The 64,290-nt window shown below is 33.7% G+C and overlaps 4 protein-coding genes across 5 annotated transcripts; 1 reads left to right on the top strand and 3 right to left on the bottom strand.

Moving 5' to 3' along the window:
- Positions 1-16,198: 16,198 nt before the first annotated feature.
- LOC146910162 (multiple RNA-binding domain-containing protein 1-like) lies at positions 16,199-27,260 on the bottom strand. Of its 2 annotated transcripts, XR_015017464.1 has the most exons (17): positions 27,201-27,260; positions 26,998-27,069; positions 26,804-26,911; positions 26,589-26,703; positions 25,674-26,413; positions 25,400-25,531; positions 24,083-24,172; positions 23,635-23,749; positions 21,847-22,170; positions 19,528-19,592; positions 18,645-18,816; positions 17,528-17,632; positions 17,338-17,439; positions 17,228-17,259; positions 16,938-17,111; positions 16,665-16,796; positions 16,199-16,529 (listed from the first exon to the last, which is right to left on the bottom strand). XR_015017464.1 is itself a non-coding variant. In XM_085722444.1 (16 exons), coding segments are annotated over exons 2-16 (2,541 nt in total). In that variant the 5' UTR covers positions 27,000-27,069; positions 27,201-27,260; the 3' UTR covers positions 16,199-16,364. The 2 variants fall into 2 exon arrangements, 1 of the variants encoding a protein (XP_085578570.1); XM_085722444.1 differs by lacking the exon at positions 17,228-17,259.
- Positions 27,261-27,663: 403 nt separating this feature from the next.
- On the bottom strand, positions 27,664-28,461 carry LOC146910161 (uncharacterized). The gene is made up of 2 exons (XM_085729412.1): positions 28,368-28,461; positions 27,664-28,307 (listed from the first exon to the last, which is right to left on the bottom strand). Exons 1-2 carry the CDS (start codon positions 28,459-28,461, stop codon positions 27,664-27,666), a joined length of 738 nt encoding a protein of 245 aa, XP_085585538.1.
- Positions 28,462-36,400: 7,939 nt separating this feature from the next.
- On the top strand, positions 36,401-37,540 carry LOC146910160 (uncharacterized). Its single transcript, XM_085727608.1, has one exon. The coding sequence runs from the start codon at positions 36,504-36,506 to the stop codon at positions 37,494-37,496; it is 993 nt and encodes a 330-aa protein (XP_085583734.1). The 5' UTR covers positions 36,401-36,503; the 3' UTR covers positions 37,497-37,540.
- Positions 37,541-51,318: 13,778 nt separating this feature from the next.
- LOC146910159 (E3 ubiquitin-protein ligase UPL4-like) lies at positions 51,319-54,906 on the bottom strand. The gene is made up of 9 exons (XM_085727423.1): positions 54,479-54,906; positions 53,057-53,959; positions 52,756-52,950; positions 52,568-52,672; positions 52,375-52,479; positions 52,230-52,295; positions 52,023-52,148; positions 51,757-51,834; positions 51,319-51,662 (listed from the first exon to the last, which is right to left on the bottom strand). The coding sequence occupies exons 1-9, from the start codon at positions 54,899-54,901 to the stop codon at positions 51,597-51,599; spliced, it is 2,067 nt and encodes a 688-aa protein (XP_085583549.1). The 5' UTR covers positions 54,902-54,906; the 3' UTR covers positions 51,319-51,596.
- Positions 54,907-64,290: the final 9,384 nt, after the last annotated feature.

The following is a 64,290-nucleotide window of genomic DNA, read 5'->3' as shown; positions in this document are numbered from 1 at the left end:
TCATCCAGCTTGAATTTGATGATCTGCACCTCTATTTATTTCTCTACCCCTTTATGTTGTGGACCTAAAATGTTTAAAATGAGTAACATGACGTATGATATGATTTCTAACTTCCAACTCCAAGCTACAAATGTTTCTCCTTTTGCTAAAATTGCATTCCATGTACTATGTCTTGTTTATACTTTGGTAGAAGCCATACATTTCTATTGTGATACTTGTCTCCAATTCCGCATTTAATTCCTATCTCGACTCTCCCAATAGGAATGTGTCATCTTGCAAATGTACCATATTTTGTTTTTTGTCCTTACTTTCGTGTTTTAGTCCCTAAAAAAATTTGTTCATATTAGAACTAGTCCTTATAACATGTAAAATATCTTATTTTAGTCCCTCTAACACGAGTGACATAAAGGACCAAAAAAGATACGTGTTTTCGCCTTTTAATCTCCCAATAGTTGCATTTCATGTTTCTTTTGTAATTTGTTCATCCCAGTGCAGCATTGTTTGATCTTTCGTCTTAGCGTGGTGTTTGTTTGATTCAGATTGACATACCAACTTCAAACAATAATAGATTCAGTCAATAACTAGCTTAGTATCTGAAACTTCACAATATTTGTGCACTATAAATCAATCACTTCTTTTTTATGTGAATCATATGTCTTATACGCGCAATTTAACGACTAATCCCTCGAGTCAGATAAAACTGTAATAGATGTCAAAATTCACTATCAATATATTTAACATTTCTACATTTATAAAGTTGGGTTCGTACCCAAGACCTATGTTTAAAGTTAAATATATCGTTTACTATTTCATTTAGGTGTTATTGGGTATACACCAATCACTTTTGATAGACTTCTTAAAAAATATTCATTATAATTTTATTAAGTTTATTTTTTTAGGTATAAATTACCAATTTGTTGATTCAAAAAAAAAATTACCAATTTGTAAAACATCCCTTGAGAAAGGAAACAAAAACTAATTAGTAAAATATAAATTATAGTTCGGTTAGTAAAATATCCTTCGGAAAAAAAAAAACTAATTAGTAAAATATAATTATAGCTCCGTAAAGATTCAATGTATGTCGAAAAGTCAAACAAGGATAAAATCAAATTTAAATTTTAAAATTTCGTAGAAAAAATTAATTCTTTTTTTATAGAAAAGAAAAAAAATTAATTCTTATGACTAAGTGGAATCTATGATATAAAATATTTCAATCAGTTTTATTAATTAAATCATTAAAAAGGTAAAAAGATTTTATTTGATAAATATAAAAGGATAAAAATATAGAGCATTTAAAATAAAAGATTCAACTTGACCACGAAAAAACAAAATCGATTACTTTATTTACTAAGCAATCTAGAAGAAGATATTTTTTTTAGTAGTTCATACTTCATACTTCAGCAAAATCGATTATATATTTTTTGGGTCCCGCTAACCGGTGCCCCTGGGCACTGGTTAAGCATACCATAAAAGAGAATTATTATCATAAATGGAAACTGGTTTTGACTTTATTATAAATTAATTATACAATTTTAATGCATTAACTACTATATAATTTCCTTTTTCATGTCTTTAACCAGTGCCCCGGAGGCATCGGTTAGCATTTCCCATATTTTTTAGTCTTTTTTTCTGGTGCAATAATTTGTTGTTATCTAATTCAGCATTCTTCAAAAAAAAAAAAATCTAATCAAAAAAAAAAAAAATCTAATTCAGCAAAAATATAAAATAATATTTTGTGTGTGAAAATAATGAGAAAGTTTACTTTATACTAATTACTTTTTAAAGATATTTCGCACGGGTTATTTTCTATTCAAACTTGATAAAATATTTAATATATGATTCAGTTTATCAATAAAATAAAAAAGTGAACCATCAAATTCGTCCTTAAATTTTTACGGTCGGCCAAATTCATCCCTCAATTATGCGAAATATTAACTTAGTCCCTGAATTTGTCAGACGTCCATAAAAAATGTCCCTCCGTCTAAGTGCTCTGTTAGCCATGTTGATCTGTAGCGAGTGAATCATCAACTTCGTCCTTGAATTTTTATGGGTCGGTCAAATTCATCCTTCAATTATGCAAAATATCAACTTAGTCCTTGAGTTTGTTAAATGTCAATCAAGTTAGTCCTTATGTTCAAACGGAGCATTAACGGGGTTGACGTGACCGTTAACCTCTCACATGTCAGACGCCACGTAGGCAATGACTAATTTGGCCGATAATAACAAACATTTCAAAGGACTAAATTGATTGATTTGCATAAAATATTTTGGCTTTCTTCCCTAACTGTATAAAATTGGAACCCTAATTACACAATCTGCAATCTACACTCTAAAATCACCAAAATTTCCTCCAATAATAAGTGGTCAAGTTCTTCTCCAATTCAAAAAACTTCAAACCCTAATTTTTTCGTATTGAATTTGAAAGCCAAAATCCTCAAAATTTCTTGAAGCAAAACTATTAAAATTGAATCTGAAATGATGGGGGTGGGAATATGGGAAAAAACAGTTATGAAAGTCGAGCTTCATCTTCAAGCTCCAAGTTTAATGGTGATGTGAGAGTGCTTGAATGTTGGTGTCCTAGAATTTGTGTTGTTAGAAAATCCAATACTTCAAAAAACCCAAGAAGGCCATTTTATGTTTTCCCTCTGCCAAAGTTCTATGCTTGCCCAGAAATTTGTGTTCTAGGTGTGTGTAAAGTTCTAATGAAAATAGGTTGAAGATGATTCAGAAATGTAACCTTTCTGTAATAATATTTCTATCAAATTAGTCCATGAATTATTTCTCTATCTATCAAATAGATCCATTCGTTATATTAAAAATCCATCAAATAAGTCCCTGAATTGTTTAATCAGATATCAAATTGATCCTTGAAGCATATATGTACAAAATTAAATAAAAAATCCAGAATGCACAAATTGAAACTGAAATATTCCATAGGCAAAAGTCATAGGTCATAAGTCTGAGAAATTACATAGGCAAAAGCAACCCAACTATGGGGCATTAACAAGTGATAAGTCTTAAATACATGAGAATCGCTAGAGATGATGATGATTTTCGAGAGGTGAGAATAGAGAAAGTTTTAACGGGAAGGAGAAGGATCAATGACGTTTTTGATGTTTCTGAGTGAAATGTGAGGAAGGAGGTATGGATAATACAGGGGCAAAATTGAAATAACATAAAAAAATAAAACTGAAAAGTGAAAACTAGAATTTTTTCACTATCCATCAAATTAGTCCTTGAACACGCGGCTTTCTTTTTGCCACGTGTATAAGACAACACACCATGTAGGGCGACAGATCGAGTGAACCATCAAATTCGTCCTTCAATTTTCACGGGTCGGCCAAATTCATCCCTCAATTATGCGAAATATCAACTTAGTCCCTGAATTTGTCAGCGTCCATAAAAAATGTCCCTCCGTCTAAGTGTTATGTTAGCCATGCAGATCAAATCAAAACATCCATCTAAGGGCCTTGATTAAAAATAGTGATTCTTCAAACGTCAGGATCAAATCAACGGTACTGATGACACCTTAGAAACACAACCAAAAATACACTCCAGACACTAGGTACTCGAGTACCATAGTAGCCTTTACACATGTCACTCAGAAACCAAAGGTCATGTCTCCTCAACCTCTCCTTCGAGACGTGGGCATTAATTGTGGAATGACAATCGACCAAACTTCCTGACGAGGGAATCTTTTCATCTGATCAAGAAACAATCGAGCACTCATCTGCCGAACACAAAACATCCAAGTGTGAACCTGTCTGGCTATGAAACAAAAATGCTCGAGGAATAGCGAGCACATCCCTACACACGCTCGTCCAATTCTCTTCAGTATTATAGTTTTCTAAGACAAATGGTTCCCAAACGCGAGGCATTCTCACGCGTCTCAAACAACTCGACTTCCTAAAAGAGCAAATATCTCTCCTTTGACCGTTTATGAGCAGCAAAATATGCCCGCCCTTAAGTCATCACTCTTCGCCAAAGAGCAACGACTTGGGGGGCTACTGTTCTGGACCGGTCAAAAGGAGCTTCGCCAAACACCATGTTTGGCAACATTACTTGCGACACACCCCTTCCCCGCGAGGGGGATGCACGAAGCAAGCAGGACAGGTTCAAACGAACCACAACGTCTCTCTGCACGTTCCCGCAATAATCTCTCTGGCTGTTACACTTCCCACGATTTGGTAACCGCCAGAGCCTGGCGTGCCATTACAACGGCTCTGTAGCCCTCCACCCCTATATATAGGGGACTCGTGGATTTATGTTTGATATGACAAAAATTATTTTTTTCATGAATTTATGTTGGATATGAATTGAATAATTATATATTCATATTAGCTAATTGATTTTAAAATAATTCCATCTCTTTCACGTCATTGTTTTCAGATGATCGAGCTCGTGAGTTGGAAACCAATTTGTGAGAGAGCATTGTTCAAGTGTGAAGATATATTTTTCGTTATGCCTAGGTTCCTTCACTCGATTGATAAGTCTTTCAAGGGTAGCTAATAATGCTTCTCATATTGTTATGAGAATTGATAAATCACCAGTAGCAATTTTGCACTATTTGAAACTTTTTAAACAAAAATCCAATTTTAATATAAATCAAATTAATTGTCATTTTACCAATACAACAAGACTGTAATATCCCGCCTGTCAGTATCGGAATATTACCAGTCGATCGTGCCAGAGGATTTAAGTTCATGGAAAATAAGTGTGATGGAAATATTTTATGTGATGGGTTAGGCTATTTAGTAATTGCACATTTAAAGGATATTTATATGGGTTAGGCACCAAAATATCTTTTTGCACTTATCCTTTCTCTCTCTAGTTGTTGGCAAGACTTTCTCCTCTTTCCCTCTCATCTCTCACGCCCTCTTCCTCTCCTCTCTCCACCAATCCATTCCAAAACTTCTTCCTTCCATGGTAAGCTTTTAGACTTTGTTCCCTCTTGATCTCTCAAACTTAAGGAAGCTTGGGTTTTGTTTGATTTCTCTACTTCTCCTCTCAAGAATGGATTCAAGAAGTTAGGGTTTTGGTTTGTTTGAGCTTCAATCCTTCTTTCTTTCATGAAGCTAGGGTTTGGTTATTGACTAAGAAGCTAGAGCTTTGGTTGCTTGAGCATGGAAGCTTATGTTGAGCATGTATCATGGAATTGATGATTCAAGATCAAGAATTAGAGTTTGATGAAGTGAAGATGATACATGGACGCTTTGGGAATCAAGTGCAATCCTATTTAGGTGAGTTCCATAGTTAGTATTCCCAACCTTTGGGATTATGTTTTTGACTTGTGAGCATAATATGAAAACTTAGGGTTTTTATATATAAGTTTAGTTGCCCTTTCATGCCATGTTTACTAACCTTGTGAATACTTGTCTTGAAGCTGTTTTACAGGTTTTCTATGACCACTAGAGTCATAAAATGCATAGAGACACTTGGGTTTTGAGGTTTTTGGGTCAAAAACACCAATTTTACATGTTCTGGACTGTCATTACTCACTGGGGCAAGCTATTACTCGCCACAGCGAGCAGAAAGCAACAGAACCAGTGCCCTGCTCGCGTCCTACTCGCCATGGCGAGCAGCTGCTCGCCTCCCACACACACTTACTCGCCTAGGCGAGTAGACAGTGAGGAAACTCACTGTTTTGCTCGCTCAGGTGGTTCTGGCGTTTTGCGGGCGGTTTTTCTTTATGCAGTCTTTCTAAGTAAATAAACCCCTCAAACCAAGGTCATATACTGATAATCTTTAGCAAAGTTTTCTTGAGAAAGTGGCAAGTATTTGGCATAGATAGCAAAGCATGGCAAACGAGAGATAATACGATAAGAATCGGGTAGAGAGTTAATCATTCAGGAAGGGAATGAAAGTAGAGCCTTGACATATCTTGTCAAGAACTAGAATAGTTATTAAAGTAATAGAATGTTAGAAATGAGTAGTATGCTTGATTAGATGCGAAGTGATATAGAGTATTCCCTTCGTACAGAATCTAGAGTGCCATACGAGTATGGCAAGACGTGAATTGATTAGATATCTCTTCACATAGAAAGTTAAGCAAGCATATAGTTTACCTCTAGTGGGATCGTTTAAGGATCCCAGGTAAAAGAAATAGCATATATAGATTAAATACTCATGCATTCATAGACTAAAGACTTTAATAAAGCTGTGAAGCGATTAGATATCTATTCACAAAGAAAGCTTTAACAAGATGTAGTGGTCGTGTCCCTTGTGACTCACACTAGGTTGGCTTAAAGGGTTTCCACTAGGGGAAATGGGGTTAGCCGTAAGGATCCCGCACGTCACTGCAGGAGTGCTGTTGGTTATACCTTAGATAGGTTTCCATTAGTTAGATAGGGATCGCGCTCGGGGTTACTCCACTCGGGGCTTTCCGTAAAATGAACTCAGATAATATTTGTTTGTTAAACGCTAACCTAATGAACCTAACTATGCATATATATTAGACATGTTTATGTTATGTCATAGAGCCTCGCCATAGATCGTCAAGAATTAGTAGAGCCTTGGCGTAGATCGTCAAGAACTAGTATGATAGCAAGATAGAATACGTTGTTAGACACAACGTATGTATGCGTAGAGAAAATAGAGAAAGTTAGCCGATGACGATCTTAGGTTTCCCCTAATCGTCCGGTTTAGAATCGTGTCATGATTATAGTATGCTTAGGCCTCGATATGTAGAGCGTATTCTTGGCAATGCGGTTTTAGTTTCCTCTTGACCGCCATGACACGTATAGAAGTGAAGCCTATAACAAGTTAAGATGAGGCTATGACGGCCCTAGTATGCACGACCGTCTAGGAAAGCAAGTCCTCACACACGTATAGTCAACCAACAGGTTGTATTGTAGACACGTGGTGACCGTAGGTTTCCCCCGAGGTTACCTATAGCCAAGGATTAGGTGGAACTGACTGAGACAATATGTCTCATCCCAATCCTTATTTGTTTCAGATATCAGGATGGATTAGCAAGCTAGTAACCGAATGTATGTTTCAGCAAGTGTTCGTTTGTATCGCTGCAGGAAGATATGGATATTCAAGGATGCATTTATTATACTTTAGAAAAGTTAAGTTGTAATCTTATTGTACGAACGCATTTGTTGTATAAGACTTTCATTCGTAGTTGTAATGTTGTAAATTTTTTTAATGTATCCAGTACTAAACTAACGCACATGCTAGACTTTCTAGTTACGCCTAGTATGGGTGTTACATTTGGTATCAGAGCAGGTCGATTCAGATCGTGCCTTGGGTCATTAAGTTACGGCAAAGGTAGTGGGACCATTGGGTTTCGGGTAAATGTTCTAGTTGTTGTTGTTAGTTGAGCTTGATCAACTCAATTTAGCATTCGACGATTAGAATGGATGCCTGAGAGCAGAATAGGACCCTGGAGGAACGAAGTATGTGATGAAGATGCATTGGGAAGTGTGAACTCATAAGTAAGAACTCAGAATGAGTATTAGTAAGAAGTTGATCGTGCCAGTAGGTGGTGATAACTATCTGGCAAGTGTACCAAAAACTATCGAAGTAGTAATAAATATCGATCCACAAGGACTGTGTTGGTTTCAATTATAACAAGTACGTTATACGTTAGGATGTGTAAAAATTATATTTGGTTGCCCTAGGCAGAAAAAGTTTGTTTTAAATCAGAGTTGATTAACGTTGAAAGAGTTTGAAAGAAAATTATATTGAGATGAATGGTTAAGCCGGTGAATCCACTATTGCTCTATATGAAAAAGTCTTCCTCTCTCTACTCTCAATTACTACTCAGTTTTTACGATAAATTAACTAAGTGACTTTGATCAATCTCTCGCATCAAAGCCCTTTCCTAAGTTATAACCCTATTAATCTCTTAACGTGATTGAATAACCGCGGAAGCAATATTGGAACGTTAATTCATGTATCATAACCCTCAATTTCCTATCTCTAGGTTCCTAGTGTTGAGTTAAACACAATTACTATTTCAGGATTAAAAGCTAGGGCTAGTAGTCATTCAATTCCTAAGATCAATTCATGTGATTGCAAGAAGCTAGGGCTAGTAGTCATACAAAACAATAATCATGAAAAGCAATAAACACAAGTAATTCTGAATAAAAACTGAATAGCATTGATTATAGAGAGAGTTCAACTACAAAATCATATATTACAAGAGTTTCATCATGGCTTAACCAAACTAAAGGTTTAGCTACTCATAGCTAAACGATCATAAGAAATAACAAGAGAAAACATACATAAATCTCACCAACGGGGTGTTGATATGAGATTCAGGGCTCGTTCCTTGGTCTCCTGTCGTCCTTGATGCTCAAAATCGTAATAATAATCAGTCCCAAAACCCTTGCTAGCAGCTGGATATTTATAGAAAGAAATTAGGGTTTCAGAAAAGCCCATCATCGTGCCACGTTACGGGTTGGTCGTGGCACGATGCTTCATTAATCCTACGTGGCAGCAGACAAAATCAACCATCGTGGCACGTTGTATGTTGCTTCGTGCCACGAAATTTCCAGAGATGAATCTTTGTCCCACGCTTCCTTCAACGTGCCACGAACATAACCAAACGTGGCACGATGCTTTGAGTTTTAGGCAATTTTCCTTGGTTTCTTGAAGTTTCTTCTCTTGAGCTCTTGTTCCTGTTTTGGCTTGATTTCACCATGAATTCATTGCAGTTGACTCTCTAAATGCTAAAATAAAGTCCTAAATATGACTAAATAACTAGTGTTGATGCACTGTCATCAGGTGGCCGGTGAACTAAGCAAGTAGAAGTGTGAATCCTCCGGGAATGTAAGGTAATGTTAAGAAGGAACGTTCCGACAGCGTTGGGTAAGTTGTCAAAGATACTTCGTATACCCGTAAGAGAAGAATATGGAGTATCTTAGTAGGATCTGAAGCTTCAGTAAGAGTCGTTCTTGGAACGGGTTTGATGTATGGAACGGAATGGTGTTCAGGAACACAAGTGCAAGGCTATAAGATAGAAAGAGGTCGACGTAGGTTGACGGAATCAGTAGGCTCTCAAGAATAGTGTTATGAGATTGAAGTCGTGGACTTGTATGTTCATAGTGGACAAGGTTCTAGTGTTCGGGAAGTTGCGTTAAGCGGCAACGTAATGAGGTAAGCTACTCGTAGTGGAAGAAGTTAAGGATTTAAGTGAAAGTTTTAAGTTATCAGGAATGAGGCATTAGTTTCCGACGTGCCGAGAATGGTATCGAATTAGGTTGATGCTTGCCATGCATATGTTATAGAATATTTTACAATGTTAGGAAAGAATGATGTGCATTGGATTACTTGAGAAATAAGAATTTTCATGCAAAGAGTGTTTTTAGGAAAACTGAGCTGAAGGAACTCGCCAATAGCGAACCTGGGGCAAAATTTTCTGTTTTTCTGAAAACTATCAGTTTGTCTCTAGGATCTGCAGTGACTATTGGAGAGTTGTCTTCACAATCTTTTATGCGATAAAAACCTTTACGACATCAAGTGACGAATGAATATCATATCCTAAGGTTTTAAAAGGAAAAAGGCATGGGCAACCATTAACGAGGTCGATTCGGTTTAAGGTAACTTTGAAAGTAATGTGTCAAGAGTCAAGATGAGCTTGGATCAAGAGTTTAGAGGTTCCAGTAATTAAAATGGACGTCACAGATGTGAAGGGATGAAGAAAGGAGTTAAAGTGGTGAAGAGTTATATGAAATCACAAGGTTCTTGGAGTTTGCGAAGTTATGAGTACCCCTCGAACTTATGTTTTGCTTGATTGACTTGCTAAGGCTCGTTATGATATTAAATCATACAGTTTACATGATTTTAGAGAGATATAAGCATATGGGTGATTGAAGTTGACTTATTTGAAATCAAAATGAAATTTTGTAGGTACCGGTCTGTTACGACACACATAGAGTGGGCTAAACTCACTGGAACCAAGATTAGATGGCACATAGGTGTTATCGACTCGTTCTGTGACTTTAGAGTAACGACTGGGCCTAGGTTCAATACTTTTTATAAATATATATAGTGGAAAATCATCAACGTCAATGACCCGTGTGCCAAATTACGAAATTTCCTTAGAAAGAAAAACTAACGAGCAAGCATATGAATGATTAAGCAAAACCTAGTATGCAAGAATGCGAAGATACAATGTTAGATGCATAAGGAAGGTATGTCGAGCGCAAGATGAGTCTACCATGGGAAGTCGTAGGAACGATTCATGGAAATAGTAAGTATGTAGTGGAAAAGATGTACACTATAAGTCAAGATTGCTCGGAACAAGTGTAAGTATGGCAATGATATGTCAAGAGGTAAGTCTACCTTGAGATTTAATCTTATAGGCAAAGGGTATCGCAAGGTTGCAAAGATGATTACAACATAGAAAGTCTTGAGAAGAGTTGAAGAAGATATTAGTGTAATGATAGTAGGAGGAGTGTGAAGTTCACTCGTCTCAACAGATTAGAGTATTGGTTAAAGCCAACCGATGGGGATCAGAGTAGCGCGACGGAAGTTAATCGGTAAAGTTGTTAACAGTAACCATGGAACATGGAATTTGGTAGTAAGAATCTTCGTGAAGAATGTTCAGGACAGTAATGCAGCTTTAGTGAGAAGTATTATGAGACAAGCGAGGAGTTCTCGATATGATAAGTAAGTATTGATGCTTATGCAGTCAGTGATGACTAAGGCAAAAGTAAAAAGGATGTATCTTCACTTAAGTAAGACAAGGAAAACTAGAGTTACCACAAATGAAGTAATCGAGTTGTCTAATTGGTGATGTCGAATGCGTAGAAGAGCTGTTGGTTAGTCAGAAAGAGTATGTGCTATGATAAGGAAATATGATTCATGAGATGTGCACGAAGAAGTACATACCCTCTTAAACCATACTTGTTAAGTGATAACGATACTTGCTAGAATAATGTTAAATATTGATTTTTTTAAAATTTCTAAAGTTGAGATTGGTATTAAGGATCTTGGGAACGATGTTGTTTTAAAAACGTGAAATTTTTTTCATTGTTGAAACTAAAGAGGCGCGTCATAAGCGAGCAAGCTCACTTAAGACGTATAGACTTTAGGACCAACTTGTTATAGGCAAGCTTGGGGGCGAGTTGTAAAACCTTTTTCAAAATATAGAGACTCGTCCTGTGGTTCTGCAATATCATTACAGACTCGGTTTTAAAATGATTTTGTTTTAGTCATGTATCTATTCGTTCCAAGAACCTATGTACCAATGTTTAGAGATTTCTAGAAGCAAATGCTAGAACGAGTATCTTTATTAACTAACAAGAAGTGTTACTTGAAAGTATGTGAATACTATGGAAGATAAGGTATTAAGGGGAAACGACAATGTCCGTGTGGTACCAATATCATACGGGATGCACGGAATTTTGTTAAGAATGTTCAAGTGCAAGTGTAAATGAACTTAGTAGAAAGTTTCAAGAGCATGTGAACCGCAAGACAGGTTAATAGATTGTCGGATGAATTCGGGTACAAGGAGATCGTGAAGATATAGAAAAGTTTCTTAAGACTATAAAAGAGACAAGAGATTTGTAGAATCATCAAGATAAGTAACATAAGTAAAAGGCATAAGTCGCAAGGTCCGATAAGATATATTATGTATGCATGGTAAGATGTATACATGATAAGATGTTTTAGATGCAAGTGAGTACTGCATGGCAAACCTGGATTCCAGTAAGACCCTAGTTTAAAGGCAAATCCTGAGTGTCATAGTTAATGTATGGTTCATGCTAAGTGGATAAGTTATAGATTCAAGATAACCAATTCGCATGCAGTAAAAAGGTAAGTTTCAATCACGATGTTCTAAGATAGTTTTGTGATTTTGATAAAGGTACTAAGATTGAAGAGACTAGATTCGTTTATGCGGATCAAGAAAGAGGATCAATTACATGTTTTGGTGGGGAAAGTATACTTCGAACTCCTTGGAGTGGTTTTGATCAGATATTGTATAGCTGAAACCAAAGAAGGCAGGGTTTAGTCGCGGCGATTGGTAGATGATTTCTAAATTTCGAGGACGAAATTTCTTTAAGGGGGTAGAATGTAATATCCCGCCTGTCAGTATCGGAATATTACCAGTCGATCCTGCCAGAGGATTTAAGTTCATGGAAAATAAGTGTGATGAAATATTTTATGTGATGTCAGCTAATACGAGTTAAGTATCAACGTCGTAATAAACACGCTTTGAGCAAGGGCAATTTAGTAATTGCACGTTTAAATGATATTTGTATGGGTTAGGCACCAAAATATCTTATTGCACTTATCCTTTCTCTCTCTAGTTGTTGGCAAGACTTTCTCCTCTTTCCCTCTCATCTCTCACGCCCTATTCCTCTCCTCTCTCCACCAATCCTTTCCAAAACTTCTTCCTTCCATGGTAAGCTTTTAGACTTTGTTCCCACTTGATCTCTCAAACTTAAGGAAGCTTGGGTTTTGTTTGATTTCTCTACTTCTCCTCTCCAGAATGGATTCAAGAAGTTAGGGTTTTGGTTTGTTTGAGCATCAATCCTTCTTTCTTTCATGAAGCTAGGGTTTGGTTATTGACTAAGAAGCTAGAGCTTTGGTTGCTTGAGCATGGAAGCTTATGTTGAGCATGTATCATGGAATTGATGATTCAAGATCAAGAATTAGAGTTTGATGTAGTGAAGATGATACATGGAGGCTTTGGGAATCAAGTGCAATCCTATTTAGGTGAGTTTCATAGTTAGTATTCCCTACCTTTGGGATTATGTTTTTAACTTATCAGCATAATATGAAAACTTAGGGTTTTTATATATAAGTTTAGTTGCCCTTTCATGCCATGTTTGCTAACCTTGCGAATACTTGTCTTGAAGCTGTTTTACAGGTTTTCTATGACCACTAGAGTCATAAAATGCATAGAGACACTTGGTTTTGAGGTTTTTGGGTCAAAAACACCATTTTTACATGTTCTGGACTGTCATAACTAGCCGGGGCGAGCTATTACTCGCCACAGCGAGCAGAAAGCAACAGAACCAGTGCCCTGCTCGCCTCCTACTCGCCATGGCGAGCAGCTGCTCGGCTCCCACACACACTTACTCGCCTAGGCGAGTAGACAATGAGGAAACTCACTATTTTGCTCGCCTCAGGTGGTTATGGCGTTTCGCGGGTGGTTTTTCTTTGTGCAGTCTTTCTAAGTAAATAAACCCCTCAAACCAAGGTCCTATTATGATAATCTTTAGCAAAATTTTCTTGAGAAAGTGGCAAGTATTTGGCATAGATAGCAAAGCATGACAAACGAGAGATAATACGATAAGAATCGGGTAGAAAGTTAATCATTTAGGAAGGGAATGAAAGTAGAGCCTTGACATAGCTTGTCAAGAACTAGAATAGTTAGTAAAGTAATAGAATGCTAGACATGAGTAGTATGCTTGATTAGATGCGAAGTGATATAGAGTATTCCCTTCGTACAAAATCTATAGTGCCATACGAGTATGGCAAGACGTGAATTGATTAGATATCTCTTCACATAGAAAGTTAAGCAAGCATATAGTTTACCTCTAGTGGGATCCTTTGAGGATCCGAGGTAAAAGAAATAGCTTATATAGATTAAATACTCATGCATTCATAGACTAAAGACTTTAATGAAGCTGTGAAGCGATTAGATATCTATTCACATAGAAAGCTTTAAGAAGATGTAGTGGTTGTGTCCCTTGTGGCTCACACTAGGTTGGCTCAGGGGGTTTTCACTAGGGGAAATGGTTTAGCGGTAAGGATCCCGCGCGTCACTGCAGGAGTGTCGTTGGTTATACCTTAGATAGGTTTCCATCGGTTAGATAGGGATCGTGCTCGGGGTTACTCCACTCGGGGCTTTCCGTAAAATGAACTCAGATAATATTTGTTTGTTAAACGCTAACCTAATGAACCTAACTATGCATATATATTAGACATGTTTATGTTATGTCATAGAGCCTTGACGTAGATCGTCAAGAATTAGTAGAGCCTTGGCGTAGATCGTCAAGAACTGGTATGATAGCAAGATAGAATACGTTGTTAGACACTACGTATGTATGCATAGAGCAAATAGAGAAAGTTGTCCGATGACGATCTTAGGTTTCCCCTAATCGTCCGGTTTAGAATCGTGTCATGATTATAGTATGCTTAGGTCTCGATACGTAGAGCGTATTCTTGGCAATGCGGTTTTAGTTTCCCCTTGACCACCATGACACGTATAGAAGTGAAGCCTATAACAAGTTAAGACGAGGCTATGACGGCCCTAGTATGCACGACCGTCTAGGAAAGCAAGTCCCCACACAAGTATAGTCAACCGGCAGGTTGTATTGTAGACACGTGGTGACCGTAGGTTTCCCCCGAGGTTGCCTATAGCCTAGGATTAGGTGGAACTCACTGAAACATTATGTCTCATCCCAATCCTTATTTGTTTCAGATATCAGGATGGATTAGCAAGCTAGTAGCCGAATGGATGTTTCAGCAAGTGTTCGTTCGTACCGCTGCATGAAGATATGGATATTCAAGGATGCATTTTAGGCCCGTTTGTTACGGATTAAAATAAAATTGATTTTGACATAAAATAATTTAGAGATTATTTTTTGTAGATTTTACGAAAAATCAGAATCTATTTTGCGTTTGTTTACCGTAATAAAAATCGTTTTTTTTTTTTTAAATAATTTAGTTTGTTTTGATACAGCTATATAAAAGCGATTTTTTGTTACAAAATTAATTCAATCTTTAGATCCATATTTTCTCTCTCCTCTTAAAAAAATCTATTTTTTGAGAAGCTGCTCTGAAGAGCTTCTCATTTGAAGTTGTTTTTAGATTTTTTTTAGATTCTGATTTTTTTACAAATCTGTAACAAATGGATGCAATATTCTTAAAAGTGATTATTTTCTTAGAAAAAGTTATTTTTTCCTAAAAAAAGCTATAACAAACGAACGGACTCTTATTATACTTTAGAAAAGTTAAGTTGTAATCTTATTGTACGAACGCATTTGTTGTGTAAGACTTTCATTCGTAGTTGTAATGTTGTAAATTTTTTTAATGTATCCAGTACTAAACTAACGCACATGCTAGACTTCCTAGATACGTCTAGTATGGGCGGCAAACTCAAAATATTCATGACCATTTCTTTTTGCTGCATCTTTTAAACATAGTAATAAATAAATAAATAAATAAAGAGTCAGGATCCGTTAACACCGGGTGTCAACGGATTCGTTAACACCAAATCTTAACCGTGTATTTTATTTAATGAAAGGCCAGTGTGTGTATTCTTCCTCTCATAGCATACAATTATTTGTATTTTGTGCATCTTTTTTTTTTTTTTAGACAAGGTATGTGCATCTCTTCTCTCAACTGCAATTACTATTATATTTTTAATCATTGTAAGACCTAATTCCCCGAATAGGCATGCTGATTTTCCAATCGATCTGTGTTAGAACATCAAAGCCATGGATTACTCTTGAAATATATGCACCAAGAATTGACATTCAGATGCTGTTCAATTGAATTCATAAAGTTTTCCATGTTACCAAAACCATAAAATTAATTATTATATATATCCATTGTTTTGCATTCAGATGTGCAAATTCATTCATGGTTGAACACCAAACCGAGATTGATACTTGAGATCCCTTGATTTGATACTGAATGAACGAAAAGGGAAGAGAGATGCAAACATGAAACAATATTAACGGATGTGGTGGTAGATGGTAACAATCTTTCAAGAAGAAATCAAGAGTATCACTGAGTATCACGTGGATGTGATGATGTTCTTAATTTCATGATGATTTTGTTTGTGTTTGAAATCAATCTTTTTGAGCATTGAATATTACAATTAAAGAGCTTGATTGCCTTACCATTAAAGAAAGGCCTCATTGCAATTTTAGCCCCCTAAGTTTCCCAAAGTTGCGATTTTGACCCCCTAAGAAAAAAAACTACAAAACCGCCCCTAAGTTTTGCAACTGTAGCAGTTTTGGCCCCAAGGCAAAAAAAAAAAAAAAAAAGACACGTGGCACCTCACTTAGGGTGCCACGTCAGCCAGGACCGAGTCAAAATTGGTCTTGGGGGCCAAAACTGTCACAGTTGCAAAACATAGGGGGCGGTTTTGTAGTTTTTTTTTCTTAGGGGGCCAAAATTGCAGCTTTTGGAAAGTTAGGGGGCTAAAACTGCAATTAAGCCTTAAAGAAATAAAGAGCCAGATTCATATGTACAACAAAAATTTGATATTTCATGAGGTCTTAAATGAGTAATTATGAGCCTTTGATTAAAAATAGATGGATGGTTAGGATTTGGTGTCAACGGATCCTAACTCATAAATAAATAGTAATAGTAATAATTTAAGCACACCGAGCAGCGACAAATTAAACAATTTACCACAACCTACAAAATTGCCATCCCTGAACGAAGCACTAATCAAACCTTTTAAATTTCATATTTCCTTCATCTAACATACTGATGGCCTTCCTTTTCTTGGATAAGTTAGTATCTTGAAATCCACTATGTTCATTAAATTGAGCAGCAGTTCTAGCTCGCAGTTCGTTCAAACTCTCACCTTCTTTTGCTCTCTCAATCACCTGAAAATAACAAGGGCCGTTATTTATCAACTATTTGCAACCTAATTTGAAAATATGTATACCACCTAAAACAAGGGGCTGAGTAGAGGATTCCCTAAACTGAATTTGCCGAATCCATAACTTAATTTCACTTACCAGATGTCTGCCATACAAGTGGGTGCTTGAGAGTGCTGTAAGAGCATTTTGTGCCTCCTGCTGAGTAACATACTCCACAAAAGCATATCCTCTATAATTTCCAAACTTCATTGGTAATCTTAAACTTTTAATCTGCACGGTTTTTAAGTCATCAAACATGAGTGAAAGGAAAACTATTCAATACTTGTAGTATACAGCTAAATGTTCATATTTTGGCTGAGAGAGTGAATATTTGCTAGCATTTGTGCTAAAATTATCATTTTTAATTATCACCTGGCCAAACGGGCTAAATAATTGTCTCAGATCCTTCTTTGTTGCCTCAAAAGCAACATTTTTCACATGCAACGTAGTTGCACTCTTATCTTTCTCAACTTTCTTTTGTACTTTACCATCATTCTTGACATGACAGAGTTGTAAAATAAGAGCATGACCGTCCAAAACAGTCCACTATACTCAAACAAAAAAAAAAAAAAATTAAACAATTCCTTTGTAAAACAACCATAACTATATTTAGGATTTCAAATACATATAACATGCATCTTTTGATTCAAATGTGTAAATACCTGTAAATCGTTGCAAACACTTGTAACAATTCCTTTGTAAAACAACCATAACTATATTTAGGATTTCAAATACATATAACATGCATCTTTTGATTCAAATGTGTAAATACCTGTAAATCGTTGCAAACACTTGTAGCAGTCTCTGCAGAGTCAAACTCAACAAATCCATATCCCGTAGAAACATTTTTCCCATTTTTCAAATGCTTCTTCACCTATTTTTGAAAGCAAGAGAAAAAAAAAATGAAAAATAGCCAAGTCATTAAAAGTAAAAAGTGTTACCTAGCACTTAAACCCATTTACCTTGACACTCAAAATCCGTCCCTCTTTCATGTGTTTACTGAAATGTTCCCTCAAACCCTCATCTGTTGTCTTGAAATTTAGGTTCTTGACAAACAGGGACCGAGCCTGAAGCATGATAGATTAATCAAATGACAGAAGAACAATAATTATTGATTATTTATTTGGCAATGGTTAATGTACACAATTTCAAAATAAATATTGACTTAATTGCAAAGTAAACTGCGGAGGACAAAAATAGAGTGGTGACAACCAATTTCCCTAATGGCAAGGACAAAGAATCAACAATGGGGATAAATGTCCTTCAAATTGACAATCAATACAGAAAATGATATTGAACTTCAAAGTTCTGTTCTTATTGACTTAGATAGAAATTATTGAATGAACAACAAAGAGATGACTATGGGCCTTCAAGGAAAGTGTAAATGTTTAGGGCCAAAAAGCTCAAGTTACAACGATAAATAACAAAATGGAAAGAAAAATCCAGTTGTAATACCTAACAGGGGTTAATACCAATATTTCCAATGTCTATCATTTTTTCATATTAGAATGTGTGTTGCTAGCATTTCTCTTTGACCACATAAAGGACTATGACAGGTTAAAAAAAGTAATTTAATCTGGAGATCCTTGAACTATTTGAGGATTTTTAAATAGCCCTTGAGCTAAAATAATTATAATTGTGTCCTTGAAATGTCTATAATAATGAAGTCCTTGAAATTAGAAAAATACCCAGTCCCTGAATTTTTAAATAACTTGTAACTAAATACCTAAATTCAAAGAACTAACCAATTAAAAACTTTAGTTTAAGGATCTAACTATAAATTATTGACAAGTTAAGAGACCAGATCTAAAACATTTTTAGTTAAGGGATCTATATAAAAATATGGAGTTCAGCGATCTATAGAATAATTCAACCTAACAAGTAAAATGAATATATCATTGTTATATTGTCAATTGCATTGCATATATCATTGTTATTTTGTCACTTGTCTATGCATTTCTATTTTATTTTTATCAATTGACCATACATTTTTTCTCTTCTCTGTTTTCCATCAATTCTCGCAAAAGTCTAATGCATCAAAACAAACTAGAGCAGAAGAATGATAAAAATAGGTCAAACCTCTATTCTGTCCGGATCAATATCAACATCTGATATTCTTTCCACATCTTTCTCTAATATCACTCGCTTGAAATCCTTTTCAGCAATTCCATTATTCACCTCATCATTTTTAGATTGTGATTTTGGGCCAAGAACATCGGAAGGAGCCCACTCCAAGTATAAGGGAGCAGCCCTACATTGAATAGAAGGCAAAGCAAGTCAATAACCTTCAATGAATAAAAAATATGGGATCCCTATCGTAGCTGAGTGGAGAGGGGTTTGGCTGCTTTACGCGCTGGGGGGGGTGGATGAAATTGCAGTTGTACAGCATCTCAAAGTGTATAATCCTTCCCAACTAACAAATTCCAGGCTCTGGTCCAATTACTACAGCAATACGATTAAAACTATGAAGTTATGGCCGTAGTTCTGGATTATTGTACCCCCCCCCCCCCCCCCCCCCCCCCCCCCCACACACAACACCCACACACACACACACACGTGTGAGACACAGATTTTTGACAACTCTTGTAAAAATATGTGAACTCTGTAAATTGTGTCTATAATGAGATCACACACCTTGTATTTATAATGGTTTTACAATAAAAATAAATGTATCGAATGCTTAATGAGTACGCACTAGCCTAGGAAGTTGTATACTCTAGGAGTAATAACAATCAATTTAGGAAGTTGTACAATTAAAGGGAATATCTAAAGATTCTTAATCTTAACAACTTTCTTTCTTATGAATATCAACTCATATTCAACATAGGAAGAAACAATAAATTCATTCACTTAGGATAACAAATGCCTGATTGTCTATTGATAGATAGAAGCTAATAATATATTGCTTATCACTTAACAATGCTGCATGGAACTAGTGACTAAAAGAAACAAAAGATCTTACTTGTAACGCGTGTAAGCTAAACCTCTAAAAGCAGCTTTAGCTGCTGCTGGTTCCAGAAAAATAACCTGAAATATCATCTCCAAATAATTCAAAGCTTGAACAAGAAGAATTTAGTGTTGCCTATTCATTAAACAATGAACAAATAACAATAAAAGCAATAACTTTTTAACTGCCTCACTGCTGAAGACAAGCTCCACCAATCAATTAAAACAAGGGTCTTGTTAACGAGTGCCCCCGGGGCACTCTTTAAGCATCCCCAATTTAGCAATTATTCTTTTAAAAAGTCAACCATTACAATTTCCAATGCCTTGATTACCCAACTTTTCATAAAAAACTTGCTATTTAAAGTGCTTAAAGAGTGCCCCGGGGGCACTCGTTAACATTTCCCTTAAAACAAATATGCAACAAAATGCCTATAAGTATATTAAAGTTCCCATAATACATATATTAAAAAGAGTTAGGATCCATTGAAACCAGGTGTAGATCAAACGGCTTAAAAACAAAATTAAAAATAAAATTAAAAAACTCTTAAGTGAGGCATGCGTGCCACGGTATACTGATTGAACTAATGCACACTGTTCAGCGCTGCTCAGAGTTGCAGAAGCCAACATTGGGGGTCATATCACTTCTCCCGTAATGAACAGGCTTTAGATTTTGATTTTGGATAGCATATAGTATAAGAGTTCATTCCTATCAGTTTGTGGTTTGTTGAACCTTCAATCATCAATATGAAATTAGACAATTTGGGTGCAAATTTGTGGCCATATGAATATATCTCGATCATGTCAATTTCAGTAATGCTCCAATGCTAAGTGCTCTTGTTTTAGAACTTGGGATTAATTTTTTCATGTGGCATCATAATAATATCTATAAATTCCAATTGAAGCTTCAAGAGATCGATGTCAAGCTTGGTACTAATCTGTAAGTCTAGATATTAGTGAGGCACACTGATGAATTAGGTTTCTATGATAGTAGAAATGAGAATGAAGAAGACGGAATCACACGTGTGCCTCAATTAGTTTTTTTATTTATTTCACAGATGGAATATTACGAGCCATTTGATACATTATATTTAACAGTCGAGATTTGGATACATATAGTGTCAACGGATCCTTAGTCTAAAAAAATTCCAATAACACAGTACATTACCATCATGTACAGCAGATGTGAACATGTAGAACCCAAAGGACCATAATATTTATTATTATTAAAAATATATATATAAATAAAACAAGGGTTAATAGTGCTTTTTCCTTGTAATACAGGTCATTTCCAGTTTTTCCCCCTAAGAAATTTTCGGTTTCGTTTTCGTCCTTGTAATTTTTTTTTTTTTTCCAGAATACCCCCCTCTCCCATCCAACTCAGCAAAATCTAATATGGGGCGCTGATTTGGCAATTTTATTTATTTTAATTGGCCACGTGTGAAAAATCCCTCCATGTCAGATTTTATTTTTAAAATATCTTAAAATTTAAAAATAAAAAAAAATTGAGGAAAAAAATCCAAAATTTAAAAATATTCAGAAAAAAATTTAAGATTTTTTTTTACAATTAGGTAAGATATTTAAAAATTGTGGAATTTAATTTTCAAAATAAAAACAAAATTAGAAAAAATGTTTGAAAATACTTTTTTTTAAATTTTTCTACCAAAAAAAATTCTTTGAAAAAAAATTAGATCATATTTTTCCATAATTTTTTGAAAATAAAAAATGAATTTTTTTCTAATTTTTATTATTTTCGAAATTAATTTTCAGATTTATATTTTTTATTTCTAAATTAATATAAATGAATTTATATTATTTTTTTAATTTTTATGATTTTTTTATTTTCAAAAATTATTTTTTATTTTTAAATTAATAAAAATGAATTTATATATATTATTAAAAATAGGCTCAAATGCTACATGTGCCCTTAAAAAAAGAAAAAACAAAATGAATTATACAGTCAGCATGCCACATAATCAGATATGCACAGTCAGCGTGCCACTTAGTGTGCCACGTCAGCATATATGCACAGTCAGATGGGGGAGGTATTCTGGAAAAATAAAATAAAATTACGAGGATGAAAACCAAACAAAAAATTTCTTATGGGGGAAAACCGGAAATGACTTATATTACAGGGGAAAACACTGTTAACTCATAAAACAATAAAGATGTGGTAATATAGTTTTCAAAATGTAAAAGAATAAACTTCACGCACAAGATTGTTATAATAAAACTAGGCAATACGATAGGATAATAAGCTATCAAATGTACCCACGGCCACCCCCCAGAATAAAAAATACATAAGACACATCATGAACATAAGGAGAGGGAAAAATACCAGGGCCAATGTTTTTGTCGAGGGGAGAATTATTTTATCCAAACTACCAAATTTCCCAAACATCTCTGCAAGTTCATTTTCCGTAGCCTGATATGGCAAATTTTTTGCTAAAAGTACATGGTTATTTCTTTTCACGCCATCAACTTTACTGTTCGCAAGCTCGTCCAGAGACTCCACGTTCACTCCAGCCTTTTTAAATGCTATTTTTGTTTCTTTAATCACATCAGTTTCTCCCAGAGCAACATTTGCAGCAACATTATCAGCTTCTGGACCCAGTAAATCACTTTTACCAACACAATATTTCCGAGCAGTGTTCTCATTTATCTGTTAACAGCAACACATGATTAAAATATATATATATATATATATATATATATAAACACAAGCAACCTGCTGGTGACACAGCATCACCAAAAACATTTTAGGAAGTATAATCAACAAGACAAACATCAACATTTTTCCTATTTTCCCAATAAAAGAAAATTCTGAACAGTTTCTCACACCACATAACCCCAATATAAAAAATTATACTTTTTTTATCTATGTATGGAAGCGAAACTTAATAACCCTGGACGTTTTTTATAGCAAAGGAAAAATATTTGAAAAACAAGAGGAGATAAACAAATAGAAGAAAAATAAGTAATCTTCCAAAACAAAGTACAACAGCTGGCAGAGGGTGTGTTTGATCCACCTAGCAGGACTGGACAAACAGAATAACACAGTACAAGTTATGGAATTACAACACAACCTTTTGTTCTATTTTCTGTTAGGTGATCAATGCACAAAAGTTCTTAAGAATAAAACAGCTGTCCAGTCTTTTCAACCATTTTCAAATCAAACATAGAATTTGTCCAGTCTTTCATTTTTTAGAAAATTAAATGCGCCTAAAAGTTGTTAAGAATAAACAGCTGACACGGACAATCTCTATGCATGTTAGAAATAGCAACCTCGATGAAATATCCATTGTGAGACTACTATAACAGTTCAATCCTACAGGTTTTGGGGACAAGCGGCAAAACTTAAGCTGAGCGTCCCTCTTCAACGAGTGATGCACACCCCTACCCCCCAATCAAATTCCCAAAACCTAACCAGAGCTCTTAGAAATCGTGGTTGGTCCTAACACAACCCCACAAAACTTAAGCTGAGCGTCCCTCTTCAACGAGTGATGCACACCCCTACCCCCCAATCAAATTCCCAAAACCTAACCAGAGCTCTTAGAAATCGTGGTTGGTCCTAACACAACCCCACAAAACCAGCTTGTGAGGTGAGGATTGCCCCCACTTATAAACACATTGTCAGACTATCTCCTATCCGATGTGGGACTCTTAACACACACCCTCACGACCAGCACTATTGGGCTTGGTTCGTGGACATAACAGGTGGCGCAATGGATCTTGAAGAGGCTTTGATACCATTTTAGAAATAGTGGTTGGGCCTAACACAACCCCACAAAACCGGCTTGTGAGATGAGGATTTCCCCCACTTATAAAACACATTGTCAGACCTTCGCCTATCTGATTCCCAAAAAAAAAAAAGAATAAACTTGTTTCATGAGGAAATGGTTGCTAACAGTGCAGGAACAAGTCCTTTGTTCTGAACTAGAGCAACAAATACATAAAGAACAACGTAAAAAATTGAAAACATGCCACAAGTTGTGACTTTCTACTAGAAAATATGAAGATAAAACAAGCATTATTCAGAACATTAATGAACTATTGCAAAATTGGCTACTCAAAAAGGAGGAAATAATATAATCATAGCTTTCAATTTCATCATCAGGAAACATACTGTATCCTGACACATGTACAGACTATTCCATGCTCTGGTATCTCCTTTAGCTTCAGCTGCTTTCCTTTCTTCCTCTCTTCGTTGTTTGAGATTTTTAGAGCCTTGGTCCTTGTTCCTACAACATGTAAACCATAAAATGACAATACATGATAATGCAAATATACAATTTAACACTGTTGATGAAGCAATATTATGTAAAAGAGACAAGTATACTATTTTAGCTAGTTACAAAATATTAATGTAAACTATTTTAGCTAGTTACACAAACTATAATATTATAGTATTGTATTTAAATAAAACCAACACAAACTATAATACTATACTATTATGTAAACTATTTAAAAGAGACAAGTATAATAGTATTGTATTTAAATAATACGAACACAAAATATAATACTATACTATTATGTAAACTATATTATGCAAATATTATGTAAGAGAGCCTTACTCTTCATTGCTTGAATGTCTTGGTAAATTAGCTGGCTTAACATGCAATAATCTCCCCTGGAAGATTGAATTGTCCGACTCTTCTAGCGCCCTGATAGACATTTATCACATAATTGTATAAATTACAATGAACTGTTGACAAGCACCAGCTTAAGTTTTGAAACAGTATTAGTGTTGCGAAACGTAGCAGCTATCTGAAGTCTAGTGATGTTGTAGCTACAGATACAATTCAATTGACGTGGAATTATGCAATTCCAACCTACTTCGATTCATTGCAGAAAATATTTCCAATAAATTCCAACAGGTTCTTAGAATGTTTTAGAACTTTTCGATAACTCAAACCAATGTAGCAATCCTATCATTTACCAGGATCCGGCTCCTTTAAAATGAGCAACTCACTTTAGAGTGTAAAGTGAATAATATCAACCGTTGATTAAAAAATCAATGGTAGATATTGTAGGTACATTATAACAAATCATGAGATTGTTAAAATAACAACCCTTGATTTTCTTGCTTTACACTTAACTCACTTTAGAGGATCCAAATCCCATTTTACAGGACAAGGCCCAAGTGGAAAAACCGTCTTCTGATCATTTAAATACAAAATATACTATTTTAGCTAGTTACAAGTATTATTTAAAAGAAACAAGAACACAAACAAGACACTCTTGGAATTCCATCCTTAACAACAGAAGAGACAACAAGCGAAATCCAACCCATCACATGTCTGCCAATACACCCTTAAATAGACAATGGATGAACATTAAAAGACTGAGAAGAATCCTTGCAGACATGAACAATTCACAAAAGCCAAATACAAGACAAAAGCATAGGTGACACGTCATCATAAAGATGCTCCTAAATTCTACCAGATCCTCTAAAGCTAATCAATTGAAATTGTTTCAAATTTAAAAGACACACCCTAAATTAACCACAACCACTAAATAAGTAACTCTGCGCGAATGTGGATAAGGCTATGGGGAAGTTTATGATAAGGATTTGGGTATTATGGAACGAGGTGCCCAAGTCTCCCATCAAGTAGTATATGGGATGCTCAGTGGAGTGTTAAAGTGGTTTGATTCCCTCTTGATATCTAGCTTTTAAGGGAAAGTTCGCCAAGTGCTTGGAATGGACAAAAGATTATTTATGCCTACATCTGCAACCTGAAGTTTCTTTAAAAAAAAAATGACTTAATGCTTCAAAAGCATTCCCTCGCAAATTCTACAGCTCAACCATGAACAAAAAGAAAGACTTACAATATAACAATAGTTGGTATAAATTAAGGTGAGACAACAATTTCTATCCATCTAGTTGTTACCTGGCTGCAAATTCTGGAACTGAAAAATGAATATAAGCTATTCCTTTGGATCGTTTTGTATCCTCATGAACAAGCAAATGAACCTGTGAGACACTGCCAAACTGACTGAAATGCTCTTCCAGTTCCTCCTCACTGCAACAGAATAACAATAAAAATATAAAACCAACTAGAAATATAACTTGCAGAAGACATTCATTCTTGTGGAAAAACAATAACAGGAAAAGTAGGCAAAATAATATGAAACATGCATCCATAAGATAATTTGAGAAATTACGTGGTCGAATATGGCAGATTACGGACAAACAGTCGACACGGCTCAGAAACTCCTTTCTTATGTTCTGGATTTGATAATCGCCCCTCTTCCTCAATTGCATTCACTTGAGACTTATCATTGGCTACATCCTTTCCAACAGTATTTTCTTGGTCTTCTGGATCTAACTCTTGAGCACCACTTCTTGGGGTTCTTTCAATAGGGTTATTACCACGATTTTCTTCATGTTCAGTAGTATGACTATGTTTATCTTTGTCATCATCATCAGAAGACGCCGAATCACTGTTGTCATCGCCATTGTCATCATCACTGCTTTCAGAATCAGACCACTCCGTTGTCAATTTGCTCTTGAAATAATCCATATCAGAGATTACTCCATCATGCTTAAGCTCACGTTTCTTATCGGATTTAGGTTTTTTTGGTAATTCATCTACTTGTGAGTCGCTTAAGATAGGATGGTTTGCAACTGATGTACTTTCGGTCTCCTTATTCAATGTTGCTTGGTTGTTAACATCATTGGATACAACTGAAGTATCATTTGCCCACAGCTTAGACATTGCCCGAGGTTGCATAACCTGAAGAAAATCTTGAAGTTTTGGGTCATCAATTTCCATAGAATTGTCTTCATGTCCTTTAGCTCTAGCATGATTGTTAACATGTGAGGTGATCACTTTATTGTATTTTTTTGTTGAATGTCGACTCCGCGGACGAGGAAGATTTGCATCACCAAGTTTTCGAGCCACCTGCTTGGTTAATGAAAACTTGATCAAGCATTTTGTATGGCTCTCCGTTTCAATAATATGAAAAATAATAGTCTCAGATACATATGTATTCAATGAATCTAAAAAGTGAATTGTTTCTTATAATAAGGAGCAGAGGGCATATAATAGTGTTGAAGAAGTTAAGAAAACAACTGACCTCACAAGTAATTTTTTGTGTGTCAAAGTAAGAATTATTAAGATGTCGAATTGCTTCCTGAGCTTCCCGGTCAGTACGAAATCCAATAAAAGCAAATTGCCGACTTTTTCCGGTTCTGAATTTTAACCAGTAAACAACACGAATGAGTTAAAATTCTAAATAAGTGTCCATGAGGATTGGAATAAGGATTTAAGATTTAAGGAAAGAAACAATACATGGTACGCATAAGCTTGACATCGGTTATTTCTCCTATATTAGAAAATTTTAGTCTTAGATGATCCTCCGTATAATATTTAGGGATACTCTTCACACATATCCTCGACCTGGAAACACACCCATAAACAAATCGTTTAGCATATTTTGGTTCTGAATTCGTTATATTAAGACAGAATGCCACATTTGCACTTACATGGCTTCTTTCTAGTATATTTGCACAGTTGCAGTTGAGTATAGTAGACAAAGCTGGCAAGGATGCATGCGTCTGTGACAAATTAAACAATCAATTACAATACAACTTAATTTGCAGCTTATAGCATAAGCGCTTATGATATAAGTGCTTATGAACAGTTCCGATTCCAGACACAACAAAATAAATAGATGAGACGAACTTACCTCTTTGAGAGTCTTACTAAGGCGGGTGCAGCTATGGAATTCGCGTGGCAAGGGATGTTTGAGGAAGACGATGACGGAAGGCGTTCATATTCAAAGGGAAAAAGAGAACAAAACGGGTCGGACTGAGTCGGGTTATATTGGCCCAAATAAAAAATCTGGACAAGTTTGATTGAGGAGTGCTTGCCCCCCAAATTGCTCCCAGCCTCCCCCCCAATTTCCAGTTTTACCCCTCCACCTATTACCGTTCGGGAGATTAGTTTGAGAGTTATCTCTTTTTTCTTTTTTACAAACAAAAACTCATATTATTTCATTTCTCACAATAGAGTCAATACAAGATGGAATCAAATCAAACACTTGGTGACGAGCATGCATTCGTGACACCTTTGCTAAGCTATGGGCGACATAATTTGCTTGCCTCCTAACAAAACTTATCTTAAAGTTTGGAGATTGGGATAGTAGATACTTACATATAGATATTATTAGTCCTATCAACTATGCTATCAACTACTAGCTTACAATCTAGCTCAAAGTGCACATTTGATATTCCCAATTGTCGAAGCCAAAGAATAGCATCATGTAAACTGATTGTCTCTGCTTCCTGCGGTGGTGGATTTCCGTCATGCCATGTCGTTGCCGCTTTGATGAAATGACCTCGATGATTCCGGATACACATTCCAATTTCAAAACTACGTTGTTCCGCAAACAGTGTTGCATCAACATTGCACTTAACATAATTCGTCTCTGGTGGCTGCCACTGCATAATATTAATTTGTTGTTGCGGGACCTGCACAGTATTCACCACAATATTAATTTGTTGTTGCTGGACCTGCACAATATTCATATTTCTTGCTGCCTTCCATTGGAAAAGACTGTCGCGCGCCATTTGAATTGCGACATTAATTGGTTTCATATCTCCATCCCATACTTTATCGTTCCACCGACGCCACAAGCACCAAAGAATCATTGCCAAATTAGCGCCTTCACTATCTGTTATCCTGCATAACAGAGAAAAAAACCAATCTGCTAAGCTTACAGCAACCGCAGCCGCATTCTGAACCAGATGCCACCTTCCTGCTGAAATCCATACATTTTTTACCTCCTCACACCCTATAAAAACATGCCAATCATTCTCATAATTAGTTTCACAAAATGGTCAGCTATCCGTACATTGCACGCCTTTGTCTTGTAGTCTCATACGAGTTGGGAGAACACCTCTCAACACCCTCCATAAGAACACCTTGATTCTTTGTGGAATCTGCATTTTCTACATCTTCAACCACTCCCCCGGGACTCGATACTCCTCATTATCAATAAGTGTTTCCATTGCAAAACGATAGGCCGATTTGACTGTGTAAAATCCTTGTGAATTGACAAAGCAGGTCGGACTGAGTCGGGTTATATTGGCCCAAATAAAAAATCTGGACAAGTTTGATTGCCCCCAAAATTCCCCCCCCCCCCCCCCCCCCCCCCCCCCCCAAATTTTCAGTTTTACACCTCCACCTATTACCGTTAGGTATGGCAATAAAACTCATACCCGTGGTTACCCGCGCCGAACTAAACTCAATTTGACGGATATTCCCCGTTTTGACTGGGTTTGGGTTTTCCCCGATTTCAAAACATAGGTATGGGACGGGTAATAGGTATATAGGTACCCACCCCGAACCCATACCCAAACCCGTCCCGAATGCAGAAAATTAATAAATGTTGTTTTACCAACATTACCCTTAGTCATTTATTGCGGAGAGAAAAATATATGAAATAAGATATTAAATAATTAAGGTTATTATAGTAAAAGTGACAATTATTGAGTGTCTTGGTTTGTGTAAAATGTCAAAAAGTGACAATTAAAAAGAAACGGAGGTAGTACAACCTTGCACGGGATATTTACTGGTTCGTCGATCAATAAATCTCTACCATAACCACCACCTTTGTTTTAAGATGATAAATTATACAGAGTGAAGTGAATGTTCTACAATTTTTCGAACTTTTGCATATTTTGAGTGCATATGCAAAGGAATCTGTTTTAGCTCTTTTCTCTTCTGGTAGTAGCTGCAAAGGAAGAACATGGTACACTTTACAGGGGAAAATGTTCTCCAAGTCATGTCTTGGAAGAAAGAATCTTGTTCTTTTCCTCGTTTTTTTCTTCTTCATTTTCCATTCCTTTAGCTTATAAATTTGTAAATTTATACTTCTATACAACATCCCATTTCTTTGTATCGATTTTTTTATCTTACCCATTCACACAAGTATTTGTAACACTATTTGTAAGAACTTATTATCCATGCAACTTGTGACATGTCAATAAGCTTTCCATAATTCCTTAAAAAAAAAAAAAAAAAACTCTTCATGATAATTTATGAAAAACTTATAGATTATACAAATATAGTTTGACTTCATTTTATCTTATCTTATGTTATACAAATAGGTTTTTATATGACGAGCCTCCTTAATTACCACCATGAAACATCATTTTTCTCGTGAATCATGGCCGCTAACCTCCTTTTGTGGAACTATTTATTCCCATAATCTACCTCGTTGTGATATTTTATTGCTTAATCTCTATATTTTTTTTTTATGATTGTTTAATATTAATCTCTCACTTTAAATCAAAACAGATATAATTATATTTTTTTTTTTATGATTGTTTAATATTAATCTCTCACTTTAAATCAAAACAGATATAATTATAATTATTTAAAAGTTTAGAGATGGAATTAAAAACTTTTTAGTTTACAGTCTAATTTTACAATACAAATTATTTGGAGACCTAGTAATAAGATTCATTTTTTTAATTTATTTCCTATTTAAAAATATATAAATAGCTCACGAATACATCGGATTTAAAACATCCTCTCAGTCTCTCACTCACACATGAAGAAACCTACCTCTTTTGCACTAGTGTCTGCTCCGCACACGAGTTTGCACTATTCTTTAGTATCATAATCTACCTCGTTGTTTGCTGTCAAAGAAATCTAATGCTGGCTGCATGGTTATTTATCATAAATTAAAACAAATAAAAAAATGACAAAATCAAAAAAGCAGAGTAATCGCAAAACGATAAAATAAGGGTCAAGTTCAAATTCTTCAACATAAACCAAACTATAGAGATATTTATAAATGACTAGAATAAAAAAGTAGCATCCAATTACAGTTCTCTTCTCCCTAATAAAACAATTTCCATCTCCGAAGAAAATTAGATTTAATTAAGGCAACTTTAAGTGGGTTTCTAAAAAAGGAAATTCTACGGTGCAGTCACCCAAATGACTTTTTCAATAAAGTCAAAATTTTTAAATCAGTTTATTAAAAAACCGGCCTTAAAAGTTTAAATAATGGAATTTATTAAAGGACCAACAGGGAAATGTATTTTACAACCCTTCATATTATGTCCAAATTATCAAGATATTACACTAGTTAAAGCACAAATTAGATGGTGTGATACAACGGCTGAATATTTTTTAGATGAATATTTATATGAAAGCCATGAAAATGAAGATCATTTTTTATAATGAATATAAAGGATTAGCTCAAGATTTAAGGAATAAACTTAAAGAATTAGCTAGATGAGTGAAGAAAATAATACACTCACAACCAGAGTTAAAGCTTTGCTTGACGAAACCAAGAAATTAAATGAGAGATTTGAAAGACAAATTTCTTTTCTTGAAACCTTACCCCAAATCTATAAACAAAATAATTTGTTTACGAAAGATTATGAGCAAGGATTTAGAAAGACCCCATGAAACTTGGGTAAATATGGAAAAAGATTTTCCGTGTTACAATAAAAATGAGAATCATAAATATCCTCATATATATCATTCTTTTAATCCTCAGTTAAACAATATAACTGATATGATTAATTATCTAATAAAAAATTGTTGTAATCAACATCTTTCTCTTCAAAAAGGGGGGAAGAATAAGGAAAAGATTGAAGAAATTGAAAAAACTCTATTTTCTGACTATAAGAAATGAGTATAGAAGAAAACATAGAGTATCAACTCGAAAAATTAGATCAACTTATGGCTACTTTAGACATAAATGAAAAAGATTCCATTAAGGAAGAACATGAACCTAAAGATCTAGAAGATTTTGTCTACGACTTTAGTTCCGATGATTGATTCAAAAGACGACGGAAATTTCGTTAAAATAGAACAATTAGAAATGGGCGAAAGCTCAGGAACAAAAAGAGGACCCTCTTATAATTGGAATACAGAATTCCATAGGGAATTTTCTCAAGCAAAATACCAAAAAATTCCTATGAATTATATTCCCAAACATAGTGTAAACGATGGAAGTGGAATTTTAAATATTGATTGTGTTGACAATCTTGTTCAAGCCATAAGAAGTTGGTATAATAAAAATACTATCCAGATACAGTTAGATAGTGACTTAAAAGGTCTAAGCCCAAAACAAATTTTTAATTATCTTTTGTGTAGAACAGAAGGTAATGCATATAAATTTCTGGCCGAAAAACCTGAAGAAGAACAAACTGCAGAAAACAGTATGGGAATGATTAATAAAATCTTTGAATGGCTTTTAAATGAATTCAAAGGATGGCAAGATACGGTAGACTCAAATATCGCCTTTAACACTGAAAAATTATGGAGAATAATGAATTTATCCATATGTAATCCTTGTTACATAGAAAATTATATTTGTGAATTTTCACAATTATATTATGATCTAAATAAAGACACTAGAGAAAGCCAAAAGGTCGTCGAATTATTCTACCAAAAACTACCTATGGCAATGTCCCAAATAGTTCAAAGCGAATTTAATGATGCAGTTTCCTCAGGAAAAGTTAAAAATACTTTAGGAGCTAGAATTTCTATTCTTAGAAATTGGATGCAAGAACAATGCCTAAAGAAACAATCAAAACGAGAAGCACGAATAGGATTGTGCTGCGATAGAATCCAAGGAAAAATTGGAGCATATGGTTGTGAAAAAACTAGGAGAAAAAGAAAATATCCTAGAAGAAAGAAATTTAAAAGATTTTCCTATGATAAAAAGAAACATAGGAAGAAAAAATTCTATAGAAGAAAAAGAGAATACCCTAGGAAAAATAAAACCTGTCCTAAAGGTAAAAAATCATGTACATGTTGGTTATGCCATGAAACAGGACATTATGCTAATGAATGTCCAAAGAAAGTTTCTAAAGAAAAGAAACAAGTTTTAAACATGATCTATAGAATAGGTTATGAACCAGTAGAATCAGATTCAGATTCTGATTGGGAGCAACAAAGCTTCTATGAACTTTGTACAGATTCCGAAGATGAGCAAAACCAAGATTTTGAGTAAAGGAAACCCTAGTGCTACCTTTATCAAAATAAAACTTCGTAAGAAGGAGATTTTAGCCTATTTAGATACAGGCGCAACATTATGTTTTGGAAAACGAAACATATCAAGAAATTGGGAAAGATTAGAAAAACCCAAAGAAATAATTGTTGCAGATAAGTCAAAACATCGAATATGGTTTGTTTTGAAAAACATCTCAATTACTATAGAAGGCCATGAATTCTTCATACCAACAATTTATCTCCATGGTTCAGGATTAGATTTAATCATTGGAAATAACTTTTTAAAGTTATATGCACCGTTTGTGCAAAATGTTAAAACTATTTCTTTACTTTGGAAAAATTTAGCAAACCCCAAAGAAAAGACAAAAGTTATAACAACAAAAATTATAACTAGAAATGAGATTATTCAATTAATTTCTGAAAACCTTATAAATCTAAAGAGTATTTGGGAGGATAGAAAATTCTTTTTAAATCTTGAAGAAATAGAACAAAAACTTGATACTGTATGTTCAGAAGATCCTTTGGATAATCTGAAAAATACAAATCATGAACTTGTTACTATCAAATTACGAGATCCTAATAAGGAGATTAATGTAAAATACAAAATGCCTTATTCAGTACAAGATAAATTAGAATTTCAAAAGGATATAAAAGAACTTCAAGAAAAGAAGTTAATTACTCCATCTGCAAGTCCACATTCAGCACCGGCTTTTTATGTGACAAATCACAATGAAATAAAAAGAGGAAAAGCTAGAATGGTGATAAATTATAAGAAACTCAATGATGCTACAATCGGAGATTCTTATAAATTACCACGAAAGGATTATATTTTGCAAAAAATAAAAGGATGTGATTGGTTTTCATCTTTTGATGCAAAATCAGGATACTATCAAATCAGACTTTCAGAAGAAACTAAGCCTTTAACAGCTTTTTCATGTCCACAAGGACACTACCAATGGAATGTTCTTCCATTTGGACTAAAACAAGCACCATCTATATACCAAAGATTTATGGATAATGCTCTTAGAGGATTAGAACATATATGTTTGGCATATATTGATGACATTTTAGTTTTTACAAAAGGAACTAAAGAACAACATCTTAAAGATGTAGAAATTGTTTTAAACAGAATTTCAGAAAAAGGAATTGTTATTTCAAAAAAGAAATCACAATTAGCCAAAAAGGAAATCGAGTATTTAGGCCTTATTTTTAAAGAAAATGGCACCCTCGATTTATCTCCACATGTTCAGGAAAAGATCCAAGCTTTCCCTGATGAATTGAAAGATCGCAAACAAATTCAAAGATTTTTAGGATGTTTGAATTATATTGCCAATGAAGGATTTTTCAAAAATTTGGCAACTGAAAGAAAGATTTTACAGAAAAAGATATCTGAGAAAGTTCCATGGTCATGGACTGAACAAGATACTCTAACTGTAAAAACTATTAAAAGAAAAATTAAAGTTTTACCCAGCTTATACAATCCAACAGAAAATGATTTTTTAATTGTTGAGATTGATGCTGATAAAACAACCTGGGCAGGTTGTATGAGAGCTCTACCTAATGGTAAAGCGATACTGAATCTCGATGATTCGGGAAACTATGTTGATGATGTAACCCATCAACAAGGAATGAAAGATACTGGAGCAACCCAGTACGCTAAGTCTAGTAGCTCGAAAGAGAAATTGGACAAACTATCTGATTCATCAGAAAGATTAGTATCAAAAGATACTAAGATTGATTATTCTTATGAAAATATTAAAAATAAGATAAAAGATGAAGATCTTTTACTTTGTAAATATGTTTCAGGATCATTTACAGATACCGAAACAAGATATCCAATTCATGAATTAGAAACATTGAGTTGTGTTAAAGTTTTAACAAAATGGCAAATGGAATTAATTCCAACCAGATTTTTATTAAGAACAGATTCCAAATATGTAACTGGATTTTGGAAATATGACCTTCGCGTCAATTATAAATATGGAAGACTTGTAAGATGGCAGATGAAACTCCAACCGTTTCACCCATATATTGAATATATAAAATCTGAAAAGAATTGCTTTGCAGATGCATTGACAAGAGAATGGAAGCAGCTATAAAGACATTACAGAATTCTCTCAGGCAAAAGCAGGAGCAAATTGCCTCTGCAAAAAATCGTCTAGAAACTCTTCTTTCTGAAGAGGGGGAGATGATATTAACAATTCAAAACCTTGAAAAACTATGTAAAAAAGAAACATTAACAGTTTCAGAATCCAAAAATACTGAAAACTGGGATCTACTGGGACAAGATTCTGGAAAATTCAACTACTATGTAAAATACTCAGCTCCGAAAGAGTCAAACATCCCAATTGAGTCAATAGAACCAAAAGGATGGAAATCTTCAACAACCCCAACAACTGTCCTTGCAGATTTACCAAAAACATCTTGGGCCGATAAAGTCGAAGAAGAAGAAAGAAAAAATGGAAAAGAAAAAGAATCCATTGATCAACAAACAAGTCAAAAGATTGACAGTCAACTTGGAGGTAAAAAGAAAGCTTATGTAATTTTTGATGGACCTATGAAAGGTATCTACCAAAACTGGGAAACCACAAAGTTACATACAAACGGCAAAAATGTCAGATACAAAGGGTATGAGACCCTTGAAGAAGCAAAAACAGCCTACAACGCTGTTTACAAGGAAGTCGCAACAGCAAACAATATAGTCCAGCCATCAAAAATGGAGACTAAGAAGAAAATATCTGTAGATAGAATCATCTATGGAGAAAGCAAATTTGTTAAAGAAGTCACCATTGGAGACTACTACAAAAACTGGAGATGGTTAACCAACTACTCAGAAGAGTTAAAAACAGAATGTTTTTATCCTAGCAACAACGGGATAGAAGTAAAAGCCGTAACAGTCCCAGGCGTAAGCAAAGAGTTAGTCAGATCATTCTATGATTGTGGAATGATTAAAACAATGTATCTTCAAGAAGATGCAGGAAGGAAAATTCATGAACTAGAACTTCTTCCAAAAGATATAGGCGAAATCGCTTATAAATTCAATAATAGCTTCGCAAAAGGTAAAGAGTTCTTTTTATCTTTTACTTCAACTTATCCATGGTTTGAAGACGATGAAGTTATTAAAGCCAGACACTTAATCAAGATTGGCATTTCAAATCATTCATATCCAACAAATGATGGAAGAGATGTAGATCCAAGACCAGAATGTTTTCTGCATTAAATGGAAAAATTCTATGATGCTCTCATCAGATTTGGAGTAAAATTACCAAACTTCAGGGTAATTACTGCAAAAGAAAGTTTTCTAGTCTATAGTGATTCAAGGAAACAAGCAAAAGAAGAGCATCTTCAGCAAATCCTAAAGTTTGAAGAAAACTTTAGTGGGCTTGAAGCAGACTTGGGCCGTCTACCCGACCCAATCCAACAGGAGTGCTGCCGACACTTTCAAAAATACAAAGGACACCAGTGCAAGTGGTGTGCAAAAGACATAAATAACGTGGCAGACAAAGAATCGTTGTATGACAGTGACGTTTCACCAAACAACGAAGAAAATGTAGAAAATTAGTAGGGCATGGGACCCATTTAGAGATAAGCCTTATCTCTAAGGCAATTATGTAATGTAATTTTCTTTGTCGTTTTCTTTTTCTGTCATGTCATTTCTTTTCCGCGTGCTGTAAAGGAAAGAGACGTTGTGCCAGATATGAAGGCCAACTTGTGAGTCTCTCATCCTATAAATAAGGGCCTCGAAGCTCATTTGTAACCACCATGTTTTGAGATAATATAAGTTTTTCATAAACTTTGCCTCTTAGTTTTTCCTTAAAACTAATGGTCCTATAGTGGTAAAACGCTATAGCTGAGAATTCTTGAGGTAATACTCTGGAGGAATTCGTCCTGAGTTGGGATAAACTCAACACAAGCAGAAAAAACTGCTGAAGAAGATCAGATTGCTGAAGCAAAACAACCCATATTTCTGAAGAAAAATCAGGTATGAATTTATCAAGAATTATTATAAAATATGTCTGAAGTTTCATATTTTGAAGGAACATCTAGTTATCATGCTGATAGCATAATAGATAATAAAATTGAAGAAGCAGATTTATCTTTAACTGCTGAAGAAAATTTTAAAAGAAAGTTTAGTAAACTTAAGGAATTTCTGTCAAGAAAAAATATTCTAAAATTCGGAATAATGGTAGGAGAGGAAGCAATTCCAATTGAAACAACTAATGGAAAAATAGTTATATCAACTATAGATAAACAACAAATCGATAAAAGACTTGGAAAATTTTCTGAGAACGAGAGAAAAAAGATTGGTTATATTCATATATCAACCATTCAAATTCTAATCAAAAGTACCTTCATGAAAGGTATTGATTCACCTCTAGAAATAGCTCTAGAAGATTCTAGAATTAGAAATAAGAAACAAGCAGTAATTGCAAAAGGAAAATGCAATCTAAAATATGGAAAGATAAAATTTGATATAAATTTACAGATGGGATTATCCCTAAAAGATATAGATTTGAATAAATCTATAGTTTTTCATTATAAACTAAAAGATTCAACATTTATGAAAGAGGGTAATCATCCTTTTACAATTTACTACAGAATTAATTATGCTTTGAGTAATTCACATCATAGCATAGAATTCATAGGGAAAGAAACAATTCATATTGATGAATTATTTACACCATTAATTACTTTGGAAACACCAATATTTAAAGATATCACAAGAAATAGTTTTTCTTTGATAGAAGCAGAAAAGAATATGTTTGAAGAAACAGAAAAACCATTGTTTAGAAGCCAAAGTCTTCGAATAACATCACCAAACAGAGATCAAAAGGATTTTAGTAAATCATTAAGTTCTCGAACTATATTTGAAGATGATGCTTCATCCTCATTCGAACCTCCTAGAAAGGATTTCGAAATCAATAAAGAAAGTGAGCTGAAAAAGCTACAAGATTCTATAAAAACCTTATCAATACAGGTTAATAACATAAATCAAAAACTATAATTAAATATGCCTGGTTTAACTCTTAAATCGGAATTAATACTGTTTAAAACTAGGTTGCAACACTTAGTAAGTGATATAGAATGGTATTATGATTTAATAACGTTCAAACAAATAGTTTATAGAGCACAAACTTTAATGAGATCTCATATAGATTTAATTGAAAATTTGGTAGAAGAAATGCAAGAAAATCTCACAGAGATTCAAATAAAAAGAGCAAAAATTCTTTTAGAACCTTTTTGGGGATTAGAAGGAATTGAACAACTTATAAACGAAGCTCGAGAAAAAGATAAAGCTCGAGAAAATTCCGCTGAAAATTCTGCCGAAAATCTATAATGCCTGGACTAGATCTTATAACAGAATTAAGACTCTTCAAGAAAAGGCTAGAAGACATAGTCTCTGAAATAGAACTGTATTATGAAAGAATTGTTTTTAAACAAACTCTTTACAATTCTAGAGAATTTGTTATATATCATATAGAATATATTGAAGATCTATTAAGAGATACAGAAGATTTAGAAAATCTTACTCAGATACAAAAACAAAGAGCTAAAACACTCTTAAAACCTTTTCAAGGGTTATTTAAAATCGAACAAATGTTAAAAGAAGTTCGTGAAAATTCCGCTGAAAACCCCACTCCAAACCTGGTATCAGAGCAGGAAACACAATCCTAAGGGATAAACATGAAAATAAAAATAAAAAAGAAATTAAAAAATATTTTTTATATAAAACAAAAGCTTTTTAAAATCGTTTTTCCAAATAACCGATTTAAAAAGACATCCACGTGGCACTCTCCCATTAAGCCACATAAGCGACTTTTTCAAAAAAGTCACAAAAGTAACTTCACCATAGAAGCCCCCTTCTAAAAATGACCATTTGATTTTTACTTATGGTAGGTTCACAGTGGTACATTAATATATAATATATGTTAGGTTGTTACTAATTAAAAACACGATTTATAATATACTATCTAGCTAGATTAGCAAAAGATTAAGATTAAGATTTCAATTCCTCTTTGTCTTGTTCAATATTCAAAACAAAAAAAGAGTGTGTGTGTCTATATATATATATATATATATATATATATATATATATATATATATATATATATATATATATATATATGAAGAACAAAGTTGATCATTATTTTTTTAACTACATATCCATAAAATTTTATCTAATTATTTACGCGTTTTCAATTAATTGAAAGTGTAATTGTAACACGAACCGAGATGGAGAAGTGGATGATCACAAGAATTTTATTCAGAAATCAAGGATATTTTAGTAATTTCTTCTATAAAAAATTAAAACTATTTTGGTGGGATGGGTTGCGGCCCACCCGAGCCCTAAAGTGGTTCTGCCACTAACAACACATCATTTGAAGTGGTTTGGTCGTATCGTGGTATCTCTTTACATATAAGTATAAATTGATGTCTCTATATTCTTGTTTAGAGATGATTTGATTAGATCCAGATTCATTATGTATCGACAAACATAAACATAATATGAGCTATGTCCATCTCTTTTTTTTTGAAGAGAAGAAGCTTAAAGCATTTCATTAATCAATATGTGTTCAATACAATCAGGTATTACATATAATAACTGGAAATTAGCTGACAATGTAGCCGCCTTTGCTAAAGCATGAGCTGCCTCATTTGCTTGTCTCCGTACAAACTCTACCTTAGAGTTTTCATAATAATTCCTAAAAAGAGATTGACAATTTTGAATGATATTTCCGAACTCAGTTGCATCATGATTTGTTGATAAGAACTTATCAACAACCTTTTTCGCATCCATCTCAAAATCCGTAGGACCAAGATTAAGCTCGTGAACCCATTCTAGAGCAGATAATAAACCAAGAGCTTCTCCTATATGAACTTCACATATCGGACTAAACCATTCAGTTTTAGCTAAGACAAACGTACCTGTGTCATATCTTATACACATTCCTATACCAACCTTGTTTAAGTGCTTAGAGAAAGAGGCATCGATATTGCATTTATATCGACCTACAGCTGGTTTCTTCCACTTTGAAGTGTCAGCGGTATTTTGTATCTTTGAAGGTTGTTGCTGGTAGGATTTAGCTGCTTTCCAGTCTTGTAAAAGTATTTTTGCACGTTCAAGAACAGTAATCTGCGCTTCAGTCACATCATTCCAAACCTTGTTATTTCGTTGCTTCCAAATGCTCCAAAGAATGCAGCAAAACAGCGCTGCCTCATCAGCATTTAACACCTGCAACAATTGGAAAATAACACTTGCACTATCCTGGCCTTGATTTATCACATTATTCGTAGTATTAAAGAAATCACACATGCTCCAAATATTGCAGCTACCAAAGCAACGAAAGAAAAGGTGGAGACTGTCTTCCTCCACCAGATTGCATAAAGCACAAGTCAGATCACAATTAACCCCTTTGTCTTTAAGGCGTAAACGTGTTGGTAAAGTGTTTCGACAAACACGCCATATGAAATTTTTCACCTTGGGAGGAATTTTAAGCTTCCAGACCAGATCCCAGTGTCCATGTGCCTTTAAATGATTCACATCAAGTAATTCATGCATACACATTTTATATGCACTTCTGACAAAATACTCACCGTTGTTTTCCTTCGTCCAAACAAGCCTATCATCATGAACTGAGGGATACAAAGGTGTATTCACCACCTGATTCACTATATGTTGATCAAAAATAGAAAGTAAGAAAGAAACATTCCAAGCTTTAGCTTCTGGGATAATACAATCCGAAACTTTGAGATTATCAAAGGGTGTTGAACCGTGATTTTGAAGTGTAAGGTATCCATTACCAACAAGCCAATTATTAATCCAAATTGGAATTGAGGACCCATCACCTATCTTCCACCTGATTCCCGCTCTAAGAATGAATTTAGCATTACAAATACTTCTCCAGACAAAACTTGGATTATGCCCCAAGGAAGCTTCAAAAAAATTACTATGCGGAAAATATCTTGCTTTGTACATTCTAGCTATAAGTGTTTGAGGATTGGTCATAATTCTCCACCCCTGCTTACCAAGCATAGCAAGATTAAAAGTCCCTAAACTCTTGAATCCCATGCCTCCATCTTTTTTGTGCATAGATAATCTGTCCCATGACATCCAATGGATACCTTTATTTTGAGCTCCTGAATGACCCCACCAGAATGAATTCATCATCTTTTCAATCTCATCACAAAGAGATGACGGTAAAGTGAATAAACTCATAAAATATGTGGGAATAGACTGTAGGACAGATTTAATTAAAACTTCTCGATCTGGTTTGGAGAGACATTTACTGCTCCACGAGTTAATCTTCTTCCACACCTTATCCTTAATGAAATTAAAAGTTGCTTTCTTGCTTCTTCCTATCATAGATGGCAGACCAAGATACTTACCAGTGCCCAATACAGCTTGAACTCCAAGAATATTAGCTATACTATTTTGATCCGCGGTCGAAACATTTCTGCTGCAAAAGATTTCTGATTTCTGGAGGTTAACTGCTTGACCTGATGCTTTTTCGTAAACTTCCAAAATTTGCTTCATTTTCTCGGCTTGATTAGTGTTTGCACGAAAGAATAAGAAGCAGTCGTCCGCGAACAGTAAATGGGAAACAATTGGTGCCCTGGTACAAATCTTTACCCCATTAATATCTCCTCTAGCCTCTGCCTTCCTGATTAGAGCTGATAACCCTTCTGCACATATGATAAAGAGATAAGGTGAAAGAGGGTCACCTTGTCTCAACCCTCTACCTGGTATAATCGGACCAGCACTATTACCGTTGACAAGAACAGAATAATCAACAGTTTCGATGCACATCATAATCCAATTTATCCATCTATCAGAAAAAACCCATTTTTATCATAACCCTTTTCAGATAACTCCAATCAATTCTGTCATACGCTTTACTTATATCAAGCTTAAGAGCAACATCTCCCAATGTACCTTTGACTTTAGACTTCATATAATGAATGATCTATATGGCTGCCATAGAATTATCTAGGATAGATCGACCCGGAACAAATGCAGATTAACTATCAGAAATGCACTTATTTAAGACAACTTTGAGATGATTTGCTAACACTTTGGCTACCACCGTATAAATCACATTACATAAGGCTATAGGTCTCCAGTCTTTCATAGAAGTTTGAGACTCACCCTTCAGAATAAGAGCTATGGTGGTCGCATTGAGAGTTGGAGGGAAGCTACCTGTATCTAACCATTGACAACACTGGTGGAATAATTCTTCGCCACAAGATGCCCAAATTTTTTGGAAAAAACCAGGATTGAATCCGTCTGGCCCCAGACACTTATCTGCCTTCATGGAAAAAAGAGCTTCTTTAAATTCAGAAATCACAAAAGGTGCTGACAGGTTGTTGTTATCTTCAATGGAAATCGAAGCTTCAATAGCCTCAATGACCAGCTCTGTGTCACTAATCTGTTCCTGAAACAAATCAACAAAATAATTTCGAGCAACATCACACAATTGATTTTCATCAGTAATCCGGTTGTTATCTGGATCCAACAACGAATGAATTTTGTTAATTTTCCATCTTGAAGAAGCCGCAGCATGGAAGAACTTAGTATTAAGGTCTCCATCCCGTAACCAGTGAGTCTTCGCTCTTTGACGCCAAAAAGCATCCTCTTGAATTAACAGCTGAGTCATACGACTCCTCAATTCATTAAACTGATGAATATTATCACTATCCACCTGACTCCTCATTCTATCAATTTTCTGGCGACAAGTATTGATTTCACGCTTCAAATTATGAAAATTGTTTCTGCTCCAGTCTGTTAGATCAGAAGCGCAATATTCCAACTTATCAACAATCGGGCAAACTCCATAGGAACTCCACTTATCAGTGACGAAACTACTAAAGCCGGGATCAGCTAACCAGGCGTTCTCAAATTTGAACCGAGGCAACACTCTTCTGTTATTGGATATCGACTCACATGAGAGCAAAATAGCGTAGTGATCCGAAGAAGGTGCTGGCAGATTCTCAAGAACTGCATCAGGGAACTGAATCTGCCAGTTTTCAGTAGCAAGAGCGCGATCAAGCCGTTCTTCAACAGCTCTGGTGGTGCCAAGACTTTTAAACCATGTATAAAGGTAACCTTCTGTATGTACCTCAGCCAGTCCAGAATCACAAACAGCATTTCTAAAACCATTGATAAGCCAATTCGCCCTTTCATTATTACCCTTCTTTTCATGAGGAGAAAGAATATCATTAAAGTCCCCTATTATACACCACGGTAAATTTGAAACATTTGCAAGTTGTCTAAAAAAATTCCATGCCTCCCGTCTTCTGTTATTATTAGGGAAACCATAATATCCAGTAAGACGCCACTTACCTTTATTAGTATCTGTTATCTCAGCATCAATGTGATTATTTGAGTAATTAGAGATTGAGCAGTTAACCGACGAATTCCAGTATAAAACAAGACCACCACTCTGACCTTGTTTATTCACAGTAAAACAGAAATCAAACCCCAAAACATACTTTAGTTCCTCAGTTTTATTACTTTTAGAGATAGTTTCACAAAGATAGAGGATATCCGGTTTATAAACACAGACAAGGTATTTTAAACTAGGAATTGTACGGGGACTACCCAACCCCCTACAATTCCAACTAATTATTTTCATGGCTGCTGGCAGGGCTGATTTTCAGCCTCCGCCATTACAATTGTTTCAGTAAATAAAGGGTTGTTTTGCAGAGTTACAGAGTTCACTTCAGCAGCACTACCTTCATTCACATAGTCCAGCACCATATCACTTGCTTCCTGTTCAAGTACAGCCACCATGCTTACATTATCTGCCTGAGTTGTACTGGGTCGAATTCTCTTTTTCACAGTAGGGCCAGATGCTTCTTTTGCTTTACCTTTACCTTCATATTGTGTATTTTGTGTCTACACAACCTGTAAATCACGTGGGCCATCCCTTATCACCAATGGTCCAGCAACCATGTGTCTTGTCATTACCGGTTTCTTCTTACTTGCGCACACCACCCGCCCTGGTTCAGAAGTTTGTCCAACATCTCCTTCATTCAGCAGAGCCCCATCAGTTATGGAGAATTCAGAATTAGTCACTTGGTTGCAGCCAATCAATCTCAAACTCCCATCATTTCCTGTTGAATTATTACCTGTATTCCCTGTTAGCATGAGAGTTATTTGCTGATGTGTTGGGTTAGCATTAGTATTCAGAGAACTTGCAGAAACACCTCTAGCATTAGCAGCAGCCATACCATTAACTAACCTTCTGATAGTGACTTGGTTTTGAATGTTTGTATTGTTCAGATTAAAAGGAACCCACTGACCTTCACCTCCCCCATTAGGACCAATAACACTTGTGACTAACCTGTGAAAAGTAAAGCCCCTACCACGTATGATTTTAACTCTTCCAAACAGGGCATGCTCGCTGGAAGGGCCCATCACCACCACATTGAAAGGACCTTCATTAACATCAGCAACACCATTACTACTACCAGTACCTCTTCCTCCATCATTACGGCCGCCACGACCAGCCATTCTACCACCACGCAACCATTTATTCACAGTTACACCCCCGCCAACAGAACAATTACTCGGATTCAAGAACTTGCCCCAAAGTTGCACACCATCCACAAAACCAGGTTATAGTCTCTTAGGACAATATTGATCAGTATGTCCCAAGATACCACAACAATAGCAAAATACACCAAGTTTCTCGTATTTAAATGACAGATTGACAGCATTACCATCTTCTTGCTCAAACACCATACATGTCTTCAGCGGCTCATTGACATTCAGAGCCACACAAATACGCATGTACATCCGTCAGGGTCCATAATAATTATTGATATCATATGAGACATAGCGCCCCATATGACATCCAACCAGATACGTCAGGTCCTCATGCATAAAACCAAAGGGGATATTAAATACCTGAGCCCATATTTCAACCTCATCTAGGACTGTGTCAGCAATAGCTTCACCAATGTTGACCTTCCTAAGCACCAGCAGAAAGCCATCAAACGTCCATGGCCCTTCTTGTAGGATTCTTTCCATATCCCATTGGTGGTAAAATTGGAATATGAACTTGTTCTCTTCCACCTGATCAATGGTAACACCTTGGCCAGAACGCCAAAGTTTTGAAAGTCTCTCCTGCATGAATTGGAACCGCACCGGCTTGTCAGTCAACAGCTTCCCAACAACGCACAGCTCAAGCAAAGCCTCTTGTGACAAATGAGAGGATCCAGCTGAGGATGCATTTGGTGAATCATTAATATCAACATTGAAATTTTCCATGGTAAATGTGACACAACACACACAAACAACAGTGAACAGAAGTTGTATGAGAGTTGATTGCATGAGTTGAAAGTGATATTCTCTGAATTGTGAAGACCATTCCTTATAAAGCATCAGGTCGTTGACTCCATAAGACTGAGCAATCCCAACAAATCTTCTTAGATTAAACTTACAGCATTGAAAAATCCCTCCAAATCTTCTTGGTTTCAGAAAATGTGAGAGCATTAAAGGAGAGTAATACTCTGATTCTAATGAAGTCTCCTTGAAATTGGGATGCCAAATTTCAACGTCATATCTGTTGTAATGAATCATGTACCATTGAATATTTGAAAATTGCGTGATGCCTAATTTCCCACCTTGAAAGCTCTGTTTGACTTTGGCCCAGATCCTATCTCCCATAATCCTATTATTAAGATAATTGAAAATTAGAATTATAGTGCCCAATATATGTCGCCCCCAATTGAACCATTCTACAGCAAAATAATATCTTCTTATTAATATGATTTTGATACATAAAAGCCAATGTAACAGCCAGATCTGAGGACTTGAAGGATAGAACATCAAACAAAATCAACGTACATGAAACTTAGACCCATACAAAATCGGATCCAAACAAAAGGAACTCAAAAAAGGAAATCAGAGATCTTAAGAATCCGATCACAAATGAAACGGGACAGAACACCAACGACAGAATAAGAAATAAAAGATTAATGTAGACACAAAAACGATCAAATTGATTCAACATTCAACCGCATCGAGGAACAAGCACTCACTAGGTCAACGTTTAGTCAAAGGACAATCAGACAGAAACCCAGAAGAGAAAAAACCATTCTTTTTTTTTTTTTTTTTATTTTGAGGAAAGAAAAAACCATTCTTGTATTGTAAGGTTATGTCTAGCGAAATCTTCTATATTATTGGGATTAGGTGTATGTCCATCTCTTAAATTAGACATTTGTTGTTAACTGATATTCTTGGATCGCCTACTACTCAATTGATTAAGATGTAATGTTCTTTTGTTTTTGGGCTTCCATCCTCTTATGATACAAAAATAAAATAAAATAACATAATACATATATTAGTTTCCGCCACACACTCACGTAAAACTATAAATCAATTAAATTTTTTTTATTAGAAATCTTAAATATTCTTATATTGTTTTTTGAGAGGTTTAATATTCTTTAGAATGATATTCAACTTTGTTATTATTAAACATACAAAGTCCTGATATTTCAACTTTGTATTATTGATACCAAACTTTCTAATTGATTTACCATGATACAAATCAATATTGTCGGAGTTTAGGGTTTCGAGTAAACCTTAGGGTTTCGAGTTCATTTTCCACTAATTAAAGAAATCTCAATTGAAACAAAATTCGTACTATAATTATTAAAGTCGTCTGATATGAAAATCACAAATGCACATTAATATTGCTAAAAATTATATGACTATGCTACTCATTTTGAAATTATTCCGTGAAGCAATTGATTTAATGTTTTTAGCTTAATTATCAAAAAAATTCTTTCTTGTTTCCATTTATCTCCATTTAAAAGATTTTCATGCTAACGATGATCAAGTAAAAGAACGTTAAATATATGTTGTTAACTACTATATGATTATAACTACAAATAAATAATCTATTAATTTTGTTTTATATGTTTTGGAGAATACCACTTGCAAATCTATGAATTTACTTTTCGTCAAGGAAAACCCATTAATTTATCATATCAATATTTCTTCAATTTTATTTTTTATCATTTCAATAATTACTTGTTTGATAGATTATGAATATTAGATTGGTTAAGTAATTATGTCTACAACGCTTTATAATTCAAATTTAAAAATCTTGAGTGATTTTTTAATTATTATTTTTTTCTATAGAAGAGTGATGTTTTGGGCATCAGTTCTCCAAGCTGATTTTAACATCTATAAAATTCAGATGCAAATTACCCAAATGATTTTTTTTTTGGTACAAAAGAAGGTTAAAGACCAACCCAAATGATTTTTTAATTCATTCACAATGATATTAATTTATAGACTATAGTTAATTCTGGGTAACAAGTACGAACATCTAGACATCCTCATCAAGAAGATACATATAAAGTATTGAACGAGTTTCGTTTAAGGCTTGAAGTAGAGTTCTTTTTTTTTTTTTTGGATCTGTTTAGTTTGTTTATAATGCGTTATGTGTTATTGTCAAGCTGGGAAATTAACCGGAATTTTGTTAAAAATTTAGAGCTAGTTTGGATAAGTTTTTTTCACAACCACACATTGAAATGAAAAAGTTGAAATTATTTTATGATAATTATGAGTGTTCTAACTAATAGGCATAGCTTCTCTCATTAATTAAACTAAACTTTGGAACCTTAGTTTTATGGTTTTTTCTAGATTACCCTCTCTTATTTAGAGGGTATTTACCCCTTCATGATATCAACCAATCAAAATGTAATATACATTGGCAACATTAAATGTCAAATAAATGAGTAAATTTTTTCTATAAAAAAAAATCAATTTTAGGTAACTTTTAATACTTTTAATTTTTATTTAATTATAGACAAGATTACATTATAGATCCTTTATCTTATTTATTTGTAACACTTTAGTCCTTTATCTTTATTTTTTTCCGTTTAGGTCTTTTATCTCTCATAAAAGCACATATACATCCTTTTACTCATTTTTTTATTAAAAAAAATACATAATTTTATTTTTTAAAATATATTTTTATTAAAAATGAAAAAAAATCCAGAAATATGATGAAGATGTTCATCATCCCCATCTTCTTTATTTGAATCTTCATCATCTTCATTGAATCAGAAAAAATTCTACATAAATATATCTCAAAATATCATGAATTAATGTTATGTTCACCTCAAATCTTCTTTTAAACACAAAAATCAAAACCCTATAGAAAAGAGATTTAGTTTCATCACAAAAAAAAAAAATTAGTTATATAAATTGGCACACCGTATATTATTATTATTATTTTCTAACTCAATATTCAAACTCGGCATAAAAATAACCCCAAAGTTGAGAGCAGCTTTGCACATCAATTTTGTTGTTTCCAGAACAATCTTAACTTTTGTAAAGCCTAACCCTTCCGCCAGTGACTAAGCCTCCACCATCCGCCTTGCAACATTTGTGAAATTAAGGTTTTGATTTTGTGTTTAAAAGAAGATTGAAGGTGAATATAACATTAATTCATGATATTTGGAGATATATTTTAGTAGAATTTTTTTTATTTAAAGAAGATGATGAAGATTCAAAGGAAGAAGATGAAGATAATGAACATCTTCATCATATTTCTGGATTTTTTTTTTCATTTTTAATAAAAATATATTTTTAGAAATAAAATTATGTATTTTTTAATAAAAAATGAGAAAAAAGATGTATATGTGCTTTTAAGAGAGATAAAGGACCTAAACGGGAAAAAATAAAGATAAATGACCAAATTGTTACAAAAAAAAATAAGATAAAGGACCCCAAATGTAATCTTGCCTTAATTATATTTAGTTGTTCAATCTTAATTAGTTTACACGACAAGACTGGTTTAGAACAATTAAAATTTCACATCAAATTTCTTTCATCTGAATGTCCTTAAATTTATCCGTTACATTCATGAAATTTCTTCTTCCCATTTTGATTGTTCAATTTTGTCGTTCTAAACTGCCGCATTTTTCAATTTTCGTGAGAATCGTCGTCGTTCGTTTGATTCCAAATATCGTGAGAATTACCATTATTTCCAGAACCACGTCAAATATGGTGAGTTGACTTTTCTTTTTGATTTGATTTTTCTTGGTTGTGAGGTAGTTAATTATGAGTAAGTCATCCGTTATACTTTAAGGATTGCTAGCAGGTGTTGCTGCTGTGATGTTTTGGGAGTTTGCTAGCATTTTTTTCGGTTGCTGCTGAAATAGTTATGTCACGTGGCTTTTGTTCTTTTGTTTGGACTTAAAGGCTTTGGTTGATAGTGGGGCAGGTCTATGCGTGTTAGCAGATTTTATTAGGTTGGCTACTTAAATAAAAAAAGTCACGATACCTGACGCGGTTCTAGAAACAACGACAATTCTCACTATAATTTGAAACTGCAGCAGTTTGGAACGACAAAATTGAACAATCAAAATGGGAAGAAAACGAAAAAGAAACAAGAATTGATCAATAGGGAAGAATAAAGAAGAAATTTGAATGAAGGAGATGTTTTTGTTCTCACGTTCGGGCTTGTGGAATGGAAGAAATTTTATGAATGTAAGTGATGAATTTAAGGACATCCAGATGAAAGAAATTTGATATAAAAATTTTATTTGTTATAAGTCTTGTAGTGTAAATTAATTAAGATTGAACACCTTAATATAATTAAATAAAAGACTAAATTACACTCTTCTCCCCTCAAAGATTCTTGAATTACACTCCCCTCCCCTGTTATGTTAAAATATACACTTCCCTCCCCCCTTATTCCAAACATATTAGAAAACATTTCATTCCCCTCCGGCCTTAAGAGAAGCTTGAATTACATTCTTGTCTCTTCTTATGTTAAAATCTACACTTTACTTCCTCAATAATCTAGCAAAAATAAAATAAAATAATCTAACACACTTAAAAAAAAGTACCGCGGGTCTATTTTAACATAATCAAAATTTGAATACATATTTTTCGCTATTTTTTTATTCACAATTACATTAACATATAATTTTAAACCCTATTATAAAATATGAAACAACCAAAAAATAAAATTACAATAATTACTAAATACAATAAAATATGGTTATATAAAAATTAGTTTTATACTATAAATTATAAACTTAATAGCAAAATATTTAAGTTTAATTACCATTGATATTTAAATTATAAAGAAATGAATTTATTTTTCTTAAATGGTGGTTCAAAATTAGTATATATCATAAAAATATTTATTTATGTTAAAATAGATTAAAGTGTAGTACATATTTAATTATTAAGGGAGAGGGTTGTAATTTAAGCATCTTAGAGGGAGAGGAGTGTAGATTTTATTTTTAAAGGGAGGGAAGTGTATATTTTAACATAAGAGGGGAGGGGAGTGTAATTTACTCTAAATAAAAATTAAAAGTGTTAAAAGTTACCTTATGATTAAGATGAACTTTTTTATTTTTAGAAAAAATTGATTCATTTATTTGATATTTAATGTTTTCTATGCATATTACATTTTGATTGATTGATATCATGAGAGGGTAAATTACCCCCTAAACAAGAGAGGGTAACGTAGTTCTCACCTAGTTTTATTCATAAGCTCATTTATTTAAATTATGCATAATTAATACTAGAACTCATTTTCATTTGACATGTGATTGTGAATTATGGAAGTACTCGTTTGTTAATTGATTTTTTATGGCTATTCTTTATTTTTCCTCCCTCTCTCACAGATTTAATGACTATGGAGTTGATGGGGGACTTGCAGCAAAAGCAATCAGACCGAAGTTTGATGCCTTCATTACACAAAGTAGATTCACAAGTTGGCTTCAATCTTCCAGAAATTGATGTTAGTCTCTCTTGTTCTCTTTCTCATTATCAATAAGAAAATCTGTGAGTTTTTAGTTGCTGGGGCTATAGCTCTCAAGGGCATTGGATGGATTCTTTATTGTTACAACTGTTTATTAAATGATATGGTATTACTCTTTTGCAGAATATATATGGCTCTCTTTAGGGCTTTGTTGTTTTTTATTGGGATGAAAAACTCCATTCCTAGAAGGCAACCCAAGAAGAAGGTTCCCAAAACAAAAACCTACTAGTAGCCGAAATTTCTAAGACTCATTTTTTAAGAAGGTTCCCTGGTTGATCAGTATTCCCATTCCTCAACTTCCCAGGATCTGGCCAGTGCTTGTCTGGCACCGGCACAATCTCCCCACCACGTATTTTATTTGTAGGTGTAGCATCAGTCTCACATAGATTACACATGATTTATGTATGCACATGTATTGTTCTATTTACTCAAACGTGGAGATTGCCGATTTCATTCCTTCTAGTGAATTCAATGTTAAAGGTTCTAAAAGTGTGACCGCCGTTGAAGTTGCTGTTGTATCACATTAGATTAGATATCTCCACGTTGCCACCTAGTTTTTTGTTCCCCGATTTGATTCCTTTGTTTGGTCCCTTTCATCTGACTTGGTGTTTGTTTAGTACCGTGGCGAGTTTGACAAATTTAGAGTGAGCCACCATGATTTTGTTCTACTCCAACCGACCATGATACCAAACATGCACCAAGACACGAATAGGGCTTTGCAAATGTTTTATCTTGGGTAGTGAGGCATGTTAAGAGCTTGTTTTATAAGAGATCTCATTTGAAAGCTCAAGCAAATGACATCAAATCCCTGACTGGTCTTAGTGGTGGAGCGGTAGTGAGATTTTTATGTACTCCAATTGTTAGAGATTAGACACAACAATTATGTACTCTTTGTTTTTCAACTAGATTTAAGAAAGAAAAAAACATTGTTAATTGCTGCCATAATTGGGAATTGTGTCAATATTTCCCCTGCTTTTCCAAACACACAATCAGTTACAGTGTGGTTCTTTTTTGAGGGTGAAGGAATTTCTAACAATAACATGCAATTTCATCTAAAATATTAGACTAATGGAACATCTCCGATGGAAAACAGAAAATATATCACAAAGGTACCCAAACAAAGGCATCCAAACAAACAGTGCATGTAAAATCTTGGTCACTAAGGTATCCAAGACAAACGGTGCATGAAAACTCAAACAAGTATTAACACTAAAAGTATCAAAGTACTGACTGGCAAGAAAAGACATCTCATGATGTTTCCATAATGCACAGAATCAACCAAAGACCCTCCTTATCTAGGGAACTTATCTATGGTCGAAAGCTCCTTGTCCCTCTTTTATGGCATACAAAAGCTTTTCCTTCATTGATTCCTGAAAATGAAGAGGCACCAAAGAATTATTCTAATCCTCAAAATTAAGAAAATAAGTTTCAGGAAATAATGAGAAAAAAAATTATGATCCTTACTTTTGAAGGGTAGAGAGGTAGATTAAGTTGACTATAACAAGTAGCCGCGCTAGGCAAGCTTTTATCTTCACATGGATCCTGATAGAAAAACAGTCAAATACAAAGAATTAATAGATGATACAAACATTTAAAAACAAAATTCAAATGAAGTGCAAAAGGAAACCACACTGATAGATATAAACGACATGGTAATCTATTTATCTCATCAACACATAAAAGCGACCATTATACATCAAGTAAGACAACTCTGCACAATGTTCACAAACCTTAACAACTGTTAATTTGGGATTTAAGGATGCGAATCCTCCAAAAGGAAGCTTTGGTTTACCAGTAACAAACTGCTGAAATCCCCTTCGTTGTTCCCGATCGAATCCCTGAAGGATTTCTAGCAACTATACAAAGCGATAGATATCTTTTAGTAATAAAGTGTAAGAATATCATCCAAACAATCAGGGTCATTTTAAACTACTTACATTCACAATAGGAGCACATTCTATCGTGTATCCAACAGCGACAATATGCTTTCTAAGTTCCTCCAGCTATTAACAACAAATGGTTATCATTAATAATAAATAGAAGGAGAAGGCTTAGGGGTGCAAAACTAAATTTAATACATACGCTCCAACTTTTTTCTCTTTCACCACACAAGTTAGACTCAAATTCTTCTACATTGAATATAGAAAAAGTTTGAATGCCAGTAGGATATTTTCCCAGATTGAAAACCTGAAAAAACATTGTAGAATTTGTTAACCGCCCTTTTTTGGTATATTAGAGATTCATTTAGAAGAGGTACAACACACTAGTTTTATACCTGGTTAAATCCCTCTATGAAAGCATCCCTTTGACGTGAAACTCCAGAACCAATAGTTGCATCTTCCAAAAATGAAACATAGTCATTTAAATTGCTTGAGTCTACCTACAAAAATAACAAACAAAAATGTATATTAAATCTGACTCTGATTGAAATTAGAACTGGGTTATATAAGTGAATAGCCTTACTGCAGCATCTTTAAATTCAGAAGGGAATTCATCATATCCCGGAACAAGAAAACTAAGACCAAGCTCTTTAATAGATGCACCATTATATCTTAATTCTGAATCTGTATGCTTTTTTCTTCTAACAAGTTCCTTGAATTCTAGTAACCTTTTGCCAAGTTCAGGTTCAAGTGATTGAATATCATGTATGGACAATTCCTGAAAAACATCACAACAACAATTCCACAAAAAAAAAATAAAAAAATCAGTCAAATCAAATCACATAAGTGATGTAGGTGGTGTGAAATTGGATAAAATAAATCACCTTCCCCAAAATGAGCTTGTAGAAAGCTTCTGAGAAATGTATATCCAATAGCCTGCCATCTTCAATGGCTTTGCCAACAAATTTTCCTAAAAGAACAAACATCTTCTTTGCCTTTTCAATAGACGAGGCTAACATCGGACGAGGGAAAAGTCCAAAACTGACATCCTCTCTCCACATAAAATCACACTTTGTAAATTCTTTACAAACCATGGTATAAAACTCTGAAGTTGGTCCAATACCAACACCTTCTTCACCATTAAAGTTCACTTCAAGTATTTTATGGTTACTTGCGTGTTCATCCATCAGTCGGATAGCATCCTCCAGAATACAGTTACGAGACACAGAATCTTTCACCTTAAAAACCAAGTTGGTATTAGCCATAGTTCCCAAAAAATTTGTTGGCTTCCTATGATAGTATGCGGCCAGTCTCAAAAATTTACCCCTTGTTTGGTAACTGAATAGAAAGGGATAGGACAGTATCAAATAAATCCACCATGGAGGCAAATTTTGAGATTGTTCTCCCCAGATATCTTCTTTCATTTGATCACTTAGATTTCTATCCAACCCGTTATTAACAAAGGCCTCAGGTAATCCTATACCAAGACTGTGCATTCTACGAAGAACTTGTAAAACAACCTTGCTATATTTTTCCATATCAGAAAAACTTTCAACAAATTTGTTAGTATTTGTTGTGAACCTTCTATAGGTTATCGTCTGATTTGACAGAAAGTCATTGAAATTCCACACTCCATTGCTGAGATTAAAATATTTATTATCTCTCCATTTAAGGCTAAGGAGTGCTTGGTAAAGTGAAAATCTCGAATCCTGTTCCTTGCCTCCAAGGCTAAGAACCAGTTTCTGTTCAGCACCTTCATTATCATCTGGTTCTTGACTTGCATTAACCTGGAAGTTAACACTCATGATCACATTAATTGGAGATATAAATATCAAGATTAACATGTACATTGTGCACCAAACACAAACACGTTTACACCGGTAATAATTTGAGAAGATACACAATTAAATGCAATCACATTTGTCAATAAAACTAAAGAAGATGCTTTTGAAACTGACATGAAGTCATGAACAATAAATTACAAAAGTAAGGCTAGATCTGTTTTGATTTAAACAAAATATATATTTAAAGCAAAAATGTGTGTGGAAAACCAAGAGAATAACATTTAACAAAAACAATTTGTCACAGAGGAAAAAGAAAGTTGCGTAAAAAAGGATAATTTGTTTGTGTGTTTTAGAACAAATCAACCCACAAGTAAACATGAAATTTCAAATCTATTGGCAACCTGAAATTTGCATAATTAGAACAGGGGATAATGATTTTATGATGAAAACTAAGCATTTTCTATGATGTGGAATAATCAGAACTCAGCATTTTGTAAATGAATATATAGCTGCAAAATTTACCGCTCGCCAAACTAGTTTTTCAATTTCACCAAAAGTAAGATCAGGAGGTAAATCTTCCATTTCGTCGTCTCCCATGTAGCTTTCGAGACTTGTCTCTCCCTCAGCTGGTATAATGAAGAAGGGCACCATAAGCTGATCAGGATCCTGCTCATATAGTGCACCATACGTGGAAACAACTCGAAATTGTTCCAAGTCGGTTAATGCCTTTTGGAGGTTAGTAAGTAACAATTCACTGTTGGTAATGGAATTCACAAGAACCATGCCATTCTCTCCATTTAGCATCTCTAATATTTCCTTCAAAACGATTAATACATCACCATCTGTTCTTTTAGAACTCATGAAATCATTGAGTTTCTCATAAAGACTTGTAAATTGAATTGTAATGTCTTCAAGAGAATGATTTGCAGCAGAAGAGTCAGCCATTCAACTTGTTTCCAAATCCTACAAAGTAGCCACAATAGTGTGAATAAGGATTAATCTTGGTCTATTGTTTTCTCTTATAACAGATTAAATACAAACAAGAACATATTGAGTAGTAATAATCACTAAATATGTAAACCAATCAAAGATTCATGAAAATTTATACCAATAAAAATAACAAATCAATAGCTTAAATTAAAGTAAGATGAACAACAAAATCACTTGCTGCATTGATTGAATAAGAACAGATTTAGTAGTAAAAATAACTATACGATAAACTAAGCAAAAAAAATGAGCAACCTAATCGAGGGTATATGCTAGTCACCTATGAAGCTCGGACACGTGTCGTGTTCAACTTGGACATGTGTCGTGTCCGACACCGACACGACACCGACACTTGTAATTACACTGAATTATGTGATTTTTTCAAATTATTAGCTGTGTCAGTGTCCGTATCCGCGCTTCATAGCTAGTCACGCATGTGCACTTTGTTTAGGTGTGTTGACACTCTGTATATTGAATATTTTGTGCTAGCTTGCTCTTCGTTAATAAAATTTTGGTTATAAAAGAATCAATGAAGTATCCTTCATTTTCTTAATAAATCAATGAAATGAAAACAAAAATTTTAATCAATGCAAAACACAGAACAGAGAATCACTTTCACAGTACTGTGTAAGATCAGGTGTGTGTGTGTGTGCGTGTGTGTGTGTATATAGTGTCGATTTGACTAAACTAATATTTATTGAATCCAAAAATGGAAACAAAAATTGTGCAGAATCAAATTCAACAACAAACACTGAACCAAAGAAAGCAACTCTGAAAGGAAAAAGAAAAAACATAAACTGCATGAGATTAAATGCTTCTGAAAATGAAGATAACTTAGTGAAAACTTCACTCACTTTAATTGAAAATAAATGAACGGTGAAAGAATGTTGGAGAGAGAATTTTCTTCTGTGTTTTGAAATTTTCTTGAGAAAATTAGAGAAAGAAAGAAGAGTGATAAAATTTGAGTGGAATGAAAATTTGTTACGTGCTCTTCAAGAGAAAAATTCAACAACAAACACAGAACAGAGAATCACTTTCACCTTCACGGTACTGTGTAAGATCAGGTATGTATATATATATATATATATATATATATATATATATATATATATATATATATATATATATATATATATTTGACTAAACATTTATTGAATCCAAAAATGGAAACAAAAATTGTGCAGAATCAAATTCAACAACAAACACTGAACCAAAGAAAGCAACTCTGAAAAGAAAAAGAAAAAACATAAACTGCATGAGATTAAATGCTTCTGAAAACTTCACTCACTTTAATTGAAAATAAATGAATGTTGGAGAGAGAATCTTCTTCTGTGTTTTGAAATTTTCTCGAGAAAATTAGAGAAAGAAAGAAGAGTGAGAAAATTTGAGTGGAATGAAAATTTGTTACGTGCAAATGGACTCTTCAAGAGAAAAATTTGTTACGCATGTGGTGTGCAATGCAACATTTTCATAATGACGGATATGCCCCTGTTAGAATGTTGGGGGAATGAGAAACACGGTGACTTTAACAAGTTTTCTCACTCGCAACTCATAACATTGTGTGTAACTAACTAATAAGATTTCGACACGTGGAGTGTAGTTTTGAATAGAGGATTTTGATTGGTTCGTGAATTCACGTCCATATATTGGTAAAATTTAAACAAATACTATATATTACTTTATTTCTGTATTTTCAAGAGGAAATTTACAATATGACGTGATTTTAGGAAAATTGCACTAGAATGTAGTAGTAGTACTAGGAATAAAACACATTTCAATAACTAAATTTGGACTTTATTTTGACATTTATTGATTACTTTAAATAATACTACATGGATTAGTTTTTATGAAATTAAATAATTGGGGCTTCTACGGTACACCTGAATATATGTATGTATCGATACTCCAAACCAAAATGACCAGTAATTTTCTGACAGCATGGAACAATTTTATTTTATGATATAATTATTTAATTAACTCCATTCAACTTCTTCTCCTTCATTGCAAATTCTTCTTCTCCTTCGTACCAGCATTTCAAGCGAATTTAATAGAGAGAAAGAAACTAAGGAATAGTGAGAAAGAAATAATGTTATTAATTAAATGAAGATTTGTTCAAAGATGCGAGAGAGTAAATTGATACATAGATGAACTTATGTGTTCCCAAAAAGGAAAAAGAGGTTACGTTTCATGATGAGGATGAAATTGTGATGGCAATTGCTGATTTTGCATTTCAGATGATAAAGGTCGGAGAAAAAATAGTGATGGTGGTTACTTATTTTGTTTAGTTTTAATTAAAAAAATTAATTAATTACTGAATAAATAATTTGTAGAATCTATGGGGTTAAGTTGAATAGACAAATGTACCAAATACTCTTTCTTTAAATCAATCTCTAATAATGTTGACATGGATCATTTAATTGAAATGTCACTTTTTTATTGGTAAAAAATTTAGGAGTACCAAAACACATAATTTTGTCTGGAGTACCATAGAAATTGAGGTACTAAATTATCTTTCACACGAAACTGCAGCGATTAATTTCGAAGTAGTTGAGACTCATTTAAAACGTTAACATGTTTTCATAAATGTTTTTTCATACACACCGACTAGGAAACAAATTTTCAACCAAACGATTAAGTAACCAAAGTATCTACCACTTATGTTAAACTATCTTGGTTTTTTCTTTCTTGTATTTAGTTATCTTTTATATTATAGATATTTAAATGGTATAATATGAACCAACATTAGAATCTCAATCACAAATCACAATATACGATTTAACAATTTCGATATTTTTATCCATTGAACTAATGCTTATGAACAGTGGCGGAGCTAGAAAATATTCTGGGGGTGGGCCAAATTATTTTTTATCCATTCAAGTGACCAATTATTTCATGTGCAAATTTACAGCGTAAATGAGTTTTATTTTTGGATCAACCAAAATCTAAAATCGACATAAAATTGTATAAAATCTCGCAAAATAGACCTATAATTGAATTATTTAAATTTTTTGGGTGAGCCACTACACCACTTTACGGGAATTTGGATCAACCGAAACCTAAAACTGACACAAAATTGTATAAAATCTCGCAAAGTAAACTTATAATTGTTGATTTTTTAATTTTTGGGGGTGAGCCGTGGCCCACCTCAGCCATGAAGGGCTCCGCCACTGCTTATGAACCGACATTATGATTATGATGATTAGGTGAAAATGTTGTTTTTTGGAGAGAGAATTTTCTTATGTGTTTTTAAAATTTTCTCGAGAAAATTAGAGAAAGAAAGAAGAGTGAGAAAATTTGAGTGGAATGAAAATTTGTTACTTGCTCTTCAAGAGAAAAATTTGTTACGCATGTGGGTGTGCAATGCAATATTTCATAATGACGGATATGCCCCTGTAAGAATGTCGGGAGAATGAGTAACACGGTGACGTAAAAGGTTTTCTCACTCGCAATTCATAGCATTGTGTTAAACAGTTTAACTAAGTAAGAATATTTCGACACGTGGAGTGGAGTTTTCAAAAGAAAATTTGATTGGCTCGTGAATTTCACGTCCATACATTGGTAAAATTTAAACAAATATATATTACTCCCTCCGTCCCATATTACTTGACCTAGTTGACTCTGTCACGTATGTCAATGCACAATTTTAAACTTAAATTTCTTTAATAATCTAGCAGAAAAAATTATGAAAATTTGATATTTTGAAAATATTAATCGAGACGAATCTAACAACATCTTATATGCTATATTTTGTTTTTATATATTAATAGAAAAATAGAGTCAAAACATGATACATGAATAGTGCAAATATTCTAAATAGGTCAAGTATTATGGGACGAAGGGAGTACTTTATTTCTGTGTTTTCAAGAGGAAATTTACAATATGACGTGATTTTAGGAAAATTGCACTAGAATGTAGCAGTAGTACTAGGAATAAACCACATTTCAATAACTAAGTTTTGACTTTATTTTGCCATTTATTGATTACTTTAAATAATACTACATGGATTAGTTTTTATGAAATTAAATAATACAGCTAATGATCTAGTAAATAAATTGAGCTACTAAATTATCATTCACACGAAACTGCAGCGATTAATTTCGAAGTAGTTGTGACTCATTTAAAAGGTTAACATATTTTCATATATGTTTTTTCATACACACTGACTAGGAAACGAACTTTCAACCAAACGATTAAGTAACCAAAGTATCTGCCACTTATGTTAAACTATCTTGGTTTTTTGTTTCTTATATTTAGTTATCTTTTATATCGTAGATATTTAAATGGTATCATATGAACCAACATTAGAATCTCAATCACAATATACGATTTGGTTTGGTTGAAAAAACCGCATAAACCGATCCAATCTAAACCGCATTGGTTTGGTTCGGATTTCGTTTTAAAAGCCAACTGAACCAAATCAAACCGCATGTTTTCTTATCTTCCGTTTAGATGATTTTAACAATTTCGATATTTTTATCCATTGAACTAATGCTTATGAACCAACATTATGATTATGATGATTACCTGAAGCCATTTATACAAGCTTGGATTCACGTTGATTTCTTCGAATTCAAATTAAAAAAGCTCTGCCATGCCTATGCTAGTTTTGTATGCAAGTATAGAAGCAGCATATACCAAAAAATAGAGGAAGTAACACGGGACTACTGATTTTCATCAATGAACTACCATGACAAAAAGCAGTCACTAAATTCATTATTCATCGTGTGTTCATGTGTCCTGACTTTTCTTTTAATTTTTTTTAATTGTATATTAATTTTTTTTTGAAAGGATCTGTATATTAATTTTAAAATTGAAATATGATGTGTCAAAATTATGGATATTTATTGGTTGAGTGTGTATAATTGCTATACACTGTCTTCTTACAATCTTTAAACTCTTTAATTTTAGGCTTAAATGTGTCTTTGATCCCTGTAATTTCATCATTTTTTGGTATTGGTCCGTACATTTTTTTTTGTTTGGTTTAAATCCTGCAGTTTGTAAAAAAATTGGTTCTGATCCCTCTGTTAGTTCATTGTTAAAAAAAAACATCAAAACTAACGGAGTGCCACGTGGCCCAATTATTCCACGCCACGTGGCACACTACAAGACAAAAATTTAAAATTAAAAGAGTTCAAATTAAATAATTGTTTTTAATTATTAATATTATTCATATTTAATTTAAAAAAAAACAAAACAAAACGTCGTAAACAAAGAGGGATTAATCGGGTGTCTAACTCCAAGTCTAATTTCTACTTCTTCATGTAAAATTCATCACCACCACCATTAACACCATGCAGGGACGAATGCATCAAGGGGCTATGTAGGGCTAAAGCCCCACATCAAACTTTCCTATTTTTTGATATTATAAATAAGATATAGTTATTTTGATCCCTGAATGTGTAACGAGTCGTTTGAAGCTTTGATCTTTCACCAGTGATCTTTTGCCTGATATGATTATTGTCCTATTTAGGATCAATTTCAAATCCATTCCCATTGTGAAGAAACACCGTTGCAGGCAGAGCTGTTTTTCTTGTCTTGTAGCAGAGACAAAAACTGAGTAGTGGTTGTACACTTCGTACAATTGTCCTTTTTCAACGCTCTTTGAGAAATAAGAATTCAATGCCTCCAAATCCATTCAAATTTACTGTTGCGTTGTACTTCCAGTCTTCTGCAATGCTTAGACGAGATTAAATCCATTAAATAGATCTTGTTTGCATCTTCTGATGAATTACAGCTTCTGATGAACATGCTTCTGATGACGTCATCACTTCAGGAGCAGTTTGACTTCAGGAGCAGTTTGTCTTCAGATGCTTTAAGCTTCCTTTTGTTGATTCCTTAGCTCTCTTTTGTTCATTCAGAACCACTTTAAGATATAAAATTTTTGTCTATGATCCTGTACACTTGAACAAATATTAACTAGTCCAATTGACAATTTTTAATACCTTGTTATCATCAAAACTCTTAAGGTTTATTGTTAAACACATTTTGTTCCAACAGACATTAGTCTTGTTTTGTCGAATAACATCTATAGTCATGTAACTTAATTTGTAGGTTTGGTATCTCGTGGAAAAAAAGTGAAGGACTTGTTGGATTAATTATTTAATTAATCAATTATGGATTGACAATAATCAATTATTATAAGTTGATGTCATAATATAAATTATGGTCTATTGTGTTAAGCACTAATTATATGATGAATTTGAGTGATTGGGCTTTTGTTACTAAATGGACCGTGATGGGTTGGACCATTTAGATAAGCCCAATGAGAGGTCCCTGCCCTCAGCCGTTTAGCTATTTAAACGTCATCCCATTAGACGGTTAATTATTCTGAAGATTGGTGAGAAAACCTAGAGCTAGACGGAATGAGGGTAGTTACCCCTTTCATAGTTGTCGGCGTTGTCTACGGTTATCCTTCATCAACCTAATTCAAAGGTACACAATCTCTTGTTCCTTCTTTGTTGTTGATGATATGCTATAATTTGTATCTAGTGATTCATGGCTAAACCCTAAAACTTTCATCAATTGGTATCAGAGCCTACTAGATACAGTATATGGCTATTATTTTGATCTATGTTTACAACATGATCGTACTTGGTTAAATTGAAACTATTCTTATTCTTGATTATATATACTGTATGATCATGTGTGCACTCTTACGATCCCTAGTTATTATAATTCCTATGTCAAAAGTTATACGGTTAACAAGTTTCAATCACAAATTAATCATCATCGATGCCAACAACCTAATGATCATTCTGTAATTTGTGATTGTTTATTTATTTTGAATTTTCGTTTCTCTGTTATGTTGGTCGAGTCCCCGTTTGTTATTTTATGTTATTATTGTAAAATTTCGAATCCAAATAAAACGGGTGTAATTTCTAAAAATACTTTTGAGGGCTTTTTGATTAAAGGTAAACGATCAACGTTCTGCGCAATTATGCAGTTTAGTTAGCTTGAATTCTAAAACCTGTAGCAAGAGATAGATTCGGGTTGATTCCGGGCCATCTACCGGGTAGGATACGACCCGTTACAACAAAACGGGTGAGGGAGATAACAATCTCCTAAAGCCACACGCACATAAAACTGTTGTCAAAGCCTACAGGCGCGTGGGAGTCCGTATGACAAAAATATTCATATATATATATATATATATATATATATATATATATCTGTTTTTTATGTGCCTGATAATTATAATGTAATTTTCTAATAATTTTGGCATAATTTTGACAATTATAAATATTTTCAGTCTTTCAAATTTGAGATTAATGTGTCATGAGGAATTTTAAATCCCCAATTAATTAGTAACTATTAAATTATTTTGGGATAAAAATATAATTTATCTTGTACCCAAAATATTCGAAAAATTTGATTTATTTTATACCCTTAAAATTTGGGATTTAAATTACTTTTGAGATCTCTAAATATTTGATGTATACTAATATGAGAATCTTATGTTCTTTTGAATCATGAATTCTTTAGATTTGAGTCTAAAATATAACACTTATGTAAATTTATTCTTTTTAAAGTGTTATAATTGTGAAAAATTCTTATACTCAGACTTATATTTTTGCATCAAATATTCTATATTAATATATAGTTTGAGATTTGTTGATACCCTCAAAATTATTTGTCGTGTCAAGAATATCTTGACTATTATACTATTCTTGATTTATGGGTTTCAAAATTTTGTCAAATCTTAAAAGGATCGTTGAGAATAATTTCTCTTCAAATCATATATTCTCAATATTTGAGCCTAAACTATTTTGAAAATTCACTCTTACATTAGTAACACTAACTATTTAATCAATTGAAATGTTACTATTGTGAATTTCTAGAAGGTTCAATTTATTAATTCTAATGTCAAATATATTGAATATAATATATTCTTTAATTCATATTGTTTTAGCATAAAGATCCAAAATTTACTAATTGATAATTTTTTGGCGACATATTTAAACTAAGACACTTGTCTTTGATTCTTGTCACAAATTGTTTTGAAGGGTCCTCATAATATTTTGTTTTCAAAATGAGTATAGTGAGTTGTATATATATGTCATTTATATTAATTGAATATGATATTGACATATTTCCCTTTAATATACATTATGCTTTCTGCTATACTCTCTAATCTAGACCCGTAATTTATTACTCTAAATTTTGTGATAAATACTATTAGTGTGTCTTGTCGCAATTAAATATTTGGATCACAATTATGTTAAACTATTTATTTTTGTATATAGTAAATAATGCATTATTGCATTTTTTATGCTAAAATTATAATGATGAATTAAAATTTGTAAGCCTCTTTGTTGTTTATCTGTTAACTATTATCAAAACAACTTATTAAGAATGGAGGCAATTTTTGAAATATGTATCATCCTTACATCTGAATTCTTATATAAATCATATTGATTTATAATTAGAGTCTCACATATGCTTATTTATAATTGCTTATTCTCTATTGATGAATATTTTTGAGATGACTATATTATAAGATATTCTCGTTAAGTCATCAAAATTTAGTGACTCTAAGTATAAGGATGAATGTCACACTCTGCGAGGTAAGTTGTTATTTAATTATTTTATACTCTTGTGACTTATTGCTTATTATTGCACATATGAAGAAATTTAGTTCTTCTTCTCTTTTGTTGTGCAATTATGATATCCTATATAAAAGTGAAATCCTTTTTCGGAATATTCTAAACAGAACTCTGTTGTTATATACTATTTTCTTACTATAATGCTCCATTTTGTATTTGTGTTTTTTCTAATTTATAGTGGGAGTATTGAAAAATTTTATTCTAAGAGTTCTTTTCTGGATAAATTAGAAAACTGTTTGACACACTTCTATTCCAAATAACAATTTTTGTTATTATACTACTTCATATAAAAGAAATTCTAAAGTCATATTTATGATGTGCTAATTTAAAATATTGTTAAGCACATTTTTCTATCATTTGAATGTGACCGAAGTTGAGTAAATTTAAGTATAATTGTTTATGCATGATATTATTGTATCATATTCTCTTAAGCATAAACATTATTTATTTGTATAATTGTAATCTCACCCATCGTGGGTACAATTATGCAAATTTTGTTAAATAGATTAGCATTATATTAGTAACAGTCATACCCTATCGGTGTGTTGTTATTAATATAATTGTTATTATTCAATGTACCTAAAATGTTTATACTTATGTCAATTATAATTAGAATACTCTATCAATGTTTAAATTTTGTAAGACATAAGAATTGTACATTGTGATGATATAGTTCTTACTTATTATCGTTAAGATCCTTGAATGAGATTAATATAAGTAAGTTACTTTGTTAAAAGACATGTA

The sequence above is a fragment of the Medicago sativa genome, chromosome 7, assembly GCF_051527215.1.
Source record: "Medicago sativa cultivar Bolivia chromosome 7, Bolivia_mono, whole genome shotgun sequence".
Classification (NCBI taxonomy): Eukaryota; Viridiplantae; Streptophyta; class Magnoliopsida; order Fabales; family Fabaceae; genus Medicago; species Medicago sativa.
The sequence above is the reverse complement of the archived record's forward strand: the minus strand, read 5'-3'. Positions and strand labels throughout refer to the sequence as shown.

Bases quoted from the DNA above. Each gene is read 5' to 3' on its own strand.
- LOC146910162 (XM_085722444.1), bottom strand. The intron at 25,532-25,673 runs GTAATTTCTCAA...ATTCTGTTGCAG, and splicing joins AATCTGCCATATTCGACCAC to TGAGGAGGAACTGGAAGAGC. The intron at 23,750-24,082 runs GTAAGGCTCTCT...TACATGTTGTAG, and splicing joins AGACATTCAAGCAATGAAGA to GAACAAGGACCAAGGCTCTA.
- LOC146910160 (XM_085727608.1), top strand. From the start codon at position 36,504: ATGTCTGAAGTTTCATATTTTGAAGGAACATCTAGTTATCATGCTGAT.
- LOC146910159 (XM_085727423.1), bottom strand. From the start codon at position 54,901: ATGGCTGACTCTTCTGCTGCAAATCATTCTCTTGAAGACATTACAATT. The intron at 52,673-52,755 runs GTAAGGCTATTC...TTATTTTTGTAG, and splicing joins CTGAATTTAAAGATGCTGCA to GTAGACTCAAGCAATTTAAA. The intron at 52,296-52,374 runs GTATGTATTAAA...TGTTGTTAATAG, and splicing joins AAAGAGAAAAAAGTTGGAGC to CTGGAGGAACTTAGAAAGCA.
- LOC146910161 (XM_085729412.1), bottom strand. From the start codon at position 28,461: ATGCAGATTCCACAAAGAATCAAGGTGTTCTTATGGAGGGTGTTGAGA. The intron at 28,308-28,367 runs GTACGGATAGCT...ATGTTTTTATAG, and splicing joins ACAAGACAAAGGCGTGCAAT to GGTGTGAGGAGGTAAAAAAT.